Here is a 72,089-nt window from a genome sequence, read left to right on the forward strand (position 1 = left end):
TCTACTTGGTCAACAGCCTCTCTGTCTCTCTAGACAGACTATACCTGTAGCTCTCACTCACATTTTCATCTCTGCCCCAAATTAGTGAGCCAAGAACTGAGCTCCAAGGTTTCCTCTCTTCTCTGGGTTCACTCTGTGACAGCCGTCACCCACCTGTACAGGTGTCTCCTGATTTCCAGAGGCCCCAGGCTTGGTGGGCAGGGGAGACTTAGATCAGGGCAGTGATGAGTTGGCTGAGGTGTGTGGGAGGAGAGGAAGAGCCAGCCCAGGCTGCCGAGCCAGGTGAGATGAAGGTGCATTGAGGCAGGAGCCCCAGGGCAGATTGCCCACTTGCTGCCTGAATCTGGCAGGAGGACTGGGTGCTTTCCAGGTGCCTGTGTTGACTTGCTTTGTGACCCTAGGCTACACATTTAATTGCTCAGGGCTGCTTCCCCTCACTCTCATCTGGCAAGCAGGAATAATGACATGACTGAGCTGGCAGAAACTGTCTTTTGAAAGGAAATGTTGATTTGAAACTTGGTGCTATGGAAAATGGCTCCTCATCCCTGCTAGAGCCCTAGAGCTTCCTGGGCCTGTGCCCTCTAACCCGCGTGGCAGGGAGCAAGGCTGAAGATATGTGATTTAAGATTTTGACCTCCTGAATCATTGTGCTCCTATAGCTGAGCTGGAGGTGAAGGACCTTCTCATGGTAATGACTGAGAGTGGGTGTGTGGTTTCCAAGGTGCTTAGAAACACGTGCTTTCAGAGCTGGGGTTTCCTGTGCCACAGAGGCTCTGGGTGTGGTACAGGAGTTTTGGAGTTGGCAGATTTCTATAACCCCTATTCCTCCTAGTCCCCTTCTCTCTGGGTTCAGCACCAGAACAACTATATCATGCTTACACAGCACAGAACATCCAGAATCAGGGAGATCCAGAATCAGGTGGGAACATAGTCAAGTCAGTGGAACACTTTCCTGCAAATCGAGACATGCATCAATCTTTACATTCCGTCAGAGCCTAGGAACATGGTTATCAAACTTTATTGTCCTGTACCAAGAGTGGTAGAAAAAACAAATATTTTAGGACAGCTCCAGAGAATATGAGTCAGTAGGTCTGCTGATGGGTTTTGCATTTTCAGTTGGCTGCTCAGGAAATTCTTTGTGAAGACTGTGTGTGATAGGAACACACATCTTTATCTGCTCTGCATATTGAGGGTCTAGGCAAGAATATGTTAGAAGGAAGGGTCTTATGATCTAAGATTAAGGGGAAAACTTCCCAACAAAAGCAATCTAATCACCTGGGTGGATTTTGAGTTCAGTTTTCTTAGCTTCATATTTAAGGCATTCATGATCCACATGGGTTTAGCTAGAGAATACTCAGTATTTTTAATGAACCCTTGGAGCACCCTCTTCTCTCTGCTCATGCGGTTGCTTCCATGAGGAATATGAATGTTCCCTCTCTCCTGCAAAAATGTCTCTCTCCTTCCAAACCTCCTCTTGCATGAAGCCTTTTAGGACTATACCAGAAAACCAGGGTTATTCATCAGGAGAGTTGTGGAGGAAACATGCTGAAGGTGAAGGGTGTACTTTCTGGGTACCTTTCTCCAGCCAGTTACCTTTTCTTGAAATGTGCAATGACATCTCAACAGGACAGAAGTTATGGATGTGACCCAGTTCCTGGAAGGAGACCAGGAAAGAAGGTCCAGTGAGACTGGAAGCCCAGTGGTAGGAAGCCTTCTCCCTGCCCCTTGGTCAGCTCCCACCCACCTCCACCCCTCTGAATTAGAATCTCATGGCACCTCTGAACTGTGGCAGTCAGTTGCTGGCCCAGTCAAACCCCACCAGGGGGGAGAGCAGATACAGCCCCTTCTTCCTGGGCTCTCCCACCACCCCACTTCTCCCCCGCACAGGGCTTCACGCTGGCCTTTTGTCAGCAGGATGAAATGTGCCCTACTGGGCACGGTGATCAAGGATGGCAGGGCCCACCCAGCCTGGAGGAACTCCATGCAGTTTCTCCGGTGCTGGGGAGCTGCGAGGAGGGAGCGAGGAGCTGAGTTCTCTCATCCCAGAGCTGTCGGCCTGACCAGAACAGGCATTCATTTTCAGAATAAATAATCAACTCAAAAAATGTACCAAATTCATTTTCAAATTGGCTTGTCAGACGCACATTTGCCCAGGACAAGTCAGTTGAATAAAATGTATCTTGGGGAGCAAGGTAAGCCAGCCTGTCTCATTCCCTTAGGGACATCTTGTAAATAAGGGCCATTCTTGAGGCCGGAAACAGAGAATTCCCCAGCACAGATTGAATTCTGGCTTTGTCTTAATGAACGTCAATATTTATTACCAAAGGCGTTGTGCTCCTCGGAGTGATAGAGCATTTCCCCATCTCAGCTTGATCCTGTTGCCTTCCCAGGTACCAAATGCTATGTAATTGCTGCTCATAAAAGTGGCAGACAGTATTGCCAGGGAAACTCACTCCTGGCTGTAAATCTTCATAATCAAAGCCAACAGAGCTTTGCTTCTGGTTTGGACAGTGTGCCCCTGAGGGCAGGGCCCACTCAGATCTTCTGGTTGTCCTTCTTTGGCAGGGAGACTCCCAAACACCTTTTAGCCAGGAAAGGGCTCCTTCTGGGACTCAGAGTTAGGCTCAGTCAGCAAAGCTTGGAAAGGCTGAGAGGTTACTGAGGTTAGAGCCCCCACCACAACCCAGAGCTGAGAGAGTCAATCGCTCATCAAAAATTTCCAAAGATCCCTTGTGGTCATCCAGTTCAATCTTCTCACTCAGCAAATATGGATAGTGAGACTCAGATAGAGGAGGGCTTTGTCAAGGTCACACAGCTCCCAGACCAGTGCTCTTCTTATTTGGCCACCTCACCTCCTGGGGATTGAATGGTGAGCTCAAAAGAACTCCCTGAGCTGATTGCTGGCTGTGAAAATTGGTGGCTCCCAGTTGGAGATTTTCCTGGACTCCTGGGCTCCTCCTGCCAATAAGCCTGGCTTCCTGGAATTGGTCCAGACAGGTTGCTTTCCCTAGCTGTGGTGAACCTATGACTTCCCTGGTCTTTCCTGGGGAAAATCTCTGGAAACCAACTCTGAAATCTGCCCCCAGCAAAACATTCCCGGGTGCAGCAATACAAGCTGAAGAATTTGTACAAGGAAAGGGAGATTATCTCCAGCTTTTCCTCGGAGCAAATAATCCATTTGTTACTTGTCGGCCCTGAGCTCTGGGGTGCAGCTCTACAAGAGGGGGTTTAGAAGACCAAAGGAAAGCCTGAATGCCTGAACACAGGATACCAGGCTGGGATGGAGTTTGGCTTCCAGGCCAGCTTCCTTTCCTCCTGCCAACTTGCTAAGGACAGAGATGGCCCCGGGGCAGAGACACAAAATGGGTTTTGGAGAGTGATGTCATGTGGTTCTTAGACACCAGATCGCTCTGCAGAAACTGCCTGGCTGTTGTTATGGGAGTTATGTTGGAGAGAATTATAACTTTTGACAATGGACATCTCATCTTGCACAGATGCGTCCTTTATAGAATCTGCCAGCAAGATTACAGTGGCATCAGAGTGTAATGGGGAGAGGAGTCAATAATTCTGGGGTTATTGATTGTAACTAGACCCATTCTTCTTTTTTAATTTATATTTTATTCACTTTTTTCAACCTGTTTTTTTTAAACCCATCCTGACAAAAGCCCCTGCTAGATCAAATGCAGTTGATTACATTTTAAAAAATGATAGGAGTAATTTGCTGCCCTTAGGAGAGTCTGGAACAAGGCAGTATGTGGTGAGAGGGAGAGGGAAATGTATGTATGGATCAAGGGGTGGAAGAGGTGGAAAGGAAATGGAAGACAAGGTGCATGGGAGGGCACAAAGCAAAGCAGGGGTACCCTGCCAGAACCTCCCTGGCTGCCCCTGAAGCAAAGCCTCCTCTCCCAAAAGACAAGGTCTGAGAAGACTCCATCAGAGATTCAGGCTTCCCCTTGCTTTGTCACTACCCTGGGTCTTGGTGCATCTTGGAGGATGTATTCTCATCCCTCAAATTCTACTTCTTCCAGATCTTTCCAGATAAGACAAATGGAGATTCCAGGTGAACTAGGGAAAGTGGAATGTGTACACATACACACGCATTTGTATACTCAAGTGTGTGCCCACTTAGAATATCTTCATTTTGGAATGTTTATGCAGTTAACTTGACATGCATTTTTAACTGTTAGATTGGTCTATATGGGGTGAATCAATAGCTTGTAAGCTCTTAAAATTTGATTACTTTTTTCTCTTTTTGGTACTGGAGATTGAACCCAGGGGCACTTAACCACCGAACCACATCCCTAGTCCTTTTTGTTTTTTATTTTTTTTTAATTTTGAGACAGAGTCTCCCAAAGTTGCTTAGGGCCTTTGAACCTGTGCTCCTCCTGTCTCAGCCTCGTGAGCCTCTGGGATTACAGGTGTGTACCACTCTGCCCAGCTTGATTATATTTTTTTATGCTCCCAGTATCCCTTTTGTCTCTAATCCACTAGGATAAAACCACTAGGCATTTGCTTAATAATTCTTGGTGAGTGTAAGGGATCCCACGGAAACCACGCCGGACAAGGGAAATCACATAAGGGAGTTTATTAAGCAAACAGAGTGCCTCCCTGCAGGGTGAGAGAGAAAATGAGAGGAAAAGAAAGGGAACGAGAAAGGGTGCATGCTAGAGAGAGTGTGACAGCCAGGAGGAGAGAAAGTGAGGAGGAGAGACAGAAGGATGAGAAAAGATGGCGGGGTAGCTACAGTAAAGCAGTTGAATTCCGCCGGGCTAACAGGGGACCAATAATAGAGAAGGATACTTGCAAGCTGACTGATGAACCAATAGCTAGCTAGGATGTTCACAGACTGTCAAGAAGTTGGGAGCCGGAGAAAATGGCTGCACCAGAAAGGTGGGGGGGCGGGAGCAGCTTTGTACATTACAGTGAGTTAAACGATCATTTGCACATCATTCTCCTTATGAAGAAGTGACCAGGGACTTCTCTAGGCACTCTTTCAATATCTGATTCAGTTTCAAAATTGTCCTATGCCTGCTTTCCATTTGTTTTACTTCCAGTCAATGAGAACCCCCAGACTCTATTTTCCATTATTATTGATCCTAAATTAGGTCATGGCCTGTCCAAGTTCAGAGGGAAAGGGAGCTGAGAGAGCACCACGTTGGAATCTCTCATTTTCCAGAGGAGGAAACTAGTCCCAGGGAGATTAAAATCACCTTCCCCGAGGGCAACAATTGGTTCCCGTGAAAATCCGCAGCACTGCAGTGCAGTTTTCTAATGTAAAATGGTTTTCTTCTGCTTGCTTGGCTTTGTCCCTTGGGCTATCGCAGGGCCTGCTCACCTCTTTCTCCATGGACACTCCCACCTTTCTTCCTGGGCTTGCTGAGCTGCCTTATAGAAAGTTCTTCCTCCTTTTCTCCGCTTGGTTCTAGATGGACCTGAAAGCAGCAAGCGCTCAAAGAAGCCGTGAGAAGCAGATGGAGTTCAAAGGAGCTGCCTGGTCGTTGGCTCACGTTTGTGGACCCGCTTTCTTCCAGGTCAGGCTGGTGCTGACACTGTGGGGTCAGGTTCTAAGCTCAGCTGAAGAGAGGAAGTAAACCTTCCTTTTATTACGCTTTTCTGGGCAGGCAAAAATATTTCAGATGAATTCTGGATCACACATCCACATGTAGGATGCGAAGGGGATTTGGGAACAAATGAGAAAGGGAAAGGAGAACGCTGATTTTTCATGCTAAGGCTTGAGGTTCTATCAGACCGAGGGGATGCACAAAGACGACTATGAATTTCAGACTAACCTTGACCTTGACCTCTTATCTGTTCCCTCCAGCAGCCCCTACTGTCAACTGCTCTGGCCTTTAGCCAAAGCCTCACCCTGTCCTCTTTCTCTATCCCGTCCTCTCTGAGATGACGACGTTTGCTTTGATGAAACATCCTTGCCTCTGAGCCAGAAGCCTTGGGTCTGGTCCTAAGACTTGGTAGCAGTGTGACTTTGGACAAGTCACTTTCTCAAAAATCTCAGTTGTTTTATTTATAAAAGAGGGATAGTGATGATATGTGTTCTTCCTACCATTCCCCTTAATACTGATAGTTTGTCTAATAACGTGGCATAAATAGGAATGTACCACATTCATACAAGAGGCTTTTTTAAAAAAGAAAATTTATTCATGTTAGAACAACTTTAGATTTACAGGAGCATTGCGAAGGTAGTTCACAGGATTCTCCTACACCTGGCACTCAGTTCCTTCTGTTAACATCTCATGTTGGCAGAGTGCATTCATTACAATTAATGAGCCATTATTGACAGATTATTATTAGGAAGGCTATGGTTTATTTAGATTTCCTTACTTTGCACCGAATGTCCTTTTCCTGTTCCAGGATTCACTTCAGGACAACGTGTGACTATTAGATGTCATGACTCCCTGGGCCACTCTTAGCTATGATTATTTCTCAAACTTCCCTTGCTTTTGGTGACCTTTTCAGTCCTGTGGAGTATGATCAGGCATTTTGTGGAATGACCCTGCAATGTGATGTACCTGATGTCTCTCTCGCAGCTAGATTGTGCTTAATGGGATTGGGGAAGGAGACTACATTTAAAAAAAAAAAGTTAGTTCTATTCTATCACGTGATATCAAGTATACATTCCTTAAGAGTCGTTGGCTAAATGTATTGATGACATTTTAGACTTTACTTTGTTATTAAGAAAGGTCAGCGACCCCTGTTTTTAGATGGCCACTGGTTTTTGAGTCACTAGGCCCCTTCCTGGCCGTGAAGTAAGAGTCTTTGGGATGTTTTACCCGAAATACAAGAGGCTCTTTCCTTCCCTCACCTGAGTCTGACACTAATGAGCTGTTAACAACATGACCATTATCTATGCAAATGAAGGGAGCTGGGCTGGGGTGGGAGGTGCCTGCAGCCAGCTCTCTTCAAGTGCTAAGTAATAAATCATGTTGCTGTGGTCATTAACCATCTCATCTGAGGTGCCCCAGGAACTGACCCCCATGGGACCCTGGTTTCCTGGTTTAGTTAAATCAACAGCCCATTTCTCAGGAGACTCTAGGGAGGTGCAGTTTAATTCAGCTCAGATCTATAATAGGGGGCAGTGTAGCTAGGGGCTAGAGGGAGGAGTTGAACTCTCCATTTGGCTTCTGATTGCTGTGTGTTCTTGAGCCAATTTCTCACCCTCTCTGGGTCTCTTCTTCTCTTCCGGACTTACAAATAATGACTCTTGTGAGATCACCTTTTCCCTGCTCAAGTCATAGTCAGGAGAAAGGTGGAATGGATATATGTTCTAATCCGAGCAGTCTGCCATGACATGTTAGTGCATCCCTTGTGGGACAGGATGATCTACTGATATTTGGGTTCCAGGAAAGCCTGGAGAGAGGTAAAGACAGAGGTTCAGAAGAGCAGGCAGGCTGGGGGGTGGGAAAGCATGACGTGGCCACACGCAGCCGGGTCTCACCCCTTTGTAAGAAGAGGTGGTGGAGTTTCCCAGGTGCACAGAGGTGGGAGAAAGGAACTTCTTACGCTAAAGAACACTCTAGGCGTCCCCCATAGAAGCTGTTTCCTTTTCAAAATAAGGGTGGAACTGGAGAGCCTCTTGCAGTTACCAAGGCAAGAGACACATGTTGTACCTTTCTCTCTCTCCCTCTCTTTTTTGTACCAGGGATTGAACTCAGGGCACGTGACCACTAAGCCACATTCCCCAGCCCTATTTTTGTGTTTTATTTAGAGACAGGTTCTCACTGACTTCAGATTTTTTTTTTTTTTTTTTTTTTTTTTTGCGGTGCTGGTTTCTCACTGAGTTGCATAGCGCCTTGCTATTGCTGAGGCTGGCTTTGAACTCTCAATCCTCCTGCCTCCGCCTCCTGAGCTGCTAGGATTTTTTCTCTCTTATACTCACCTGGGGTCTCAGGCCTCATTTGCCTACCACTACCAAATAGCTCTCCATTCCCATCTATGTGCAGATTGTCAGGAGGAAGCACCAGCTGAGAATGCCTGTCACTCCATGGGCACCAACTTCACAACACTGGGCGGAGTGCGAGGTTCTAATTAGCCAGAACTCTCCCCACTGCCTTCTGAAGCAACGAGGAACTAGAGGAATCAGGGAGGGCTGCAGGTATCAGTGTAGTGAGTGGTAAACGTAGAAAGGAATGTAAGTCTTGCTTCTGGGAACAACACAGCCACCTGCTCCCTTCTGAACTGTAATTTCCTGGTCCCAGGAGGAGCTGGCCTGCCCTGCTGGGCTCACCAGAAGGAGACCAGGATGCTATGGGCCATGTGCAGGTAGAGGAGAAAGAGGGAGAAATGGTGAGAGAGAGAGAAGGAGAGTGTGCCTGGCAGCTGGAGGCCAGGGTTTTACTAGCTCTGCATGTCCCTGGCTATAAGTCCCTGTGCAGGGAAGACACTAGGCCCCCATGGTCCCCATCTGGAGCATCCCACCCTAAATGATGCATTCCCTTAAACACTAGCAGGACTGTGATTTGCCACTTGTCAACAGAATACGGCAGAAGTGAAGGGATTTGGCAGAGGTAACTAAGGTTACAATCAGTTGATTTGGACTTAATAGAAAGGGAGTTTTCCTGAGTGAGCCTTCATCAGGTAAGACCTTTTAGAAGGACTGGGCTGGATCCCAGGGAGAGATTCCTCTGACTGTTTGATGAAGTGATCCACTATGAGCAAGCCCACATGGCGAGGGAGCCTCCAGGAAAGGTGAGCTGCCTCCAGCAGAGGCCAGTCAAGCTCCCCAGTCATACAGCCACAAGGAAGTGAGTCTTGCCAACAACTGGACTGAACTGAAGTGACTTCTTCGCCAGTTAAGCCTCCTGCTGAGAAGGCAGCCCAGCCTGGCCATAGCATCAGGCAGTCTGAGCAGAGAGCTTGGGCTCACCTGCATCCGCTACCCACGGGAACGTGTGTGATAACAAATGCATGTGGTTTTAGATGACTCAGTTTCTGATAATTTGTTATGCCAGAACCGAAAATGAGTACGGTCCCCTTGGAGACAATTGAGAGGAACAGGAGTAAATGGTGGAAAACCACTGGTGTTTCTGAGAAGGAAGCCATTTTAGTTTTACAATCTAAGCATTGTGGGAAGAGGGAGAAATGCTCATCCCTGCCCTTACATACAGCCAGAGTTCTTGTCCTTGCCCTGACCACAGCTGCCTCAAGCTCTTTCATTACTTCTTTTCTTTTCTTTTTATAGATTGAATTTTTTGAAAAGGAGAGAAACAAGAGTTGATTGGAAAGCAGAGGCAAGCCAGATTAGCATCTGTACCTCACATGGAGGTCACATCAATTCCTGTGGCTGATAGCCCTGACTTACCTGGGGCCGTGTCTTCTAGTTCTTTCTTCTGTTCCACAAGATGGCTAGCTAGCTTTCCAGTAGAGCCTCCATCCCTACTTTTAAAATAAAAGCTTAATAACTGCTATTGCATGTAGCCAAAAGAATTTTAATATGTGATAAATTTTTCCACAAACCTAAGTTATTCCCCTTCAAATTGTCCATCCCCTTTATTTCTCTGCTGAAGAAAGTACTGCAGGCTCTTCTCTGGTCTCTCTGTTCCTCTGCTCTTCCTGCCCTGTGACTTTCCCTGTGGCTGATGATTCTGCAGAGGTCATGGCATGTTTGACCTTAGTCTTTTGACTAGCCTGCTTCCGTGTGGCAGGTGCCACATCTCTCCCATCTCTCCTGATTCCAGACCAATGATTCTGATCCCCTACATTGTAGGACAGGCATTTTTCGTCTCTTTCAGTTTTGTTTTCATCCCAAGATTAACCTTGCCCTGGGATAATTGATGGTGAGACTATCCATTACATCAGGGTAAACCTCAACTCACCCTCAAGGTTGTGTCTGTCTGCATAACCTCAAACATCAATACAATGGTTCCACAAGGCATTACCCAAGTTTATCTTCTTTAGGACTAATAGTGTCATATGTTGACATGAGCAGTTTAATGTGGGTTGTGTTGTGCTAGATACAGTCCAATTCTTTCCTTATCCTCAAAGTCAGGGAAGGTCTATACTTTCCTTCTTCCTGTTTCCATAAGTGATTTTGGGGAAGCAGATCATTGGATAAGGCAACAGATACATAGACACATGTCTCAAAAACTAGGCATCCTCTCTGAAATTCAGATTCAGAAAGAGAAAAAATTTCCAACCAAATATGTAGGACAATGGCTAGTATAAATTACTCTAAATATATATCATTAATCAGGAAACTTGAAGGTTCAGTTTGAAATATCAGAATTTGGACTCATACATAGCTTCCAGGTCAATCTTGTTCGAGAGTTTTAGTGAGTACTTGCCTTAGATTCACATCGGTAAAATGTTTCTTATGATGATTTTTCCGTACAAAGGAGTACTCTTCCCCACACGTTACATTCTAGTCTCCAATGGACTCCCTATCATCTATGGCGGGCTATTTGCTAGAGTGGAGAGAAACTTCTATTGGCTATTGGAAGAATGAGCTCCAGTTCTGTCTATGCCTCAGACTAGTCATGTTAGCTTAAGCAGTCACTCAGCCTTTCTAGAAACTGTTCAGTATGTAGAAAGAAGGGTGAGGTCAGGCGAATTCAATGGTGTCTCCTATGGCTTATGTTCCAGCCTTATTAGGAGTCAGTGGACGGACATGAATGGGGCAGGAATACCACACAAACAACCCGTTCTGGTTTATTCCAAGCCGTAAGGCAGTGGGAGTCAAAAGGTATTTGGGCCTAGTTCTGCTGATCCTTGTGGGGATCTGGATGGGGACTGCCTCATGGTGCTCACTGCAATGTTGTAAAGGAAGGGCCCTGCCTTTCCCACTTTCTTCACCTTCTAGAATTCTCTGAACACTTTTTCTGGCTCACAGGGCTGTTCTGTCTGCTTCAGCCCTCTCCACTGCAGGCCCTGCTGTGCTAGCTGGTGCTTCTTGCTCTCTCCCATGTTGCTCCCCAGGCAGTGACTTCCAACCTGGGAACAGGGCCACCTGCATTAGGGCCAGAGACTAGGGATCCCAGATGAACTGCTGTCCCTGTGCCACCTGCTTCCAACGGGAGGGAAATACTAAATCCAATGCTCCTGACAAGAGTGGGGTCCCCGGTGCCATAGGCCACACTGGCACAGGCTGCTTGCAAGGGCACGTACTCCCTACCTTCCTGTCCAGCTGTATTTGCCTGTACACATCATGTGGTGCCAGACAAGCTAGTTAGCAGCCACTTAGGGGATGATTAGATCCCTTGGTGTGTTTGTCTTAGAGTCTGTCAGGGACACTGGTAACAAATAGAGGGGGTTTCCACTGCCACCATATGGCTTAGCATCTATCCAGGTTGTTAAAAGAGAATGGCAATGGAAAGAAATAAGATGGGGGAACACTTAGGAGATATTAAATATTTCCTCCCATTCTCTAATTGCTGGATGTCCATAAAGAAGTTAGAAGTTGAAGGCCTACTATGTGTCAGGTTCTCCATTGCACCATTCCTCATCAATCGACCCCCGCTTGGTTTATAATACCTTCATTCGTCCAAATTCTGTTGGCTTCATCGCTTCATCTCCTACACCTCCTCTTTCCTCATGCTAAGAGTTCATCATCTTGTAAATCTGGTTGTCTTCATATTATTCTAGTAGGGTTAGAGTAATGATTTTCCTCTTGATTTCCATCTTACAGATAAGGAACGAAGCTCAGAGACACAGAACTCTTGCCTGAGGTCACAGAGCAAGCAGCTAGCTAGATTCGTTTTTCTTCAGGATCTATAGTAGCATTAACTCAACAAACATTTGGGTTGGTAATAGCTGTTGGAGAAGAAGTCATGGTCTTTACTCAGGACCCTGTAGTCCAGCAAGAGGGAGATGTTAAAACAAACAAACAAATAAAAAACAAGACAGAATACAATGGAAGAATCACATGGTTCCATGAGAGCACAGGGAAGAGACAGGCTACCTCCTGGGGGTTACATCACAGAGGAGGTGGCTTTTGATTTGCATCTTGAAGGATGGGAAGAAGTTGGCTAATTAGACTAGAAGGAAAGGGGAATCATGGGAGAGGGACAAACACAAGACAGCATGTGAGGAGACTGTGGGCTCCTCTGCTGGCCATGGGCAGGGCATTGGGGACTCTGGGGAATCCTGCAGCAGGAACACCAGGGGAGGTGTCTTACTTAGCTCCATCCCAAAGCAATAGGGAGCTGCCGAAGCATGAGCAGGAAAGAGACGCAACTGGGAATGAGCCTTAAAACATGAACTGGTGGGAGTGTGGAGTCGGTGGGGGTGTCCATGTGAGTGTGGGTGAGTCAGCGTGGCCGTGAGTGGGTCTGTGTGAATCGTGCGAGTGGGTGCGGGTGAGCGTGTGTGTGCAGGCACTAAAGTCATGGAATAGAGTTAAGAGGCTTTTCCGATTGATTCCAGAAAAAGTGGTAAGGACCTGGACAGAGGCAACAGCAGCGGGGGTGGTAAGGAGGCAACAGATGTGACGGATAATTGTGTTAGACAATGGACCAGACTCGGAGACAAATGAATTGTCGGGGGAGGTGAGGAAAGGGGAGGTGTCTGGGACAATAATGATGAGGTTTCTAGTTAAATACGTTGGGTGAATGATGGTGCCATTAACTCAGATAAAGAATGCGGGAGAACAATGAGGTCAGTTTTGGACATAGTGGAGGAGAGCAGGAGGGGTGCTGGGATGGATGCAGCTGTTTTTGAGCAAGGCAGGAGGGAGGGTGTTGTAGGGGCAGTGGTCAGAAAAGAAGGGTATCCCAGGACAGGGTCAGGACCCGTGCTAATATTCCTGGCCAGCGAGTTAAGGCTTGGGTTGGAGAGGCCCCAGCTCCATCTGCAAAGCGGGTCCTTGTTCCCAGTTCTCTTGTCATGTTGACGCCCCTCTCTGCTTGTCATGAGTCAGGCGCTGACAGCCTCAATGGTGCTGGCGATTTATCAGTGAGTGGAAAAAGATAATTGACCATCATCTCACCTCACCTCGCCTCGCCTCGGCTGATAGAGAGAAATTTAACTGCTTCATTCCACTATAATTTCATATAATTCTCCATCTTTTTCTCCCTCGTTTTTACTTGGAAGTTTACAAAAGTGATTGATGATTTGCTATCAAATATAAAAAAAAGAAGCTAAAATATCATTGGACAGTTTAACAGCCTTTAAAATATAATGGTCTCTCTGGCTGGACATCCCCAATCACTGTAGAAGCCCAGAAGGTCAAGCTTTAATGAACTGGTGAGAATTCGAGAAGGAAAGTGAAAGTGATCAATGCTCAGGGCTGGCTCCACAGTCCACTGACCTTGAGGGAAGAAGAGACGTCATTATTTACGGAACCCCTCTGGGAATGTTCATGGGACTGTAATAAGCCACTGGAGAGGGTGGTTGGTTGGACTGATCATGGGCCGAGGGTCCTGGGTCACAGCAAATAGATGAGGCTGCTACTCTTACCTTGGTCTTTGTTTATACCCTCCTGACACCCCAGGATAGTTTTGAGGTCCTGCCCTTCATAAAAGAACTCCCTTCAACTACTCCCTCAGAGCAGTCCTGCCATGGACTCAGATTCCCACCAGAGAACTCAAGTTCTCCCCTTGAGATCATTTTTGGTCCCTGGGACACTGCATTGTTTCCTGGCCTCTCTTTTTAACCTCATTTGTATATAAACCCCTGAACTTACCAGTGTGCATGACAAGACGAGGGTTACTTATCTTCTATAAGTAACCAACAATATGCCATGCATTTTTTCATGTACTAATCTATATACTCTCATGGGGCTCTTTCTCTAACACTTGAGGAAGTTATTATAATGCTCACATACAGTTGAAGAGTATGAGGTTCAGAAGTTGTGGTGGGCAGCTGCTATAATGGCTTCCAATGATTCCTCTTCCTCTTGTTCATGTTCTTGTGTAATCCCTTTCCCTGCAGAGTGGGCAAGACCTAGTGACTTGCTTCTACTAAACAGAATATGGCCAAGTGATGGGATGTCATGTCTGAGGTTAGGTTATAAAAAGACTGCAACTTCCACCTCATTCTGTTGACTCATGCTAGTGGAAAGGCTCTGACATGGTGTGGGTTCATTCTTGAAAAGGTCTGTAGGGCAAGGAACTGAGGGAAGCCTTCAGTCAATAGCCTGGGCTGAATGGAATGCTAGCAATGATCCATGAGTGAGCTGTCAAGCCTTGAGTGAGATGGCAACCCTAGTCAACACACTGATTGCAGCCGAAGACCTAGTCCGAGTGCATCTGGACTCCTCACCTACACATGTTGCTTTAAACCATCATGATCTGTTGTGTTTTGTTATTTGACAATAGATGAATGATTCAAAATGGTTCAATAAGTTGTGAAGAACAGCCAGTTCATAAATTGCAGAGTCCAGATTCAAAGTTGGTACTGCTTGACTTTAAAGTATTATGAGCTTTTCATGATGTTATTTTTATTAAAAAAAAAAAAAAAAAGATTGGCATGAGTATGTAGTTCCTGGAGATACCTGTTGGTTGGGCAGTGGGACCTTGAGATGTGCAGGGGCCAGGGTCTGCTGGAGAAACTGTGAACGCTATCTTTGTCTGGCTGGCAGGCCTTCTGGGAGAGCCACAGTGTGGAAGCCTGTCCTGACCTTCCCCAGAAAGCTCTTTCCCATTAGACAGATTACGCTTGAGAACATCTGCCCAAGAGCACTCCAGTTGATTTAAGAATCTTTGCTTTTAATTTTTGGTACCTTTCAGAGGGGAAGAGAAAAATAAGGTTAGTTTCCTGAAGTGTAATTGTTTTGGGCAGTTATTTATTAATGAAAAGAACAACATGTCAACAAGGCCCGGGTTTCGCTGTAGAACTAATGTTAGTCCAGGCGCAGGTTATAAGAAAGGTAAGCCCGCTGTCAGTCTGCATTTGTCCAGCTCCATGGTCACCCATTAATTACCTGTGCTCTGGGCCCTAGCTGGGGGACAGTCTTCACTCCCCACGCTCAGGGTTTCTGAGCTCCTTGGGGCAGAAGTGTCATCTCCGACACTGTCCCCATTAAGGAGTTTTATGGACCCTGGAGCTTTCACCAAGATCTTGAAGACTCACTCTCTACCTGAGCCCCAGGATGAGGAAGGGGAGGGAAGGGATCCTTTGTTGAAGATGTGGGGTGTAGAGTTTGACCTCCGTCATCACTGGGTTTTGTGAACATACTGTATTTGGAGTCAGTGAGTTCCAGGAACTTGCTTTAAGTTTCCTCATATCTAAAACAGGGAGCATCATGATCCATACTTCAGAGAGTTGATAGAAGGAGCAAATCGAATGACATACATGGAAACTTGTGTAATATAAAGCATCCTACAAATTGTGTATGTGTGTCTGTGTGTGCGTTCCTCTGACTTTCATCAAGTTGGGGTTGATAAAACTCAGAGGAGTGAATCCAAGGAAATAAAGTGATTTATCTGATGAACCCACTTGACTAAATTGGAAAAGGTGTGTCAGAGGTGTTGTCAACCACAGTGAACACAGTTCTTGCTAATAGTAGTTTCAGCCCATGAAGACACCAATGATTCCTTAATTGGGATAGCTCCACAGCTCTCTCTTGTCACCAAAGAGTTAGACACACTACCATCTTTGGAGTGTTGACTTTCTCCTCATGCATACCACCCCATTATCATAAGATGGTTAACAGCTCCTCAGTCAAGGTAGGGGCTTCAGAAGCTGTTATCTGTCCATTTTATCTTGGAAGGCAAAATTTTCCCCAGGAACCTCTGAGCAGAATTATTCTCCTGTTCAAAACTGGTCACATGGCTCTTGTGTTGTATGGAGACATGAGAAAGTAAATGTTCTTTTGTTTGTTTTCCATCAAAATAGCAGGAAGGGAGCAAGAGTGAAGGGAGTTATACACGGCTAGTTAAAGGGCATTAGCTAATTCAAGGGCATCAGAAGCACATGGAAGAAGTTAGAGCAGGAAGGAAACTTGGAGATGATCTGATTTAACCACAAAGAGATATGAGGCCCAGAGAGGGGAATTTGTAAATATGTATTCACAAAGTAAGTGGATAGTACCTACTTTACTTAGGGGGGACATAAGTGGATTACTTCCATGTTTCACACGAATTATGAGGATTTGAGGAACACACACACATTTACACATCCACGCACATTTATACATACATGCACATAGGCATACATACATCAATGCCTGGAAACAGGGTTTCAAAACGTATCTGTTTCTTTCAAAATAGATGATTTCTTGGACTAAAGAGGCAAATTGAGTCACAGAGATGAAAGGGGTCATAATGAGAATTGGCTTCTTAGGCTTATATGTTTAGCAGCCAGAAAGATTTTGGGTGAGAAAACTTCTTAAGATCCAGAAAACTATGTATTCCTTTACTTCTCAGTTATAAAACATTAGCATAGTGCTGGAGGCCGCCAGGTGGCCAGGGCTGGGGGAGTTCATTGAGACTCAACTGCAAATATTTGGTGAGTGCCCAGAACTTGCCTAGCACCAAGTCAGGTCCTGGGATAGGTAGATAATAAGTATAATTCACTTCAATTCAACTTGACCCGACTAACATGTATTGAGTGCTCTTGCTCCAGCCTTGATAAATATATAAAGATAAATAAATTATGCATTCTCACTAGTGCTATAATAACTGGGATCCTGATTATCCCCCAAAGCCTGTGTGTTAACTGCTTGGTCCCCACGGTGGTGTTCTTGGGAGGTGGGGCCTAGGGGAAGATCTTTAGGTTATTGAGAATTTGCCCTTGAAAGATACAGTGAGATTCTGACTTCTTCCTCTTCCTCTTTTTCTTCCTGGCTGTGAGGTGAGTGGATTTGCTCTGCTGTGTGCTCCCGCCACAGGCATAAAGTGACAGGGCCAATCAATCATGAACTGGAACCTCCAAAACTAGAAGCCAAAATAAACCTTTTCTTTTTACAAGTTAATTATCAGGTAATTAGTTATAGTGACAGAAAGGTGACTAACATAGACAACAACACGAGCAACTGGCTGAAACACTATAAATTACTTGCTGTAATACCGACGCGAACAAAAGGCAATGGAAGCTCAGAAGACCTAACCAGAGGGGTGCTTTTTAACCACCATCATAGAGCCCAACAGAACAGAGAAGAGGTTTGTATCACAATGCTGCCAAGTTCTCTAACAAGAGAAACTGATAGACTGGAGAACCCACGGTGCTAAATGTGGGACGTTCAGATGACATTATGGACATTAAGAGAAAAACTTAACACGGACTGGGCCTGCTCAAAGAAGACTTCTTGGTACCTTGCACTAGGACATGGAAGATGCTCCTTGAAAGAGGGGGGCATAAATGTTTGGTGGAATTTAGCCAAGATAAGGAGGTAAGAACATGCATGAGGTGTCTGGAAGTCTTGCCCGGCCCCTTGGCAACCCCTCTTCCACTTCTTTTCCAGCTCCCATTTATCAAGCAGCAAAGGATTTCCTTTTATGGTACTAATCAGGGGCATTTCTCTGGAACTGCAGGCAAAGGAACCTACTCTTTGGGTCCATTCCTTAGGAGGAGAGGATTGCCAGAGCCCCTGAAGAGAGGTTTGACTCTTAGAGGTGACCAGTGTCCCACTTGAATTATGGTCTTAAGTCTGGAAAGTGAAACACTGATTCTCACCTCTCTCCCACCTCCAGAAGGGAGGGTTAAAAGATGGAAAGTTAAAATTTTTGCCAAATAAGAAAAAAATGTTTTTGCCATTCAATGTGTCAATCTACCTCTAAAGAATTATTGGACATTCGATATTCATGTTCTCGCCTATGTTATCTCTAGATGTCTCCTTTCAGGGCATCTCAAGGTATTGAGAGCTCATGAAAAGTTCCAGATAAAGATGCAAGATGCTGGGGAATCAATAACATGTATTGAGTGTCTACTAAATGCCAGGCACTATTCTAAATGCTTTGCTTTACATGCATAACTCAGTTAACAAGGGAATGGCCCTGTTGCTGTGACTATTGAGCCCCCTGTGACTGCAGCATGGACATAGTGGGCTGGCAAAATGTAAGAAGCTATGTGTGCAAACAGCTTTTTATAATGGTCAGGAAAAGACATGACTCCTGGCCCATTTTAATTATTTTATTCTGCTCACCCTCCCCTCCCTGGCTCTGAGATTATTTCCACATTATTCCATATGCAGGCTAAGCTCTCCCGTTCCCTCCCCCACTAACTCCCAGTAGGCTGCAGCTTGATAAAGTGTCACTCACACCCATTTCCTGGAAGCTCCTCCTTGGGCAAGTAGCACCGCTAGTTGAGTTCCTGAACATAGCTATTATTGGACCACCGTGCGGCCCTGGCAAGTGCAGAATGGGCGCCTCCAGAACAATGTCTGGTTGTCATGATGGCATGTTGGGAATTTGATCATTTTACTCTGCCTAAAGAGAAACCTCCGCATGTCACCACCAATCATGCAAACTAGGCTCTTAAAATGAGATTAGGCTGAAACATAACCAATCAAAGTTGGAGTCTCAATTGCTCTATGACTTCATTTAAAGTTTCAGTGCCAGCAGGAAGAAGAAAGAAATCAATAGTACATTTTCTTCGTCATCAATTTTGCTTTTTGCTAAATGAAAATGCTTATATTCCCTCCCTGTTGCCTCCAACCATGGAAGAGGTTACTTCTCTGCACCTTCCAATCTTTATCCCTCCTCCTGTGGAGACAGCTGAACTCATGCAAAGAGCATTCTGGAGAGCAGAGTTGTGCGGGTGGCCTCTTTGTATGAAGCACTTGAAAGTACTGCAGAGGATGACTTCTCAGTTAACTAAATATTTTTGAGTACAGCATCCTTGTCTGGAAGGCTTTCCTGCCTCAGTGGTGGGCCCCTGACCATGCTCTCTGCTGCGGTTCTTGTAGCTGAAGAGTCGATGGTGTACTTACTCCAAACTCTCAAGGCCCCAGAGGCCCATCCCAGCTTCATGCCTGGTACCAGCTGGAGCTCCACCCTTGTAGAAGGGAATCTGATAGAGGAGGTGGGTGTACTGTGAACCCATTCGTGGGCTTTGGCTACCCAAGTAGCAAAGGGACCTTATTATAAGATGTTCCAACTTGTTCAGGTGTAGAAGCACTGAAAGGGTTTTGCTGAACAATAGAGGACTTGCTTCCTGCTGCCAAAGCAATCCCTCAGTAAGTGACCTTTAAGAACTCTCAGGGAGCGCCCGTTTATATCGGCTCCTAGATGGTCCCCTTCCAGGACTTTACTCACTTGGCCACATTTGGAAAGAAAGAAAAAGAAAAATTTGCAATATAGGGAAGAAAAAACATAGGTACGTGGGCTGGAAACTCATTTCCTGAGGAGCAGGAGCCCAGCGCCTTGCTCTCTGGGACTCACCGAGCTCCAGGAAGCTCGACCAGTCACTTAATAAGTCATTGAGGACGTGTGGTTTAATTAACTCGCCCAAAATTCCTCCTTTCCCTTTCTCACTTTTGCTATTAATATTTTTCGATATCTGATAATGCAGTGTAGTTAATTCTTTCTGGCTTTATAATGAACACTGCCATAATGAAAACGGTTAGCAGTGCTTCAGGCAGCTTTTAATTATCCAGCCGAGCAGGTAAAAGCACTTTATTCTTCTCTTTTTTTCCCCTTACTTAGCAATTAATGGAGGAGCTCCGTGGCACTTACTGTACCTTTTTTGTTTTCTAATGGCTGATGCTGCACGAACGGGAAGGCCTTACTGTACCCCTGCTACTACCAAGTGAAAACTTGGAGCCTGCGTGGCTGCATTGCCGGCCTCTGACTCGTGGACTGGAAGTGTTTCTGTGCTGGCTGCAGGTTTATCTAATTAAAAAGCTGGGTTACCTAGAGTTTTGTTACTGATTCCCTGGCTTGCATTTTTCTGTCTTCCCATCTTCGTCCAGAGACCCCCAAAATGCTTTTATAGCCCAGCTGGCCTTGCTTGAGAGTAGGCATTTTCCTCGTTCTATCTAATAGAGCCTTCTTCCTTCTGTTCTCCATGATAACAACAGCCCTGGGGCTGTTCTCCTTACTTTACAGGCAGGGAAACTGAGGCCCAAAGAGATCATTTACCTGGCTGAAGGCCCTTTCTCCAGACCTGATGATGCCGTTGCTGGATATGAAGAATGATATCACCGACCTAGCTGTGAAACTATCTTACAGGAGGGAAGTGGGGTGAGGGAGGAGTTTAAAGTTATGTGAGCCACTTCCAAGTCTGTTGATCAATAAAATTACTGGGAGAACATTTTTACAAGGGGTAGAATTATTTGCATGATTCCTCCTTGTTTTGCAAATATAATGCAAAAAATAGTTCTGGGAGTGTACAGGGTGTGTGAGTGTGTGTGTGTGTGTGTTCATGGCTTGATACAAGCTGAAGCTTTCTAAGCCTCTGTGTGCAGATCTCTGGAGAGAGATAAGATCCCAGGGTTTGCTGAGAAGGAAGACATAGAGATGACAAGCTCAGGGAAGATTCAAAGTCTCAAGCTGTATGGCAAGGTCCTGTGCAGAGTCCACCAGAAGAAAAAGATACTGGAAGCAGAAGATGGGAACATAACAGGGAAAAGCAGTGACCCAGTCTCCTGGGCTCCTGGAGCAGGCCAGTTATCACCCTTGCCCAGGGATAGAGGTACCAGGAATAAGGACTTGGCATCTAGGAATAAAAAGGGATCACTGTTAGGACTGGAGCCCTTCTGAAGGTAGTTCATGATGTGACATTCACCACAGAGGTGCTGCTCTGAGCATCGCTGTCCTACCATATCCTCTGGTAGTACAAACGTCATGAAAAGTGGAGATAAAGGGCCAGTTTTGTTGCAGACATTGTGGCAAACATTTGGTGCCTTCTCCCTGTATACCAGGTTCAGGAACTTCTGGCTGGATAAAGATCACTAATGCCTTTGTGACTCGAGCTTGGAACTTCACAGACCCTTGGTACACACACTTTGAAGCTTTGGTTTCCTGAGGACCTGTAATGTGATCTTAAGTCGAGGTTAAAATAACAACGGGCATTTTATTGCCAATGCAAACTTTAGCAGTAGCAACAGCAGTGTTGGATGTGGAGAGCTGTCGGCAGGAGCAGCAAGAGATGCTCAGGCCTTCGAATTTCCCAGAGTTTTGGGGAGAATTCTAGAAGACTACTTTGCAGGTACCTCTGTGATCTTAGGTTCATGGGACTGTGCAAGACTGTCTTCAGCTGTGACCCCATAGCTACGACAGCCACAGGATGCTGGCTGAGCGTTCTTACGTTCCAGTGCTCCACTGGCCTTTGCGGGCAGGACTGGCCCCGTAACCTGAGTCTCAGAAGTTCTAGGACAACTGGGGAAGGGAGGTAACTCCAGGGTGAACACAGGCTTTTCTGCTACGTATTCAAATTGATGGAATCTGTCACAACACTTACCTGAAATTTGAACAGCACTTTGACGGTTTCAAAACAATAGCACATCCATTCTCACACCTGATTCAAATAACATTTTCAAATGTCAGTCAGGAAAGTGTTTCATTCTCCCCATTCTACTGACAAAAAAGCCAAAGCAACATGAGGTTACCTCCCTCTGTTAAGGAAAGATTCTCAACTGGAGGCCACCTTGCTCCCCAGGGGAGATTTGGCCACACCTGGAGACACCTTTCTTGTTGCAACTGGGAAAAGAAGTGGGTGCTACTGGAGTCTAGTCTGTGGAGGCCAGGGGTGCTCTGAACACGGGACAAGGCACAATGCAGCCCTCATGGCAAGGAATTATCTAGGCTCAAATATCCATCATGCAGAGGTTAAGAAGTCCTGATTGAAGGGCATACAGCTGATCAGAGGAAGACCTGTGGTTTTTGTACTGGCGCCCACTGTTCATAACACCTGTAATTTGTTAAATATTTGTGGGGAACAAGCGCTGTTCTAAGTGCTTTGCCCCCATCAACTCAATCCTCAATACAGTCCTGGGTGCTTCACTTCACTTTGCAATCAGAACACTGAAACTCAAAGTCTGTCCAGTGATAACTTTCCAAAGGGCATGTAGAAGAATTAGTAGTTGAATCTTTGTCACCCTGTCCCCAGCCCTCTCCTATTGCTACCTCCCCATGTGGCTCCCTGCATCTTAGCATAGAGAAGAAACTGTTGGGCTTGGCCAGTACCATGCTTGAAACAGCATCCTGGTGGACTGTGTGATCAACTGCTTCGGTCTCACCAACACTACAGAAAACCAATCGCAAAACATTGTTCCCTTCTTGTTCTTTTCACAGTATGAATTCAAGTTTTGGGGAACCCAGGGACCATGACATTTTCTATTCATTTGTTTCTTTTTGTACCTATGACATAAAGAATGCATGTGTGTCATTCATTCACTAATTCACATACTCAAAATATTTTTATCAAGGGTTGACAATATAAAGAGGTTAGAAACGTATACAGCCTCTCATTCCCAAGTTACTGGCAGTTTATTGGCACAAACAAGCCTTAAAAATAATTATATTACAATGTTCTTACTTGAGTGATAGACAGATGGTCATAGGAGTGCAGAAAAGGGGCCCTTCCAGCCTCTGGGAGGTGGGGAATCAGACAAGACTCCTGGGAGACGATAACTGAGTGGAGTTTTAAAGGCTGAGATAGAATTGGCCAAATAGAAAAGGGGAGTGGGATAAAATGAAATAAGTGCTATCTGCTGAGAATAGTTTCGAGTCCAGTGTTGCTGGGTGGAAAATAGAAGCTGGGGTGAGTGGGAGATGAAGGTAGAGAAGCAGGCTGAAGTGTGAACTGGGGGCTTCAATGCCAGCGGTACACTGAAGAGGGGGATGGGTTTGAATGCTTGGGATACAAAATCTCAGAAAGAGTCACTTTGTATTTTAGATTCAGTTGTGCTCAATCAGTGTGAGAGGCAAGGCTGGACGCAGGGAGATCCGCTGGGAGGTTGTGGCAGGAGTCCAGGCCTAGGAGCTGAGGCAAGAAGGAATAGATTCCAAGGTTCCTGGAGGCCACATCAGCATAACTAGGTGCCCAGCTTTGGGAGGTGAAAGAGAAGTTATGTTTGGACTTGTTGCATGCAGTATCTGTGGTTCACTGGGATAGCTTTGTCTGTCCAGTGGACAATTGGATCCAAGCCTGACCTGTAGCGGGGGTGAGATGGCCTGGAGATAGGATTTGGGGATTATCAGCTGGGAGGTGGGAGCCGCCACAGTGGAAATCACCTGAGCAAATTGTCCCAGGTGTCCATCCCAATCCAATTATCTGTGATCAAAGTGCCGGGCAGATACATAAAGGTAGTTGGGAGCCCACCTGTAGAGACGGCAGGAGGTATTTAAAGAAGCTATTGAAGCTGAACAAGCAGCCCCAGATAAGGCGGTTATAGCCTGGCCATCTAGCTTGATGTTCCTACACTGGCTAAACACCATGTAGAGCAGGAAACGGCCTGCTTCCTCCCACTGGGAAGAAACAGCTTCACAGTTTCACCAGGTTAGCCTGGGTCTACTCTTAATCTGAATATTCACTGCAGGGCCGCGGACCATGGAAGATCCAATCTGGAATGGAGACTCCTGTCCCAGGCCTGAAGATCACTGGATTTCCCACATCATGCCCCATTCTATGTCATGGTCATGGTCCTTCCTAAACAGCAGGGTATGGGCACACATGTAGTCACGAGCTCACACGTGATGGCAAACATGCAAACAAATGCAGACATCCCTCTCCTCCCCTTGTCCGTGCACATGCTTTGAGTTAGAAAAACACGTCTTTCCATATTAACACCTGGCACCTGGTATAAAATAAATCCAGCCTGGTAATTATTGTACAGCTTTGCAGCGTCTTTCTTCTGACCAGTGTTGAAGGCTGGTGCCAGTCACCATAACTAGGTGTGAATTAACGCAACAGCATCCGTGCTGCAGGGCCTCCTGGGCTTGTGTTTGAAACACCGGGCTGTGTTTTAGAGCCGTGGATAAAGTTCATTAATAGGTGCGAGCACAGTTCTCAAAGGGCAGTTCTGCCATATTTCCAGTCACTGTTCAGAATTCTCATTAGTCAATTACCCTGCTCCCGTCCGCCTGGTTCCTGCGGTAATGTGTATTTTAAAGCCCCTGATAAGACACAGCATGTTTTAAATATACCTTAATGTATTGGAAATGCACGAGCCCCCTTCGGGTTTATATATCTTAACCACTGGCCAATTTTGCAAAGTTATAAATAAATGTTACAGGCATCAGCGGCAGTAGTAGAATCAGCTGGGGATATTTAAAAGCCATTCTAAAGTCTAACTTACCTTTAAATCTGAGATATCAAGCATGGTGAGCAAAGCAGGCAGGAATATGCAGATGATTTCTTGGTAATAAAATCAACAACCTTGACACATGAAGTGAGATTGAGTGGGAATAGGGTTGGTGGGGAAGCAGCTTGGTCGAATTAACAGGTATTTATGTGCAAGCGACTGTGCTGGGCTTTGTGGGGATGCACAATGGTTCTGCCTGTCAAGGAGTTTCTGAACATGCACAGGGTGATGGGAGATGAGGCAAGGACACAGATAGTCAGAGAGGCTGAGTTGAGACCACTCAGAGAAGAAGAGAATGTTATAGGGACCCAATGGGGACGTTTTTGAAAAGATTTCTTTGAGGAGGTGGCAACTGAAGTGAACTTTGAAAAATGGGTCGGATTTTTACAGACAAAGGAAACATGAAAGTGGTGGGGGTGAGGGGGTGAGCAGAGGCTGGGAGGTGGGAACACAATTCATTCCAAGGTGCAGCTGACAGACCAGCTGGGTGAGAGTATTGGTGTGTGCAGGGCAGCGATGGCAAATAAGCCTGGAGGGCAGCCAGGGGCCAAGCTGTGGAAGGCCTTGAATGCTAACGCAAGGAGTTTTTAAATAACTCAGTAAGATATGGACAGATAATTAAAAGCTTTTGAGCAGAGGAACAACAGGAGCTACCTCTCAGGAGGACTAATTGACAGCAGGGTATATAGAGGACAAGAATGGGGAGACACAGGAAATGAGGAGAACGATTGGTGCTATGGTTTGACTGTGTCCCCCAGAGTTCACGTGTGGAAAGCCTGATCCCCTATGCAGCTGTGTTAGGAGGTGGGGCCTGGCAAATGGATTCATGCCATTATGTGGGAGCGGGTACCTTATAAAAGGATGAGTTGGGCCTCCTTTACTCTCAGTCTCTGGGCCGTGTTCTGATACAGCAAGAGGGCCCTGGTTGGACACTGCTGCATTGTTCTTGGACTTTCCAGTCTCTAGAACTGTGAGGAAATTAATTTCTGCTCTTCATAAACTACTCCATCTCAGGCATTCTAGCAGCACAAAATAGACTAAGACAGGCAGCTATTGGCATAAAACACAAGAAGAAGATCTGAACTGGGGTTTGAACAGTGGATTAGAGAAGAAGCAGTTCCTCTGAGAGTTGTGTTAGGAAGAAAGAAGACGAACATGAAGGAAGCATCGGTGTGTGTGTGTGTGTGTGTGTGTGTATGCACATGTGTGGGTGCGGTCCAATTCCTGTAACAAATCACTTAGGAAGGCAGATATGCAGGGAGATGGAAATATGTGTGGATATAAATGCACGCATATGTATCTGCGCATGTGTGGATACTCGTATGTGTATTTTAGGCATATATGATACATACAGGCACATACCCTGTACTCAGTCCTCCATATCCATGGATTCCACATCTATGGAGTCAACCAAGCATGGATAGAATATATTTTTTAAAATTTTGTCTGTACTTGTGTTAGCCAGCTTTTTGTTGCTGTGGCAAATACCTGAGAAAAACTATCTAGAGGAGGAAAGATTTCTTTTGGCTCATAGTTTCAGAGGTTTCTGTCCATGTTTGCCTGGCTCCATTGTTTTGGACCATGATGGACAAAACGTCATGGCAGAAGGGCATGGCAGAGGAAAGCTGCTCAGCTCAGGGCAGTCAGGAAGCAGAGAGGGGTGCAGGGGACAAGTGGGGACAAGACATACCTTTCTGGGGCATGCCACCAGTGTCTTTCTTCCTCCAGCCATGCCCCAAATACCTAGAGTTTCCACCTCCTCCCAGGAGTCCATTTGCCTATCAATGGATTGATTCACTGTTGAGGTCAGAACCCTTAGGATCTAATCACCTCCTGAAAGCCCCACCTCTGAGCATTGCTGCACAGGAGCACATTTTAGATCCAAACCTTCCTAGTACTGGGCATGTACAGATTTTTTTGTCATTATTCCTAAAATATACATGTGACAATTATTTACATAATATTTACGTGGTGATTTAAGATATAGGCCTGGATGTGTGTTCGTTATTTGCAAATATGATGCCATTTTATATAGAGCACTTGAACATCCATGGATTTTGATATCTAAGGGGATCCTGGAACCAATCCCTCATGGATATCAAGGGATGCCTGTATACACGCACACACACAGATACATTTATATCTACACATTATCTATTTGTCTACCTAAGTGCCTTGCTACAGGAATTAGACTGTACACAATTGTAGAGACTGTTTAAACGGTCTTTGAGAGGCTATTGTCTCTTATCTGGTACTAGAGTCTGCAGTCTGTAGGGCAGGCAGTCAAGAAGAGTAGAAACGTCTATTTCTCCTGTCCTGGGAGACCAGAGATGACCTGAGCCCTCACAAGAGCTGGGACCTATGAGGGCAGAGGAAATCTGCACCAGCTCTCACTGCCTGCAACCTCGACAAACCAGGCATCCTAGTTGGCTGGGGGAGGTGGTATCCTCATCATGGAGCTGAAGGAATACCTGACAGGAATCAGGAGAGGTGAGGGAGGATCCCAGGTAATGTGGAGCAGTTACATAGCCAGGAGGTACCTGGCACCAAAGAGAGGTGATGGCAGAAGAGTGACTACATGTATGAGCAAAACCAGCTCCTGCCCCAAACCATGGAGTGTCAAAAACAGGTGGCTGCTGCTTCCCTTCTGCCCTCTGATTCTTGCAGGAAAATATCTCCTGTGATGTTCCCTAGTTAAAAACCTACAGGGAGGGAGTTCTGAGAACTGTAGTTTATTTGACCGATTTTGCACTTATGAAGCCAGGACAGCCAACGATGATGAAGGGAAAAGAGTAGACGAGGAAAAGAAGAGTGGGCTGCAAAGTAAATACACTAGTTATCTGCTTGGTTGGAAGTGGAAAGGCTCCCATCCACCCAGTGAGCAGACCCTGGGTTTGACTGGAAGCTCCCTGAGTCAGGTTTGCAGTATGCTTGCCTTGTTCTCTTCCACAGCTCGTAAGAATATTAAGTATCTGTTAGCATCCATGCACTGTATTTTGATGTGTATATGTTTGTATCAACTATTTCCCACAATCCCAAACAGGGATTTCCCATTTTACAGGCAGGGAAATTGGGTCTTAGGGAGGTAAGTAATGGGTTTAAGGCCACAGAGCTAAAAAGGGCAGAGTGCACACTTGCCCTTCAGTTAGTCTGCCTCCAAAGCTTCTGCTTTTAAGCACTACTAGATCTGAATCATCTCCAGTTCCCAGCAGAAGGTCTGGTACACAATTAAATAAAGTACTGGGTTTATGGACGAGTGAGTGATGGGCGGAAGGATGGGTAGACAAATGGTAGCCGGATGAGTAAATGGGAGAACTGAGGGTCTAGGGGAAGCTGAGAGTTTGGAGGGACAGGGTCGGGGAGCATGAGTGGCACTTATAAAGGCAAAGTCAACTCTGGTGTGCTAACCTTTGATGGGGCAGGGGAGAGAGTGAGAGAGAAGGCCAGGTGAATGCTGAGTTTGGCTTTCTTTTGCTACAGAATTAGTTCACAGGCTCTTCCGTGAAAAGTTGTGCTTCCAATGGATCATCTGTATTATTTCCTGGGACCTGTGTAAGCAGTAAACCAAGAATCAGGTGTCTGATGCCTAATTCTGCCTTCACAAGCAACTTGCTGGTGAACTTGAGAGCCTAATTCTCCACCTGCCCCCTGCAATGAGAATGCTTGCCAGGACATTTTGCAGGGATCTGTTCTTTACCCTGTGCTGGAGGTTCAACCAGAGGAAAATGAGCTCAGCTCTTTGCTTCTCCGTTAACTCAAAATGATTAGCCCTGAATGCAGGCATTGTACCCCTTAGAAATAGGAATAACCCCTGAGTCCTTCAGGACTGTCACTGGAAATGTGATTAGTAAACTGGATGGAAGCCTCACCAGAGCACCCCTGGCCGCCTGCCTCTCCAGGTTGGGGAAGCAGTTTCTCAGAGTGGGAACTGGTCTCAGAGACAGTATGTCTGCCTTCTCTCCGAAGCTTTCTGCGTGATGGGAAATAACGGCTTCCATCTACACCCTCCCTGCTCCTTGGCAGGCTGATCCCTGCCCTCTTGTGAGGTTCCAGGAGCCTGTGACATTATCTGCCAACTCCCAGGAGAGGCTCTGGACCATGGTTGCAAACCTTGAGATGATGAATATGCAGAAGGATAGTGTGCCAGACAGGGGAGCTGGGTGCTGGTGGGATTGGCTGGGCTGGGCCAGCTAGGCAGGATAGGGAGAGCCAGGACCTGGTGGGAGTGGGCGGGATGCTTCTCAGGCCTGAGCACCACTGGCCCAGTATATATAAGCCTACGAACCATCCCAAGAAGTTAGGAGCTGTCATTTGTATGTCTGCCTTCTCTAGGGCTGTGGACTCAAGAGTCTTAGAAATACCCCTGGCACCTGAGCATTGCACTGGCCACAGTTAACCTGTTCTATACTAGGTCAGCAATTTTACAGAGGATGTTTGCAGATAGCATGCTGCTGGGTATACTGGTACTGTTGACTCTGGCTTACAAAAAGCCTGACATGTCCCTAGAGCAAAAGAAAGCTGGGAGCAAATTCCACCTGCATCACAGAATCTAGACTAAGTATGACATTTAGAGGTCACCTGGTCCATCCATTTGCCTGCAGGCAGGGCTGGACATAAACCAGCCTGGACAGATGAGAATCTGTTTTCTTTCTTGGTCTTCAAAAACCTTCACACATGGGACTACACCCCTAGTACTAATCTCCCTAAACCGTGAGACAGTTCTCCCTTAGAGCTCCTTCGAATTCCTTCAGCTCCCAGAGGGTTTCTGATTTGTATTTCAAGGCAGTGGGAGGGAAGAACCTGTCACGTATTTTATGCAACAGGATGCTGGAGCCTGTCACATGGGCTTCTCCAGAGCCCATTGCAATCTCTCTTCCAGCTCTGGGTTTAGAGATATCACATTGGTAGCTTCCAATCAACCATGGTATGAATATTTACACCATGGAAATAAGCAAACACTATAAATCAGGGTTCCCCCGCCTCCCTCTCCAGAAAGTCAGTGGTTCAACATTTATTAGCATGAAACTGGCTGTGTATAGCAATACTCTTTCACAGAACTTAGGTAACAATTATCCTTTGTACATTTCCCTTTAGGAACTTTAGGTATCACTTCAGTGCCTTTAAATAAATCACACTAATAGATAGGACTGATTTCCCAGAGAGCAGAGACTGTGACCTGTGCTGTCCCACCATGCAGGGCTTTGCAGATAGCAGTTGTATGTTGACCATATGCTGAAGGAATGAAGGACACATATCAAATCAGGCTGAATGACTCTGGGTTTTCATCAACTAAGTTCTAATGCAATCTCACTATTGGAGTCAGATTTGCCAAACAGGAGATATGTTTATTTGAGTTGACTTCAGGGTTGCGATTCAATTCAAGGAGGATTTATGGAACATCTACTCAATGTTCACCCTGTTCTAGGCTCCAGAGCCAGAGAGAAGGGAGTGTTTATGGGTAGCAGCAGCCCATCACTTCTATTCTCAAATAACTTACAATTTGATTTGGAAGATATGCACGCAAGCGGAGAGTTAGATCAATATGAATGCCTTGGAAAAGCTGTGCTTGAAGGATTTTGAGTGATTACAAAACACAGTGGTTATAATATGGGACTCTGGGTCAGATTGTCTGTATTCAAACTCCAGACCACCTCTTAGTTGCTATGTGACCTGGGAAGAATTGCTTTACATCCCCCCACTACCCCACCCCCATTCTTAGGAGATAATGAAATCTACCTCACAGAGTAGTTGTCTGACTCAACATGCATTAATGTTTATAAAACACTTAGCCCATTGCCTGGAATACAGGATGTGTAAAATATATGGTTGCTATTATTTTTATCATATAAATTAATGACTGCACTTTGACAATGAGGAAACCGAGGGCTAAAAGTGGGGAAATGACTATTTACCAATTAGGGGCACGCCTGACATTAGCAGCGGTAACTAATTTTATTCATCAGCGTAGGTGAAGGCACATTCTACAACAACAAGTAAACCCCTCCCAGGGTAAATCTCAAGGTCTTAGCACAATAGATGTTATTTCCTACTTGTTCAAAGTTTGATACTGAGCAGGTGATCCTATTTTATTCTGCAGCTACTCCCTCTGGGTGGCATGGCTACCACCTTGGTGCAGATAGAGAGGGAGGAGGTGTGCCAGCTCCTAACTGCTTGGCTGACCTAGTGGTCAGAACTGGTGACACAGCCCTTGCCCAAGAGAGGTTGAGAGTATCCACTGTCACAAGACTATTTCATGAGCAGTGTCTGCCACATGAACAATGCAGAAGATACCAATGCAGAAGACAGCGTCTGAATCAGTACTTAATCGCAGGACAGATACCGTATGTGACAGTTGGTGATTAAGTGGCCTAGTGAGGGGTATAGACAGGTGCTATAGGAGATTAGAAAAGGGGCAGATATGGAAGGAAAAGGGGACGGAACATTACTTATTGAGGGGCAGTGCTAGCTGAGGACCCAGGACTGAAACAAGAAGAGAAGGGTGGGTAGCAGAGGCCATACAGGGAGGACCTCTTAAAATAGCGCGGACCTGAAAGGGGCCCTGTCATGGAGTTCCTGAGCCTGAAGACCTTGGCCCATCCTCACCAGGGCAGAGTGGTGGGCAGAAGGAGGCGTCCCTGTGGAGCTGCTTGGGACACTGCTCCTGCCTCTCCCTCTTGCCTTACTTGGAGAGACGTCCATGGCATCCGGCTTTCTTCTTGGTGCTGAAACAAACGCTTCACCATGAAGCATGTTGTGGTAGAAACAGCAGCGGATGCAAAACTGATAAGTACAATTTCCTGTTTCTACTCTGTCCCTGACAACCTGTGTGACTTTGAGCAAGCCTCTCCGCTTTTCTGGGCTGCAGTTCTCCTTGGTAAAATCAAGTTCCCTAAGCTCCTTTACAGATCTGATTCTCTTGTCACTAAGCCTCTCACAGCCGTCATTTATAGTATGGGGTAAAATCTTTGGAGGGTTAGTCTGGGACTCTCCTCTGGGTACAGATCCAGGGGAGGATAGGATTTGACCAGGGATAGAGCAGCTTAGAGGGTGAACAGCAATGAACATGGCATATGCAAATCTTTGGTGAGGGGCCAGCCTTGCATCAGAATGGAGACAGGATAAAGAGGCAGCCTTGGAAGCTGGGCCCAGCCTCATAAATCTCAGCACTGACATATCAATCAGTCAGTTCAATCAGTTGCAACATTTTTTCTTTTGGAAATAAATAAAGATGAAGGCAGTAGATACCACACAGAGGAGCCTCAGAGCAGCATGGACAGTCACACTGCCACTGGGTCCTGGAGCTGGGTTCTGATTTATGGAGTTGGCTGAATTTGATAAATCAGGGATCTCAAATCAGTGGGCTTAGGCTCTTGTTTCCTAAATGGGAACTTAATGTTGTTCATTCATTCATAGGTAGGATGCTGCATCAGAGAGTTACTATATAAATCTGCTATTTACAAGGGTCTCCGTGTTTGTTTTTTGAAAAACAAACTGATAAATCATACCCATCTCAGATGGAAACTTTTCCAGTGTAAACTGTCACCCTCTTATAAATCTCACATTTAGAATCCTTCCTGGTCGATCAGACCGCACACATTTGGGGCGGGAGAACTGGTAGTAAAAACATCGGGTCTGATTGGGAATGTTGGGAGTTGCTAGAGATAATGGGAGGGGCTGGGTGGGCTAGGGGGAGCGCGGGAGTAATTTGTTCTTCATTTCGTCTTGAATCCTTTTATTTATTTATTTTATAGCCTATCTGGCTTTGAGAGTCCACTGATTAAAAAGAAGTTTCAAGTCAATAAAATATGCAACTAGAGATGGAGTTTGGAGCTGGTTTATTAGGCAATTTCCTGTATGGCTCCCTGGGTGGGGGACACAGTCCCCCACACCCTGCTGCTGGAGTTGGGCTCTCATCCTGACAGCATTAACCCTTGGGTGTCTTGAGCCAACTTCATAGGGCCTAGGCGCCTCATGCTCCTCTCAGGTCCTGGGCATCTGAGTCTACTTTTTGCTCAGGTGGAGCTCTTTCTTCCCATGCCTGAGGTTTCTGTAGGACCCCTGAAGCCCAGAAACACCCCTGCCTGCTGCAGTCTCCGCCATCTGCTCCCTTCTGGCCTCTGTTTCTTTAGGGATAAACCACCTCCTCCAGGTGAGCACGTATTGGTGAGCACATTTGCATTTACATCAGCAAATGACAGCAAGAAGTAGACTCTTTGCCAGTGGATGAGATCATAAAGGAATCCCTTGCGTTTGGGGAGTGATTCCAGGCTCGTGTGTGGATGGAGATGTTTGGGGCAGTGCAGGATGAGCTGTGGCCAGGAATACTGAGCTCTCTCTTGGGATGGCTCCCTGTTTTTGCTCCCCACAGGTATAGACAGTTCCAGTTCGTCCTAATTGCCAAAAAGGGGTTTTTATCTTCTCCTCCACAGCCCATCAGCTCTCTGAGCCACCTCTCCCTCAGCCACCAGCTCTGGGAAGGACACTTTCTCTGGAGCCCTCTAGGCCCTGGCTCATTTTTCAAGAGGAGATTAGTCTGGAAGGATGTCTTCATTGCAGAGCTGAAGAGGTTCCATTTGAACTGCAGGGCACCTCACTTGACACACTAAATAGATTTCTGAAAGGTTGCAAGGAAAATGAGGTGGGGGGGATCTTCTTTTTAAAGCACTGGTAGACTTTCTACAAAGAATTGCTCCGGTTCTGAGCAGCAGATTTGCAGTTCTAAGTACTGGACATGTCCAACTAGATTATAAAAATGTAAATATTATACCAACTGGCTGCTCTCATGGGAGGGCCAGCATGAATTTGTGGGTTCTCTGTGTGTGATTGTGTATAATTCCCCCCATCCTCTGATATAGGTCCCACAATACGCCCACTTATCAGATTTAAAAATGAGGGCTAGAGAAATAGAGCTCGCACAACCACTAAATGACAAAGTCAAGATGACTTGCTAGCCCCTCCATATACCCCAAACCAAATTTTTCCTATTTCTACCTTAGTCTGTTTAGATTTGCATTTTTCCTTACCTTTGGGTCTACCAACATTATTTCCCAATTAGTGGGCAGAACTAAACCGTACAGCATCATTTTTCTGTCCCCAGTTCTTTTTTCCCTATCTGCCCCCTTAGGCGACTGCTGAGCCCTGTTGATTTGCTCAGTTCTGCTCCTCTGGCCTCTCCCACGCTTCCTGGCCTCCTCTTGTCCTTTCTCTCTTTCATGTCTTCTCTTGCAATCTGCCACAGTGGCGCCCCAGCCAGTGTCCCTACCCGGTCTCCTCGTGTTGTGCCCACCCTTCCTGTTGCTCCCCAAAGTGCCCCTCCTAAAGCCACATGCCAGGCTCTCTCCTTGCTTAACTTTAAATTGGTGGTCAGAAGTGCCCTTTGGAGAAAGTGACATTTGACAAAAGCCCAGCAGAAAGCGAAGCAGCAAAACGTGGCGATGCCTGAGGGAAGAGGATTTGAGCAGACGGAGCAGCGATGCAGACTGAGGTGGGACCGGAATATTTAGGAAACAGCCAAAGGCCACAGGGGCAGCCCAGTCCTTGCCCTGGCAGTCAGGTCAGCCCTCACCTCCTCTCCACTCCCTGGTCTACTGCTCTCTCCTCCATGGCCGCCTGGTACTATGTGCTCCTGCCTCACCCTGCTTCAAACCTTCTGTCTGTTAGGCAGTGGTAGCTGTTACTCTCCTGTATCTGCTCTTGACACTGTCCCCACCAGATCTAATTTACCCTTCGCCTGGGCTTCCGGAGAACTAGCTATCTGGAAGAGCCTCTCTTTCAGCCCTAAATAATAGACTTGGTTTATATTTTGTTTCTTTTCACTAGCGACTTGGGGGTTGAGACCTGACTTGTTGGTCTGTGCTTTGTACAGACCAACTGGCCATTGGTCCCAGGGATACAGAGGCACATGAGACATGATCCCTATGTTGGAGGATGAGGTGCTCATGGGTGAAGAGCTGGCAGCTTTTATGTGGAGTTGGGGGAACAGAGGACAAAGGGTTCTGGAGTCTTGGCATCTTTCCTACCCTGCAATGTAGAGCAAGGTGCCACACCCAGACTGGGGCCTCAAGGAACGTTTATTTAATCATCTGTCAGTGACTCTTTTATTAAAGATGTTTTTAAATATTTGCTTGGTTTAACCCAATTTGTGTATATACATTACATCAGTTGATTGTATTGTGAGCTAATGGGTGATTGTTGATGTATTGTTCTGGAAATATTCTCAAGGCTACCAGTGTGTTCCATATGTGTATTTTGAACTCCTAAAGGAGTTCTTTACTCGGCTCCTTTATTTTCCAGGGAACAGGGAAGCTTCAGACTAAAATCCCATCCATATTTTTATGTCAGAGTAAAGGTTCAGCCTTCACTTCATCCTCTCACCTAAGTATGGACCATTTTTAGCTAATTTTTCCACCTTGTAGAATGGAAGGATAGAGAGATAATTACTCTTTAAGATCTTTTCAAAGTCAACATGTAGATGATATTAATCACTCATCTGTGACCTTGGGTAGGTACACCAAAGCTTCCTGGACCCAGTTTCTTTTTCTAGAAACTAACAAGCATCCTCAAAGATCGTTGTGAGAATACAGCACAGCTATGTGTGATCCATGCCTACCCAGTGCCTGGCACGTGGCCAGCATCTAGTGACTGACAGCTTTGGTAGCAAGCTACACACTGCTCACTGAACTGGGCCTTGGAAGGTAGAGATACTTAAAACAAGTTTATTTATTTATTTGTACTGCAGAGATCATACTGTAGTAAGGGAGACCGAGGAAAAAGATGAGCAGTACCAGGAGGCCCTGGGAAAGGGTAAATGGAGAACCAGAGAGCACCCAGAAGGCTTCCTTGGAGGAAGGGGCAGTTTATGCTGAAAGTTAGGGAATGAGTAGAAGTGAGCCAGTGAAGAGGGCAGGAGGATGCAGAGGAAGGTGTTCCAGACAAAAGGCATGGCTGTTTTCCAGCAAACTCCGGTATCCTGCACAGCACAAGAGACACAGGTTAAACTGTGGACCAGATGGAAGAACAATGGGATTAACAATGAAGGGAAGTCAAGACTTTCTTGAGGATGGTCAGCAAAGGGACGGGTAGCTGAGACATGTGTGATGCAGTGTGACTGATTATGCAGGAGAAGGTTGGAGCAGAAATATTTAGCTCAGGAGTTTTCAAACTATTTCCAGTATAACTTTCTCTTCAAAGAAAACTTTCACAGAAGTTCAAAATATGGAGTGGTGTTGCTCTGGAAGGAGCACTCTTGTCTCCAATGTCCCTGCTGATGGTCTCTCCTGGTGCCCCCTGACTCACACCAAGGTAGCCTTGAGGCACTTCCCTTTGGGCTCTAGGAAAGGAGCTTGAAAAGCGTTATTTTAAAGACAAAGTAGATTGTTGACCAGAGAGTGAAATGATTTTCTCAAGGTCCTCAAACTAGTTCTGGGCTAGAGCCAGTCCCTCTCAGGCTACTGCATATTCTTCTACTAGACTTGAGATTCCTCAGTGTCTTCTGTGGCCAGGTGGGCTATACTCTCCTATAACTCTTGGGATCATTAGTCTTCTACTGTGGTTGACTTAGTAATCTTTGATCAGGATCTGTCCTCACCCCAACAGGAAAGAAAAGCAGACTATCTAGGGATTTTAGGGATCGTGGTCTGCTATAACTTGGACTACCTGGCAAAGGATGAACCAGGAACAAAAACTCCCTTTCCTTAGCGGAAGGGATGGGTTTCAACTCAACTTCCCACAGCACTAGGTGCTGTTCTCCCAGCAGCTCAAATCTACCTTTTTGCAAGGTCTCCAGATACTGACAGGTGGCATTGTCAGATCTCAGCCTCCACAGCTGGCATCACAGGCTGCCTGGCACTTGGGTCTGACCTGTTTACCTCCTGCCTTGGGCTGTTCTGCTTCCTCTGTAAATAGAGTCCTTGTGGAGAAGACTTTCCTGGCTGGCCCTCACCACTTGACCCACAGGAACTATGAACTTCTTTTGCTGACTTTGAAGTCTGTGTTTGTCCAGTAAAGGCCACCCCTCCACCCCAGGGCACCATGTTACAGAGTTAGCCTTTGTCTCTGACCCTGCTTCCCCTCACGGTCCCCTTCTTGCCTTCTCAGCTGGCATTTCCAGTAGACTAGGGTGAGATGCAAGCATCAGGTCCTCACCAGAGACATTCTCAGAGTCATAGCATAAGTCCCTCTCTTTCCCTCTTCATCTTGCCTGTCTCTACAGGACGCTCTGCCTTCCTGGCTGCCCCCTACAGACCTCTTTCTAAGCACTGCCCCCAAATAACCAAAGGTTGGAGCAGAAATAATTAGCTAACCGGGGGATGGTGCAGAGGGTGGAAAGAAGCCACTAGATGACTTACCACTCCTCTGAAATGCCCCAGCAGGGTCCCCACTTCTCCCTCTGTGCACGGTTGGCTACTTGGGTCTTTATAGTCATAATCATCATATAAACTTAAAGGGCAGGGACAATATTTGTTTTGTCCATATATTAGTCAAGGTTCTCTAGAGGAACAGAATCAACTGGAAGTAAGATTATAAAAAGGGGATTTATTAGATTGGCTTACACCACCAGAGGCTGGATAGTCCACAATGGCCGCCTGCAGCTGGAGAGCTGGAAGAACCAGTAGCTGCGCCGTCCAAGAGGCGGAAGCCCCAGAACAAGGAGGATCAGCATTTCTACCCTAGTCCGAGACCAAGGCTTCTGGAAACTACATGGAGACTCACTGGCAGAGTCCACTTTCGAAAAGTGAGGAAGCAAGAGTCTGATATCCTCAGACAATCAAAGCAGCAATCAAGAACCCATTCAAGAAGAGCCAAGCTTGCATCTGCATCTGCTTCCTTGTTCTTCCAACTTTTATTCCATCCTATTGGGAGGTGCTGCCCATGATTAGGGAGGGGCTCCACTTCAGTTCACTATCCCACATTCCAGTCATTCCTAGACACACCCTCATGGACACATCCAGAAGCCTCTTAATTGTTGGTATCTCTTAATCCAATCCAGTTGACAATTCAAATTAACCATGATAGTCCATATGGTATAGAAGACCTAGAGTGATCAAAGGTTATTACAGTGGCCAGCAAGGCCCTTCCACTTTGGCCACCTGCCCCACCTCTCTGGCCTTGCTCTGGTTCACTGCCCTTTGCTGGCCATCCCTCTGCCCCAGTTTTCTGCTGTTTTCCAGGCCCACACCTGCCTCATGGGCTCTGCGTTGCTGTTATATCTGCTTAAACGCAGTTCCCCCAGACATTGCCAGGGTCTACTGCCTCACTGCCCACCAGACTTTTGTCAAATGCCCCTCTCATCATTTGGTGGCCATTTCTGACCACCCATTTAAAATTGGTACCATACATCTTCCCTATCCCAGCGACTTAATTTATTTTTCTCAGATCGATTGTCAGCTGTGGCTGTGCTATGCATTTTATTTGTTTGCTTATTATCTCTTTTGTCTGTCTCTTTTTTAACTGCCCAACCCCTGATGCCCAGAGCAGGGTCTGGCATGGGGTAGGTGTGGAGTGAACATCTGCTAAATGGAGGCAGAAACCACACTGGGCATGGGCATGGGCTCCAGACTTCCTTTCCACCTCTGTCTCTATTTTCCAGGGCTTCCGAAACTAAACGTGTAAGACCTGTCATGGGAGTCCAGAGTCAACATGTTTATTCTTCTTCATGTTGGTTTCCTTTCATTTCTTATTCAATCACTTAAAGAGCTCTATGTTTAAGAAGTGCCTTCCTTCCCAGCATCGCTCAGTGGAGAAAAATATTTATTTGGGTTTGATGTTGGCAATACATCAAAATCCAATAATCATACCATAGCGCAAGTGCATTGAGGGGTGTGAGATCCATAATGTAATAACATGTAATCTGCACATCAGGATCACAAAGGCGAATCTGTAATTTCATTTGATTTATTTTCTTAAAATGCGACAATCCCACATGTTGCTTGAAATGATGGAAGTTGGGGCAAACAGAAATGCAGGAGATTTATGATCTGCATCAACCCAGTCTTGGGGATCCCTCCTCCTCCGTGCCTGGAAGATAGGCCTGGGCAATTTCCCCTTTTACTGCAGCAATATCTTGTCTGCATTCGGGAGAAAGACCCCCGACCTGTAAACATATTAGCAGGCGTGTTCTCTTTACGAGTGTGTAAATTTCCCCGCAGTGTGTGCCTCCTGGGTCTTGAGGCCCTGTTTATTGGTGTGAGCAGCCTGTGTGGGAGAAAACTCCAGTGTGGTCTAGATTTGTGCCAAATGGAGGGTGGTGGACAGGCTGGGAGATTTGAAAAAGCAGCAGCAGACATTTTCTCTGAACAGTAGGCAGGAATCTGCCCAAATGAAAATAACACAAAACCATTTCCAAGGTCTGCAAGCTGTAGTTCAAAGGCTAGGACCAAGAGAGTCAGGCCTATCGAAGCCACTCAAGAGGGTCTTTAAGCCCCAGGGAAACTTAGCTCCCCTCCACTGCCCTGGAGCACTCCTCCCTCTCCTGAGGGCCTGCTCTGCCTCTGTCACTGCTAGGATGCCTCTCCCCTGACTGATGACCTTGTGACAAAGGCAGTGGTGACCCTGATTATTGAAGGCTTCTGTATGGCAGAGGTTTGAGTACATTCTCTCACTGACCGCCTACAAGGCAGGTGTGCACTGTTTAGATTTGTGGAGGGGAACCTGAGGCTCAGAGAGGTCAATGTCGAGACGGTGTTTCAGTCAGGATTTGAGCCCATGCCTGTGTGGTTCTGGAGGCTGTGCTCCTTGCACGCCACTCCTTTAGAATCATAGGACTTATCATCAGTACTGTCCTGAGTCTTATGCCACCAGGGTCCTTTGCTCTGAAATCCATACTTAAGAGGTCTCAGAAATGGCCTTTCTCTTGTTCCAGCCCTTCTCACATCTTGGGTGCCCACAGGTCATGACTGCCTGATCTCATACTCCTCCTCCAAGACCAAATTCTGGGTCCTTAGAGCCTATACAGATTTCTTCCTTAAATGTCCTGTGTCCACTTTGAGGGCGTACACAATTTTCTTCCTGGGGTCTATCGCTGTCCATCCCTAGGCCAGAGGGCTAGTCAAAGGGTGGCGTCTTGAAGATAGAGCCAATGAATGGAGCTTACACAGGTGGCCTGGAGTACATGCATGCACCTCAAGGCCTCTCATCTGGTAGGGTGGAGCCAGATATGCGAAGAGTAGGAGGGGCCCCTCTACCTGTTCCCCTATACTCCAGCTTCAGGACCTACAGATGCCACTTTCACATTCACGTCCTGAGCATGCATGTCCTCTACTGAGTTGTTATTGCATCCATTTTTGTCCTTCAATACTTGCAACAGCTCCGCATAAGTGAAGGAATTTGAGGCATGTGAGAAACTCACAGGTGGTAACAAGGTGGTACAGGCCATCCAGACCCCATCTTTGCCCTGGTCCTCCAAGTTCCCTCATCTTTCCCAGCATCCTCCCCACATAAACCATGACATCCATTTATAGGTCAAGGTTAAGCTCTTTGAATTTTGCACCTACCACTCTACCTCCAGTTCAGCTAACTTAACAAATGAATCCCATAGACATGGAGGAGAGACCTCTGGGAGTCTTGTTCCAAAGCGTCTGCTGGTCAGAACACGGGGAAACATGGCAGCTGAAGGAAAGGCTTTGTGCAGAACTAAACACCAAGTCCCTTCTCATTGTGCGATTCTCCCAGGTTGTCCTCCACAGGGAGCACAGGATCCAGGCTCTCAATGAGCAGTAGCACCTGACTGTAAAGAGCCCCCTGAGCCCCCGACCAGGCTCCTCATGGGATGAAAGAGAACGCTAAGTATGTGGGTGTGAAACTGCAGTCAGACTCAGCCCACAGATCAAAGATTTCCCCAGGTGGCCTCCTCCTCCCTCTCCACCTGCATCTCCCTCCAATTCCCCAGGTAAAGTCAGCCCCAGCTGGACCTTTTTTTTTTTTTTTTTTTTTAATTGACATTTGAAATGTGGTTGTGAAAACTATAGTTGCTTACTCAGGAAAAGACAAACAGGAAGAAAAGTGTCAAAGCCCAACTTTAAACCTGAAGGATCCCCATGTGGCAGAGGCAGCAGATCTGGTGCACCTGGCCTCAAGGAGGCAAAATGGAGCCACTAGGGAAACCCAGTGCAATTCAGTCAATGTCAGAAAGAAACTTCAAGTAGCAGGAGGAACTCACATATGGGATGGACCAACTTGGACAAACAAGTTGGGGGTCATCGGTGGGGCTGATGAAGACAGGGTTTAAGCTCCAAGTGTACGCTTGGTCTGAATGACTGCAAGTCCCTCACACCTGGACTTCTGGACTTCTCTAGTTTCACCTACTCTGGAAGGTCACCTGTACCCACTGCTACCTTTGGAAACATTTCTCTGGACAACTTAAAACCAGGACCTCTATATTTAGTTTTTAGTATTAGTTTCTTATTAGTTATTCCATGTAGATTAAAAACTATCAAGCTGTGGACCTTATCTTAGATAATTTTCCTCACTGAATATGGTAAGGAGGCTCAATAAATGCGTCTTTTAAGAATCATGGCATTTTCTACCTGGCATAGTGATGCACCTTGTAATCCCAGTTTTTCAGGAGGTTGAGGCAGGAGGATCACAAGTTTGAAGTCAGGCTCAGCAATTTGGAGAAACTCTGTGTCAAAATTTAAAAATAATTAAAAAGGACTGTGGATCTAGTTCAATGGTAAAGCACCCCCTGGTTTCAACCCCCAGTACCAAAAAACAAAACAAAACACAAAACAAAAAAAAAAAATTATTTATGATCATAGAATTTATACTTATTAAGGAGAGTTCAGAAACTCACGAAGTATCAGAGATAAAATAAAATCATCTGTAATCCCATCATCTAGGAATAACTACTGATAAACATGTTCATATATTTCCTCCCCATTATCAATAAATATTTATTTTTTTGAAATGATGAGAGCAAACTTGAGGTGGAAATTTGTACTTTTTGAACTTGGAAGCAAATAGTAAGAAGCTCAATCAGCCCCCTGGGATGCTGTAGCTTTGTCCTGAGCCTCTTCCTGCTTCTGGTGCCTCCTTGGGAGTAGGGAAGGGAGGGCCTCTCAAATCACCATGGGCTACTGGCTAGTCCAGTGAAGTACCTAAGAATCACCCAAGAAGGTGTCTTTTTTGCAGACTGTTTGCCTTCTCACCCTAAGAATTTACTCATGGTCAAAGGTGCTCTCATCCCCTACAGTTTTCAGGGGGGTCTCCACAGGGGGGATCATACTGGCTGGAGATTGTGTGTGTGTGTGTGTGTGTGTGTGTGTGTTTTCCTTTCTCTCTAACTCACTGAGAGCTTGGCAAGGCCAGGAGAGAGGCAGCTGATTATTTTTAGCCCCTTGTTCCTCCGAGTGGATTGTGCATAACAAAAGAATGCTAATGCTCAGTGTCTTTATGAAAGCACTCGAGTTCATCAGCTTTGCAAAGAAGTGAAATTAAATCAAGATTTAATTGGGATATGCATGTTTTATTCATGCTACTAACCACAGGAGAAGCCAGCAAGCTGAAGGTAAAAAAGAGGGGAAAAAATCTTTTGAAAAGTTGTTTCTCTCTGATTAAATAGAGATAGTTTCCAACTTCAAAGGGAGCAGGCCTTTAATGTATTTTAAATGCTCAACTATGCTTAGCCCAGCCAACTCTGCTGCTAGTGGGCAACAGCGACCCAGGCATGCACTGCACCTAACTTCATGTCCTGGCCTCCAAAAACAGTTGTGTGGCTCCTGGTTCTTCCTCTGTGCTTCAGTAGGGGGCCTTCCAACAACTGTCCTGGGACCTGGAGACTGGTAGATGCAGCATGGAGGATTTACAGTAATCCCTTGCAATTCAAGAAGCCCCTACTGCCATCATCTGAAGGACAGATAACACTAAGGAATGGACTTTTCCCCCTTCATCAGAGATTTCTCCCTTGGAAGAGGACACTTACTGAGTATGGAGCTAGGTTAGGTATAAAGATAAAGCACTTGTTGCCTGAGTCTCTCTCTCCTCACAGGTTATGACAAGAAATCAAAGACCCAAAAAACATGGAAAAAGGAGAGATAAGAAAACATTGTTAAAGGGTTTAAGATGCTCTGAAAGATCAAAGTAAGGAACAATCCAGTAGGAAGACAAAGAAAGCTTTATGAGGGGGTGGCACTGGAGCCAGGTTGGAAGGAAGTCTAGAGTTTCTGTGTGTAAGAGGGGAGCACGTTGGAGGCAGGATGCTGGAGGTGGAAATTTTGAAGATTGTTTAGAGGAAGAGAGCTTGGTTAGTTATGCCTCGTGATACATGTGGTAGAGCTGTTGGGGAGTCTGGAATAGAGGGTGGAGGAAGAGCATGGAGATCCTTAAATTCAGACTGAGTAGTATATCGACTGAGAAGACTGACTAGAGTTTAAGGGTAAGTGGCTCTTTATAAAGTCAGTGGACCATTAAACTGAAGGAGATTTTTCAAACCATCTGGTCTAAGAATTGCTCCCCAATGGTGCACCACCACCTGTGAACAGGACAGACATTTGTCACCACCCAGGCACTCTGAGTCTGAAGGAAGTTTACAGTATTTTTGAACAAAGCAAACCAGTAATTACTGCTAGATTATGGCTACCTGAATCCTTTCCCTGCCTTTCATGGATATTTTATACCTCAAAAAACATCTGTATGATGTGAGTGGGACAGTTTTCCATGATAGTGGGCTAGGTTATCTGGGTCTACTTTTATTGAGAAAAAATGGTAGGTCCTCTTAAAAGTATCATATACATAAAAGATGGTAGAATTATCAGGTGTATTAATTAAGGGAAAGCATAAGAGGTAAAGGCAATGCAGACAATTTTACCCAAAGGGCATTGGCTAATTTGGGGAATTTTAAACCTTTAAAAAAGTCCTTATGAACAAAGGATCATGGATAGCACCATTGGTCAATGTTCTTAGTTCCAAAGAGACTGTCAGACAATAAAATCCCCATAGCTGGATAATTAAGTTCCTTATTCATGAAAGGGAAATGGTAGTTCAGCACAGCATCCCTGACACTGTTTAAAGAAATGAGGAAAATGTGGAAATATATCTGCAAGAGCAGGCAGCTATAGAGATTGACACATCAGATTTTTAAAACACAGAACTTCTGAAAATAAAATTCCAATTATTAAAATTTAAAAATCTAAAAATGAATTTAACTGCAGACTAGACACAGCTGAGAAGAGAATTAATAAACTGGAACATATGCCAGAAGAAATTTGTCTAGGCATGTCATGAGGATACAGAAAGGTAGAAAATGAAGAAGAGTTAAGTGGTGTACAGGATAGAGTAAGAAGGTTGGAAATACATTTATTTAGACTTCCAGGAAACAGGACAGAAGAAATATTTGAAGAAATTAGTGGATAAGATTTTTTTACAACCAATGAATGACGCAAATCTATAGATGAAGAAGACTTATAAATCTCAACCAGGATATAGAAAAACCTGGGTATATCAGAGTGACACCAGAGAACACCAAAGACGAAGAGAAGATATCAATAGTAATCATAACAGAAAGACAGATCGGATTGTCTTTAAATAGATAAGAGTCTAATTGCTGACTTCTTAACAATATTAAGGAAAACCAATAGGCAGATAATAATATCTTCAGTATGTTGACAAAAGTTAATAGATAATGAGCACTGAAAGTGCCCACTGAAAATGTTTTCAGTAATGAGGACAAAATGAAGACTTTTTAGGTAAACAAAATGGAGTTTATCATCAATAGAGCCTCAGTAAAAGAAATTGTAAATGGTGTGCTTGAACCAGAAAGAGAATGATTCCAGATGAAAGATTTGAAATACAGAAAGAAATCAAGAGAAAGAAAGATTGTAAATAAGTGGGTAAATCCAAATGAACATTGAATGTATAAAACAGTAACAACAAAGTCTTGAGACTCAAATTTAACAGTCTAATGGATTTGAAGTGTTTCTGATTGATATGAAACTTAAGGTATTAACTTTAGGCTTTGATAATTTAAATATATCTCATAATTTTTAGTATGCATTGATCATGGTTTAGTGCAAGAAATAGAAACAAAGAAGTAAAGTAAACATCAGAGGGCAGTCACTAGGCATACAACCACACTGCCACAGCTGCAATTCAGAGGTCAGGAAACTGCTGTAGCCCCTCAGAGAAGAGCCAGCTGCAGGAAAGAAAGAAGTGGTGATGTTATGACAATTCCACATCCTGAAGCTGGCAACTGGTGTTGGAATGCAGGGTCCTACTACTGCTCATATCCATGTCTTCCACAATCCACATATTGGCCATCACCACTATCAAAGAAAAAAGACCATTTCTTCCTTTTTGCTCTCCATAACGTCCATGAGTATGTTTCACTGGCGCACCATAAATTACATTTCAAACTACGGTATCAAGGAGCATGAGAAATGGAGTTTCCAGAGCCTAAGATTTAAGGCAGAGCAGAGAAGAAGGTGGAAATTAAATATGATTACCAATAAATATGATCCAGCCAAAATTAAAAACAATACATATCTTCCAAAGAAGTAGACTTCCTTCTATTTTCTTCTAGAATTTTTATAGCAAGTTTTATATTTACGGGTACAATCTATTAGGAGTTAATTTTTACACATGAATTAAAATTTATTTTTTGCATTTGGATACTATTGTTTCAGCACCATTTTTCGATTAGACTCTCCTTTCTCCATCATTTCTTCCCAAATTGATTTTACACCTAGTCCAAAATCAGTTCTATGTGTCCGTGTGTAGTTTTTTTTTTTTTTTTTTTTTTTTTTTTTTTGTGGTGCTGGGGATTGAACCCAGGGCCTCGTGCATGTAAGGCAAACACTCTACCAACTGAGCTATATTCCCAGCCCCCATGTGTAGTTTTGATACTCTTGCTTATGTTCAATTGATTTAGTCAATCTATTTATCCTGATACCAATACCACATTATCTTGATTACTGTAGCTCTCTCATGGTTCTTGGAACAGGTAGTTTTAGCTCTTCAACTTTGTTCCTTTTTTTAAAAAAAAATTCAGTTTGGTTTTTTCACATTCTTTGCCTTTTCGTGTGATATTTGCAAGCAGCTTGTCTGTATCTACCAAAAAATCATGGTGGAATTTTAAATAGGGATTGTGGTAAATCTATTTGAAGAAAATTGATTTTAACAAAACAGAATCTTTCAACCCATGCACAGAGTACATCTCTTTTATTTTGGCTCTCTTTTTAGTTTTCAGTGATATGTTTGTATATTTTTGGTCAGCTTTATTCTTAAATGTTTCATTTTTTGATTGTTGACTGTAAGTATGCATTGAATTTTGTACGTTGGTTTTGCATTTTTCAGCCTTCAAAAAATTGCTTATTAGTTCTAATACTTTGCAAATTATCCATATTTTTGCACAGATAATCATATTGTATATGAACAAAAGATCTCTTCCTCCGTAGCAATCTGGATGCCTTTTATTTATTTTTCTTGTCTTATTGCATTGACTAGAAATTCTAAGATAATGTTTAATGGAAGAAGTAAAACTGAATATCCTTATCTTATTTCTGATCATTGGAGGGGAAAAAAAAATCAGTCTTTCATTATTATGATTTTAATTGGAGATTTTTGTAGATGCCCTTTATCTGACTGAGGAGGTTATCTTCTAGTTATCTGTTGCCGAGGTTTTTTTTTTTAAGTCAGAAATAAATGCTGTATTTTATAAAATGCTTTTTATGTATCTATTGAGGTAAACAGATGATCTTTCTGTTTTGGTTTGTTCTTACAGTGAATTATATTGATTCCTTTTAAAATGTTAACTTTGCATTCATGAGATACATCCTGTTTGGTCAAAATTTATTATTGCTGATTTGATTTGTTAAAATACTGTTTATATTTATGACATCTCTGTTTACGAGGGATATCATTCTATAGTTTTCTTTCCTTGGAATGCTTTTGTCTAGATTTAGTGTCATGGTACTGCCAGCTTTATAGTATGAGTTTGGAAGTGTGCCTTCTTTTTCAACTTTCTGAAACAGTTTAAATAAAATTCATCTTTTGTCTCCTTTAGTGTTTGACAGAAGCCACAGATGAAATCACTTGGGTGGGAGTGTTCTTTGTTGGCAGATTTTATTTGTAAATTTAATTTCTTTAACAGAAAAAGAGTGATTCAGGTTATTTCATCTTGGATGAATATTGATAGTTTGTGACTTTCAAGGAATTTTGCATTTCATCTGCTATCAGATTTATTATTATAAATTATTCCAAGTAGTCCCTATTATCCATTTAATATCTGTAGATTCTGTAGTGACGTCACTTTTTCATGTCTGACATTGGTAACTTGTATCTTCTGTTTCTGATTTTACCTGATCAGTCTGGTCTCATCAATTTAATCATTATTAAGTAATAGTATTTTATTATATATAAACATAAAGAAGAATCAGTAAGTCTCAATGATTTTTAAAAATATTTTTTATTTCATTGATTGCTACCAGGATCTTCAGACCTTTATTATTTCCTTCTGCTTTCCCTGTCCCCCCCTCCATCTTTCTTAAGATGGAAACTGAGGTCATGAATTTGAGAACTTTATTTTCTAAAATAAATATTTAATGGTATTAAATTTCCTTTAAATATTGCTTCAATGTTAGCTCATCAATTTTGATATATTATGGTTTTATTTTCATTTAGTTCAAAAAGGCTTTAATTTTCACTTTGGTTTATTCTTTGACTCACAGTTTACTTAGAAGTATGCCATTTAGTTTCCCAACATTTGAGAATTTTCTGGATATTTTTCTGTTGTTATTTCTAGTTTACTTCAACTTCGATCAAAGAACATACTATATATGACTTGATTTAAAAAATATGCTAGACTCATTTTTGGTCTGGAATATGATTTATCTAAATGGTCTATATGCATTTACTTGGAAAGAATATGTATTCTGTTGCTTTGGGGTGGAATATCTATAGATATCAGTTAGTTCAAATTGATAGTTTTATTCAAGATGTCTATATCATTCCTGATTTTTTTTTTTTTTTTTTTTTTTGCTTATTTTGTCAAGTATTATGAGAAGGGTATTGAAATCTCCAATTATTTTTTGTGGATTTTTTTCTTTCTCATCTCAGTTCTATCTATCTTTGTTTCTTGCATTTTTATTTTATTTTGTTCTTATTTTATTTTTTCCATATTTTTTCACTACATTATAATCATATATAATGGAGGGATTCATTATTACATACTTGTACTTGCATAAGACATAATGATATCAATTGGCCAAGACCATTCCCTAGTATTTCCCCTTTGCCTTCCCTCCTTCCTCCCCCTTTTCCCTTTCCTCTATTCTACTGCTCTCCTTTTAATGTTCATGAGACTCCTCCCCTTCCCACCTTTCTTTTCCTTTTTCTTCTCTAGCTTTCACATATGAGAGAAAACATATAACCCTTGAATTTCTGAATTTGGCTTATTTTGCTTAACATAATATTCTGAAGTTCCATCCATTTTCCTGCAAATGATGTAATTTCATTTTTCTTTATGGCTGAATAAAATTCCATTGTGTATATATACCACATTTTCTCTATCCATTCAACCATTAACATGTATTTTAAAGCTCTATTATTAGGTGCATGAATATTTAGGATTGTTATATCTTATTGATAAACTCATCCCTTAATCATTATGACATAAAGGTCTTTATTCTTTACTATGAAGTCTACTTTGTCTTTTACAAATAAAAGCACTCTGGTTTTCTTTTGACTAGTGTTACTGCAGGATGTCTTTTTGTATCCTTTTTTTAAAATGAAATTTGCTATCCATTCATGATAAAAAGAAAACACTTAGCAAAGTAGGAATAGGATGAAGCCTCTTTAATATTATAAAATATATTTACCCAAACCTACAGCAAACATCACACTTAATGGAAGCTCTGGTAACCTTTCTTTTGAGAGCAGGGGTGAGACAAAGAATTCCAGCTACCCTTACTTCTAGCAAGTCAACATTGGACTGGAGATTTTGTCTGGCACAGAAAAAAAAAAAAAAATCTTTCCAACGCCTCAAAAAAATATTGAGAAGGGGAGAAAAAGTCATCACTTAAAAAATGACATATCTGTGCATATAGAAAATTCAAAAAGATTCTATAGATGAATTTTTAAATTTGACAAGAGTTTTAACAAGTTTTCTGGATACAAAACAACATTAAAAATTGTATGAATATTTGTATTATCATATCATGATTTACTATATAGATATCATGATAAATCAATATTGTGCTGGTACCATGATAGGAACATAAAGAAATTATAATAGAACAGTAAGTGAGGCAATAGACTCCTGATACAGTCAGCGGTGAGCCTGCAGAACACTGGAGGAGAGGCAGATTCAAAAATGGTGCCAAGACAATTTGATATCCAGATGGGATAAAAAGAAATTAGATTTCTGTCTCACATCATACAGTAAAATCAATTTTGGATGGATTAAAGACCTGATTGTGAAGTTAAAATTATATTGCTTTCTGGACTTTCAGTTCCAGAGCAAGATGATATAGATTCACTTTTCCCTGCTCCTCCTCTCTAAATATAACTAAATAGTCAGTAATTATTAAACACGTTCTGATAAAAGGACTCTGTAAGCTAGAAAGAGGAAGGGCAGACTGGCTAGAGAGCTCAGGACTTGAGGAATGAGGACAGGGGAAGTTCCCATGCCACTGAACGTGGCACTGGAGAGGCTTGTAACCAGGAAGCAGTAGGAACAGTCAAGAACAGCAATACCGAAAAAAGAAAAGCCAGTTACTCTGGCCAAAGGAGCAAGAGAGCGTGACCCAACAGGAACAAGAATGACCTAGTTCTTTCTTGAAGCTCGATCCTTCTCCGTAACTGGGGACCCTGTTAGACTCAATCACTGTCAGCAGTGATAGTGGTGAAGACCCGGCCACCTCAACCCTGCTGCACGAGCAGGTCACTCTAGTGGAAGGTGTGATCTGTTTGTAGCAGCAGCAGCTGCAGCAGCAGCAGCAAGAAGCCCTAGGCCATGTAGCCCTACACCATGAGCCAGGGTCAGGTGGTGACCGCTGGTAGCAGTGAAGCCCTGTGTGTCCAAGACACTATGGGTCATCCTGTTCACAAACAGCAGCAACGACAATGGAGCTCTGTATCTTTCTCACAGGCACAAGGAGATCAGTGGCACAGGGAGATCCAGGCCAAGTGTTCCTCTCCTTTCTTCCACCAAAGCTCTCCCAGTGACAGCAAGTGGCCTAATGTAGTACCTTCTGCATTGCAGGCAGTGCTGGCAGGCATTGAGAAAGGGTCACACTTGATAAAAGCACCAAAAGGACAAAGTAGGCCAGAAAACATTGCAAAGGCTCAGAATACTAAATTTTCATTAGACCTAAAGCCACAAAAGTAGGAAAGAACCTATGTGCTAACCTTACAATGGAATATTACTCAGCCATAAAGAAGAATAACTTTATGACATTTGCTGGTAAATGGATGGATCTGGAGACTCTCATGTAAGTGAAATAAGCCAATCTCAATAGACCAAAGAGTGAATTTCTTTGATATGTGGAAGTTAACCCACAAGAAGGCGGGGGAAGAAGAATAGAAGGATTAGATAAAGAGGGAATGAAGGGAAGGGGAATAGGAACAGGAAAGACAGTGGAAAGAATCTGTCATAATTTTCCTATGCGTATATATTAATGCACCACAGTGAATCCCACCATCTTGTATATCCACAAGACTGGGGGCTCTAATTATATCAAAATGAACTCCACTGTCACTTATAACTAAAAAGAACCAACAAAAATTTGACAACTTCCTGCTAAAATAGATTTAGGTAGAATCAGGAATCTCTCATAATAACCAAATGTTGAAGATACAATAGAAAAATCCTTTATACTAAAAGCCAGATAAAACACATTTGAAAGAGAAAAGACAATCAACAGATGCTAATGCTGAAATGAATCAGATGTTGAAATATCTGACAAGAATTTTAAAGTACTTCTTATAAAATGCTTCAATAATCAATTATAAATTCTCTTGAAATAATGAAAGGATAGAAAATCTCAGCAAAAATAGAAGGGATAAAAAAGAACCAAACAAATTATAGACCTCAAAAATACAATAACTTAAATAAAAACTTGTTGGATGGAATTAACAGCAGAGTGGAGAAAGCACTGCAGAGAATCTATGCAGTTGAAGACAAGTCAATAGAATTTATTCACTCTGGACAATAGAGAGAAAATAGACTGAAAAAATGTTTTCCAGGATTTATATAACAAATACCTGACATTCATATTACTGGATTCCCAGGATGAAAAACGTTTGAAAACTTTCCAACTTAGTGAAACATAAAACGTACAGATCCATGAAAGTGAGTAAACCACAAATAAAATAAAACAAAAGAAGTACAAACTAAGAAACATAATTAAACATATGAAAACTAATGGCACAGAAAAGAAATCAGCCAGGGAGAAATTATACATTATCAATTAAAAAAAAAAAAAAACACAATTTTGAATGATAGCTGATTTCTCATCTGAAACTACATGGCCAGAAAGAACAACATTTTTCAGTTCTGAAAGAATACAAGTTTCAACCCTGAGTCTTGGTGAAGTAGACATTGAAATTAAGAAGTTTCTTTTCAGAACTTAATGGAAAATAAAGATACTCTCATAGGAAAGAAAACAAGAGAATTCGTTCCTAGAAGACCCAGCCTTAAGGAATAGTTGAAGAAGGTTCTCCAAACAAAGAAAATAATACCGGAAAGCTTGGGTCTTCAGAAAGAAAAGAATAAACAACAGAATCAGTAGAAATGGAAGGAACTGGATTATCCTTGACCCTGATTGTCTTTAGTTGTATTTTGTGGTTCAAGCCATCATAAGAGTTACAACATCATCTGCCGTGGTACTCAGTATGTGTAGAGGACCCTTAAGACAGTTATATATTTTTAAATTGGGGAGGGTTAAAGAATTTAAGTGGAAGTAAGATTCCTGTACTTTTCTTGAAGCAGCAGAATGTTGGCTCTAGTAGACTGTGCAGGGCCTTCCCTCCATCTAGAGCAGGATCCGGAGCAACCACAAACAAACCATGCAGAGTGATATTTTTAAAATAGTTTTATAAATAAAAAATATTTTACACTTAACTGTGTTCAAACAACTCATAAGAAGGTAAGAAACAAAGAAGAGGAAGTAGAAATAGAGGGGAAAGCCAGAAAATAATAAAATGACAGGCTTAAATCTTCAATATATCCATACGTGTTCTTTACATATCAATTAAAAGCCAGATAGTAGAGTGAAACAGACATTATTTCCTCATGTACATATATGACTGCATGACTAATGTGATCCTATGATATGTACAATCAGAAAAATGAGAAATTACACTCCATTTATGTGAGATCTATCAAAATATATAAATGCATTCTACGGTCATGTACAACTAATTAGAATAAATAAAAAATTTAAAAATCCAGAGATTGGTGGAGTAGATAAAAAATATTAGCCCAACTATATGCTGTCTGTTCAAACTCACTCCAAACATAGTGATATTGGTAGGTTGAAAGTAAAAGGAAGATTATTGAAAGATTATTGAAATCATACAGTGGGGTTTTCAACCACAATGGAATTAAAGTAGACATCAATAACAGAAAGACTGAACGAAATTGGACTTGGAATTTGAAAACTCCCCAAAAAGAAATCTGTAGGTCCAGATGGTTTCATTGGAGAATTTTACCAAATATTTAAAGAATCAACATCAATTTTATGTAATATCTTCCAGAAACTAAAAGGGACCACTTTTAAATTCATTTTATGAATTCAATATCACTATGATAATCAAACCATGCAAAACAGCACAAAGGGGGTGGGGGAAAAGGAAAGAAAAAGAAAACTTTTCCCCATAAACACAGTTCCTCAATGAAATTCTTGAACAAAAGTCTTTAACAAAATTCTAGCAAATCAAATCCAATAGTGTATAAAAAGAATAAACCTAGTGAGATTTGTTCTAGGTATGTAAGGCTAGTTCAGCACTTGGAAATCAATGTAACTCACCATATTGACAGGCTAGAGAAGAAAAACCATTTGGTTGTATCAATTGATGTCAAAAATGCATTTGACCAATTCAACACCCATTCACAACAAATACTCTCTTAGTTGAGAGAAGGGATCTCCTCAACATCACAGGTGCATCTACAAAAAGCTACAAAAAGCCTCCAGCTGACATCCCAGTAATGGTGAAACACAAACGTTCTCCCTTTCTGATCAGAAGCGAGGTTAGGTCTCTGTTTTCACCACTGTTATTCAACAAAGTACTGAAGGTTCTAGCTAAGGCTACAGAGCAAAGAAAAGAACTAAAAGGGGCTACAGATTGGAAAAGAAGAAATGAAATGTCTATATTTGCAGAAGACATGATTTCCTATGTATAAAGATCTCACACTAATTACAAAAAACTCACAAACAAATCCCAGAATTAACAAGTACATTTAATAAAGTAACAGAATATAAGATCAATAAAAAGCATTCCACTTCTTTATCCTGACAACAAATAACTGGAAAGCAAAGTGTACAAATGCAAAACCACTAATAATTTCTCCAAAGGAAATGAAATACTTCAGCCTAAATCTAACAATACATGTATGGAATCTGAATAATAAAATTACGAAATGTTGACAAAAAAAAATCAAAGATGTCAGTAGTTTGAGACACATACCATGTCCATGAATTAAATAACTCAATAAAGATGGATGATTTTCTTCCAATTGATGGATAAGTTTAATACACTTCCTATCAAAATCTTAGTATGATTCAATTTATTTATCATTCATAAAATAACATTAATTGTGGAGATGGAGAAGATTAGCCGTTGCCCAGAGACAAGGGTTGGCAGGAGTAGCTTAAAAAGGTAGCAAGAGGGAGTCTTGTGATGACAGCATAGTCAAACATTCATTGTGATGTAGTTCCATGAAGTCACAGGTGGGACAAAATTGCATAGAGCTACACAAATGCACCCCCACATAGGTACAGATGCATGCACATGAATACGAGTGTTTCGGTGAAATGTGATCCGCTCTGTGGATTGGACCAATATTGATTTTCTGATGTGCTATAGTTATGCATGATGTTATCAGTGGGGGAGGCTGGGTGAAGGATGCAGGAGACTTTCCTGTACATTTTTAAAAGACTCTTTCTGTGACTATTTATTTGAAGATGCGACTATTTTAAAAATATTGCTTTTAGACAATAAGAACATTTTCACAACCTCAGGGTTGGAAAGAATTTGTTACACAAGATAAAAAGAAAATACTAGAGATAAGGAATGTTTTCTCAGTTTTCAATCCTACTCAGACTCTCTGGGGCACTTATTATTTATCCTGAACTCTCATTTTGAAAGTATTTCTTTAGCTTGGCTTCTATGGCATTTGTCTCTAAATTTTTCCTCTATTCCTCAGAATTCTTTGTACATTCATTAAAGTAATGCTTACTGAGCACCTACTATGAGCTGGGAACTCTTTGAGGTGTGGGATATGGTAGTAAGTTGACTTTTCCAAAATAGATAAGCTACCTGTTCTGACAGAGCTCAAGTTTAGTGCTAGCTGTTGGATGAAAAGATTAAAAAATGTATTATGAGAAATAGTGAACTAAAGTAGAATAATAGGTTAGTTAATGCTGAGTGTTATTGGTGGTGGGGATAAGCCAGGGAAGGGGATAAGGATGCTGGAGAAGGATCAAGGATCCAGTTTTAAATAAGATGGTTATGGGAGTCCTCCTGGCAGTGTCTTCTGAGCAAATATTTGAAGGAGGTGGAAAGTGTGTCATTAGGCTACCTATTGGGGAGAGTGGTCAGGAAAGAGGGGTGAGCAAGAGAAAGACCCATGATGAGTGTGTTCATGGCCTGTTCAGGACAGGCAAGGGGACAGATGTGACTGGAACACAGGAAGGAAGCAGTCATGGGAAATGTGGTTGGCGAGATCAGATCCCCCATGGTAGGTAGAGCCCTGTGAGCAGTGTAAGCTTTTATTCCACATCAGTGGTCTTGCAGTGTGGTCCTCAACTGCCAGCATCAGCATCCCCTGGGAATGTATTAGAAATGCAAGTTCCCGGGTCCCGCCTACTGGATTAGAAATTCTATAAGTGGAGCCAGCAATCTGTTTTACCAAGATTTCTAGATGACTCTGACATACTCTGAGTTTGCAAAATACTGCTCTAAATGATATGGAAACCATTTGAGAGCCTTGAGCAGAGGACTGATGGATCCACCTTCTGGCTTCTGTGTTGACAATACTTTGTAGCAGGGGCAAGGGGCAGGAGAGACCAGGTAGCAGGCTACTGTAATGATTCATGGGAGAGATGATGGCAACTTGATCTAGGGTCACGGAAATGAAGGTGGAGAGGAGGCCACAATCACTGAGTCCCACCGTCTCTTCTCTCCATGTGCACTATTTTCTTTGGAGAGCTTGGCTACATGGTTTCACCCTTAACTTCTAGAGAAGATATTCATCCTCATGTGCTACCACTCTGCAGAGCTCTATCCCCTGTACTGAGCTCTTTTTAAAAATTTGTTCCTTTCAGTTATACATGGCTGTAGAATGTATTTTGACATATTAAACAAACATGGATGAAGTATAACTTCCCATTCTTGTGGTTGTACATGATGTGGAGTTACACTGGTCGTGTATTCATATATGAACACAGGAAAGTTATGTCTGATTCATTCTACTCTCTTCCCTATTCCCAACCCCCCTCACCCGCCCTGTCCAATCCGGTGAAACTCCACGCCTCCCTCCTCCTGCCTATTTTGAGTCAGCATCTGCACATCAGAGAGAATGTTAGGCCTTTGATTTTTGGGGATTGTTTTTTTTTTTTTTTTTTTTTTTCACTTAGCATGAGAGTTTCCAGTTCCATCCATTTGCTGGCAAATACCATAATTTCATTCTTTTTATGACTAATATTCCATTGTGTATTTGTACCACATTTTCTTTATCCATTCATCTATTGAAGGCACCTAGGTTGGTTACATAGCTTAGATTTTGTGAATTAAGCTTCTATGAACACTGATGTGGCTGTGTCATTATAGTATGCTGATTTTAAGTCCTTTGGGTATATGCCAAGGACTGGGGTACTGAGTAAAATAGTGATTCCATTCCAAGTTTTCTGAGGAATCTCCATACTGCTTTCCAGAGTGGTTGCACCAATTTCCAGTCCCATCAGCATCCCTATATCTCTACATCCTTGCCAACATTTATTGTTATTCTTGATAATTGACATTCTGACTGGAACGAGATAAAATCTCTGTGTAGTTTTAATTTGCATCTGCAAGAGATGTTGAACATTTTTCTATATATTTGTTGACCATTTGTATTTCTTCTTCTGTGAAATAAATGCCTGTTCAGTTCCTTTGCCCATTTATTTGTTGGGTTATTTGGGGGTTTTTTGGTGTTAAGTTAGTTGAGTTTTTTATATCCTGGTGATTAATGCTCTCTCTGAGATGCATTTGCTAAAGAATTTCTCCCATTCTGAGGCTCTCTTCATGTTCTTGACTTTTTACTTTGCTGTGAAGAAGCTTTTTATTTGATTTCATCCCATTTATTCATTCTCAATTTTACTTCTTGCACTTCAGGGGTCTTGTTTAGGAATTCAGTCCCTAAGATGACATGATGGAGATTTGGGCCTACATTCTCTTCTAGTAAGCGCGGGGTCTCTGGTCTAATGCCTAGGTCCTTGGTCCACTTGGAGTTGAGTTTTGTACAGAGTGAGAGATTAGGGTCTAATTTCATTTTATTACATGTGGATTTCCAGTTTTCCCATTACCATTTGTTGAAGAGGCTATCTTTTCTCTAATGTATGTTTATGGCATCTTTGTCTAGTATGAGATAAATGTATTTTGTGGATTTGTCTCTGTGTTTCTATTCTGGGCCGTTGGTCTAGATTTCTGTTTTTGTGCCAATACCCTGCCATTTTTGTTACTGTAGCTCTGTAGTGTAATTTAAGGTCTGGTACTGTGATGCCTCCTGCTTCACTTTTCTTGCTGATGATTGCTTTGGCTATTCTGGGCTTCTCATTTTTGCAAACAAATTTTGTGATTGTTTTTTCTAGTTATATGAAGAATGTCATTGGAATTTTAATAGGAATTGCATTAAATCTGTTTAACACTTTTGGTAGTATGGCCATTTTGATAATATTAATTCTGCCTATCCAAGAACATGGGTGATCTTTCCATCTTGTAAGGTCTTCTTCAATTTCTTTAGTGTTCTGTAATTTTCATTATAGAGATCTTTCACCTCTTTTGTTAGGTTGATTCCCAAATATTTTATTTTATTTTCTGAGGCTATTGTGAATGGGATAGTTTTCCTAATTTCTCTTGCAGTGGATTCATCGGTTATAGGAATGCTTTTGATTTATGTGTATTGATTTTATATCCTGCTACTTTGCTGAATTTATTTATGAATTCTAGAAGTTTTTTGCTGGAATTTTTTTTTGATCTTCTAAATATAGAATCATGTCATCGGCAAATAGGGATAGTTTGAGTTCTTTTCTTATTTGTATCCTTTTAATTTTTTTCATTTGTCTGATTGCTTTGGCTAGAGTTTCAAAGATGATGGCATCCCTATATTTTTCCAGTTTTTAGAGGGAATGCTTTCAATTTTTCTCCATTTAGAATGATGTTGGCCTTGGGCTTAGCATAGATAGCTTTTGCAATGTTGAGGTATGTTCCTACTCTCCCTAATTTTTCTAGAGTTTTGAACATGAAGAGGTGCTGTATTTTGCCAAATGCTTTTTCTTGTGTCTATTGAGATAATCATATGATTCTTATCTTTAAGTCTATCGATGTGATGCATTATGTTTATTGATTTCCATATGTTGAACCAACTTTGCATCCCTGGGATGAATCCCACTTAATCATGGTACACTATCGTTTTAATATGCTTTTGCATGCAATTTGTCAGTATTTTATTAAGGATTTTTGCATCTATGTTCATCAGGGATATTGGTTTGAAATTTTCTTTCCTTGATGTGTCTTTGTTTAGTTTTGGTATCATGGTAATACTAGCCTCATAGAATGAGTTTGGAAGGGTTCCCTCCTTTTCTATTTCATGGAATAATTTGAGGAGGATTGGTATTAGTTCTTTTTTGAAGTTCTGGTAGAACTCAGCTGCTAATCTGTCTGGTCCTGGGATTTTATTATTGGTTGGTAGGCTTTTGATGGCATCTTCAATTTCATTGCTTGAAATTGATCTGTTTAAATTTTCTGTATTTTCCTGATTCAATTTGGGTAGGTCATAGAAATTCTCTAGAAATTCATTAATGTCTTCAAGATTTTCTACTTTATTAGAATATAAATTTTCAAAAGAGGTTCTGATTAACATCTGTATTTCAGTAGTATCCATTGTGATATTTCCTTTTTCATCATAAATTTTAGTAATTTGAGTTTTCTCTCTTTCTCTTTGTTAGCTTGATTTTATTGATCTTTTTCAAAGAACCAACTTTTGTTTCATCAAGTTTTGGATTGTTTCTTTTGTTTCAATTTCATTGAATTCAGCTCTAATTATTTCCTCTTTTCTACTGATTTGCTCTTCTTTTTCTAGGACTTTGAGATGTAGTATTAGGTTATTAGGTTATTTGTTGACTTCTGTTCTTTTAATAAATGAGCTCAATGCAATGAACTTTCCTCTTAGTACTGCTTTCATAGTGTACCAGAGATTTTGATATGTTGTATTGTTGTTCTCATTTACCTCTAAGAAGTTTTTTTCATTTTTTATCTCCTCCCTGATGTCTCCTGCTATCTATGCATCATTCAATAGCATATTATTTAGTCTCCAGGTGTTAGAATAGCTTCTATGTTTCATTTTAATATTGATTTCTAATTTCATTCCATTATGATCTGATAGGATGCAAGGTATTATCTTTGTTTTTTTATATTTGCTAAGAGATGCTTTGTGGGCTAAGATATGGTCTATTTTAGAAAAGGATTCATGTGCTGCTGAGAAAAAAGTGTATTCAGTCATTGATGGATGAGATATTTTATATATGTCTGTTAAGTCTAAATTATTAATTTTATTTTTTAGTTCTATAACTTCTTTATTTAGTTTTTGTTTGGAGGGTGTATCTAGTGGTGTATACTGGATGACTACCCGGTATTATTGTGTTGTGATCTATTGGCTTCTGAAATTGAGAAGAGTTTATTTGATGTATGTAGTTGTTCCATTGTTTGGGGCATAAATATTTATGATTGTTATGTCTGGTTGATGTATAATTCCCTTAAGCAGTATAAAATGTTCTTATTTGTCCTTTCTGATTAACTTTAGCTTGAAGTTCACTTTATCTGATATGAGGATAGAAACCCCTGCTTGTTTAAGAAATCCATGTGAATGATATGTTTTTTCCCATCCTTTTGCCTTTAGTCTGCAGATGTCTTTGTCTATGAAGTGAGTCCCTCGGAGACAGCATATTGTTGGGTCCTGTTTTTTAATCCAAATCTACCAGTCTATGTCTTTTGATTGATGAGTTTAGGCCATTTACACTCGGTGTTATTATTGAGACATGATTTTTATTCCCTGTCATTTTGATTTATTTCTGGTTTTTAATTTGAATTAATTTCTCCATTGATTCTCTGTTCTTTTAGTGTAGTTTCTCCCTTTGCTGGTTTTCACTTTTATTTTTCATTTCCTCTTCATGACATATCTTATTGAGTATGTTTTGTAATGCAGGCTTTCTAGCTGTGAATTTTTTTAACTTTCGTTTATCATGCATGGTTTTTATTTCATCATCAATTCTGAAGCTTAATTTTGCTGGGTATAGTATTCTTGGCTGGCATCCATTTACTTTCAGAGCTTGGTATATATTATTCTAAGACCTAGCTTTGAGGGTCTGGGATTGAGAGATCAGCTGAAATCTGAATTTATTTCACTCTAAGTGTTACCTGTCATTTTTTCTCTGACAACCTTTCTGGTACCCCAAAATATAAATAAAATAAAATAAAATAAAAAGTAAAATTCTATTCTCATTCTGTGTGTTAGGCATTTTCATAATGTGACTTGGTCTGTTGTAGTTTTGTATATTTGGGGTACAGTAAGTCTTCTGTATTTGATTTTCCATTTCATTCTTTAGGTTTGGAAAATTTTCTGATATGATTTCATAGTAAACATTGTGCATTCCTTTCATTTGTATATCCAAACCTTCATCTATTCCAATAAATCTTAAATTTGGTCTTTTCAGGTTATTCTATATTCCTTGCAAATTCTGTTCATGGTCTCTTAATATCTTTTCTCTTAATATATTTGTTTTCAAGATTATATATTTTGTCTTTACTGCCTGAAACTCTGTCTTCCAAGTGATCTAGTCTGTTGGTGATTATTTCAATTGAATTTTAAATTTGGTTTATTGATTCCTTCAGTTCAAGGGTTTCTACTTGATTTTTTTCAGAGTCTCCATCTTTATTGAAGTGACCTTTCACTTCCTCTATTTTCTCTCTGATTTCACTGCTAATATTTTTTTTATCTCACAGATCAGCTTAACTATGTACATTTGAAACTCCTTCTCTGACATTTCTTATATTGCAGTGTCAATGGATTTTGTTATTGGGATAATTGGTTTTTTTGGGGTGATTTGTTCCCTTGCTTTCTCATGTTGTTTGTGTGTTTAACATATCTAATAGTATGGTTCTGAGGGAGTAGAGTTTCTACCCTGTGGACTTACAATGTCCCTGAAGGCTTCCATTCCCTCACTGTTTAGGGGGAGACAAATAATAGCAACAAGCAATGCAAACAATTTACAGCATTAAACCGAATAGTTTCTACTATGATGTCTATAATGTTAATTATCACAGTAAGCAGAAATGATATGATCATTTATTGTCTACAATAAAAACAGGAGAATATCATGCTAAATGAAATATGACAATTGGAAAAAACCAAAGGCCAAATGTTTTCCCTGATAAGTGGATGATGATATATAATGCGGGTGGGAGGTGGGGAGTGAGAAAATAATGGAGGAACTTTAGATTATGTAGAAGGAAATGAGAGGGAGGGGCGTATGAAAAATGGTGGAATGAGACAGACCTCATTACCCTATGTACATGTATGCATGTATGATTACACAAATGGTGTGAATCTACATCATGTACAACCAGAGAAATGAAATGCTGTGCCCCATTTGTGTACAATGAATCAAAACGCAGTCTGTATAAAATAAAAAAAATATATATACCTTTTTTAAAAAACAGCAAGTTTACAAAAGGGTTTACAATTTCAAATGGTTGGCAGGGAGAGAACAGAAGTGATATAGAATGTGATGATTATGAGGGAGTAGGAGAGAGGATAGAAGTAAAAGATTAAAGGAAGAGCGAAAGAGAGAACACTAAAGATTGGCTGTTAGCAGAAGAAAAAAGAGAAAGAGAATCAAAGGAAATAGGTAAGATTAAATATGTGTGTGTGTGTGTGTGTGCGCAAAGTAAAAATTTCAAAAAATAAAAATAAAAGAATAAGAACAAAACTAAAATATACTAATCAAATATCCTAGTCTTCAAAAAACTAATCCATGAAATATAACTGACTTCAAAAATGCTAGAAATGAGAAAAAACATGTATGTATAAATGTCCATGTACCAGTAAGGTCACAATTAAGCAGAGAAAAGAAAAAGAAAAAAATGAGAGAGAGAGAGAGAGGATTTTGATGAAAAGCTGAAGAATTCTTTCAGTTGGAGTTCAAAAGTTTCTCAGCTTCTCTTCTCAGCAGTTTTAGGTGGGGTCATCTGGAGTGTGATGTTCCGCCCTCTAGATTCCTGGAGTGAGAGAGGTAATCCCCTAGGTGGAATTCTTGGAGGCAGTGTTTAGGCATAGTGGGCTCCAGGCTCTTTGCTGAATAACAATTGGTCTGGAAATTTTAAATCAGCACACTTCCAGGGCCCAGCAATTGCTGGTCCATGCTGGAAGACTGTGCCCCAGGATCTCTCCTGGGCTCCACTGTGTGGTGGAAGGACCAATTCTTAGTCCCCTACATCACCTGTGGACCCTATGTTTCCTGGTCTTGGGTTTAGTCTCCAAACTCAATTTCTCCTGCCCCTGCCCTTCCAAATTCCTTGCCAGACACATGTGTCCCATCGTGTTCTGGAAGCAGCTGGATTGGAGGGGGAGGGGTAGAGCTGGGTGGGTTTCCACCACCAGTTGTCCCCTGTGTAAATCTCTCTCCGTGTTTGATTTTCTCCTGGTCACTTAAGTACACTCTGTATCATGCAGTGTGTGTTTACTGGGCCTGTATTTTGGGCCAGACTCATGTTTGCCAGGGATTACTCCCTTAACTGCTGGTCTCTGCACTGTGGCTGCAAAATGATTCCTTCCTTTGTCATCCACACACCTTCTGGAGAGATGGCAGCCTCTTTCCTGCACAAAGGTAGTTTTGCAGTGCCCCTTTTAGTTTAGTTGGGCAATGTCTTTATCTCTAAACCCTCCAGACACATCTCAGGCCTCCTAAAAATGTGGGTTCCTTTAATTCCCTTATCCCTCCACATTGTTCATGAATGGACCATTCTGGCTGGTGCTTCTGGCTTGGCTGTGGCAGCAGACGTGCTGTGGGGGATTTCTTCCTTATTTTATTATTTGCAACGTCCTGAGTTCCCAATCTGCTGTGAATGTCCAATTTTAAATTCCAGTAAAGCCCCTCCCACCTCTTTTTTTTTTTTATTCACTTACCTAGCTGAGAAGCTGCCTGTCTGCTTTCTTGGTTTCACACCACAGAGTAGTCAGGAACGTGACATCCTCTATTCTGCCTCTATTTGGTAACCTGTATTCAAATCTTTCCAGGACATTTTGTAGGGAAATATTGCTGACACACTTTCATTTAGTGAGGGTGCTCTGCACACTTTAATATGACTTATACACTCAGCTACTGATATGTTACTAAAGAAGTATAAAATGCCTATTTCTGGATTCTATTATCCCAGGTCAGTCTGATTCCAAAATGCTTTTTGTCATCTATTATTCTAAGAACTGAAGCCCAGGCTAGGATGACAAGTCTGTCCTTTTGAGATGCTGAGGTTGGCTTTCTCAAGCCTGAGTGGGGTTGGTTTTAAAGGGATCACTACAGCCAATGAACTTACAAGCCTCTAGTTGGTTCATTTATTAAAGTTGATAGTGACAGGTGATGAGAAAGAAATGAATGTTTGTAAGAAGTACATGCATCTGTTTATTTGATCTCTTTGAAATTAATCTTAGCATTTCTACAACATGTAATGCTAAACACATGTCATTTATTTTGAACTTAATTCAGCACATGGAAATGTTTATAAGAATTAGAGGCACTTCAGAGCCCATCACGGAGATAGGTCTATTGACACAATCTGCTTGTGCCTTCTGAAACCTGTATTTAGTCACGACAACTGTATGTTGCTCTCTTAAGAGTCCAGCCACTGAAATCATTATAGTTGTGTCTGAGACGAATGAGATTGTTAATTGTGTTTACAATAAAATATGTGAATAAATAAATAAAATACTTTAATATTTTATTATAATTGTTAGGATTTGCTAGAACAGCATTCATTACACTGGGTATAACTACTAGATTTTATTTCTCATGCCAAGTCCTATTGATTGTTAATGACTGCTTGGAGCTGTGTGAGAAGAATTCTGAGACCGAGTCTGGTTTCAGCAAGAAAAAGGGTCATGTTTAGTGAGAACTGTCTGCCTGGGGGGTGGGTGATAGGGTGGTGTCTCAGGAGCCTCATATTGCCTAACCCTTCCACAGAAGCAAAAAAGAAACAAACAGAACAAAACAAAAAAATCCGGCTTTATTGGTGTATTGAGCAATTGCTTAAAATTTCCAAGACTGTCTTTCTCAGCTCCCGGATGAACATGCTCCACTTGGCATTCCTCTCACCCTCCTCTGTCCTCTGTCTTCCCTAGGGTCACATTCTCTATTTGGTTTTTATGCTCTCCCCTCAACCTCCACACACTGCATGCATCCCATGGCTCTCCCAGGCAGATTGTTCATTCAGGAGTCTAGTTTCCTCATTGTCCCTCATGGACATATTGATAATTTTGTCTCTGAGCTTGCTTACAACTGACATTCCAGTCTGAAATGCCCACCCTCCTCCTCCCTGTCTACTCAATTTCTACCCCACTTTCAAGAGGTGGTACAAGTCCTACACCGACGATGGAGTCCTTCCTGACAACTCTGATTGACTCTCCCCAGACCCTACAATTCTTGATTTCCTGGAAACTTTGAGTTAGCTTTAGAAGACAAAAACTGTGATATCTTTACAAAAGCAAAAATAGACAAAATATAGAGAACTGGGTAGTATTGGAGCACACTCTAGGCTGTGCTTCTGGAAAGAGTCACAAAATGCCACAGAATTCATTCTGGCAAGTATCTCCCTATGCTTCTTCAGAAAGATGAAGGATCAGAAAAAAACTGTAGGACACTTCGTTCATTTTAGGCAAAGTCTATGATCAGGGTACTACCACAACTCTAATTTGTCTCAAAAACTGCCTTACTTCAGCTAGATTGTGCTTAAAGGAAAAATGGACACCCTGTGTCCAGCATTCTGGCATCCAAGAAGCCAGGGAGTATATTCTGGAACATGCTGCACAAACCCCATGGTTCATGGTCATGCCTGCCGGCAGAAAACAGAAAATACCTGAAAGGAGGCCCTATCCCTGTCTTCCAAATCTTGCACAAGTGGACCTGATTGCCTGAACCTAAATCTTGAAACCCAGCTGTAAGGGCCTGATCAATATAAGTTTTTTATCTTTCTAACATCTGCCATGTAGGAAGGTGCACAGAAAAAGCATGCAGTGGATGTGGGCACCTATTTATCGTTTTTGTCATACCTATCATAACTTGTTACATTTCAAAGTTGTAAATCTACTCCAGTTATTTTCCTTCTCAAAACCATTCATGCTGTTAACCTGCAGCATGAATCCCTAACTCCCTAGCATGGCATATAATTCTCTCTGTTGTGCAAGCAGGGAGTGGATATTTGCCCCCCAGCACCCTGCCCTGCAAAATAGGGTTTATTAGGGAGTGGTGGACAGGCTAGTTTTCCTATCTTTGAAGTAATAGAGTGCTGTTGTTTTACAAAGTGATAAAAAGATGGCTTTCTGATAGTGTACTTTCTGAGAGTAGACTCTTCTGATCCCTTTCCTCACTTTTATCTGAAGCTTTTGTCCTGTCCTGCCTTATTTCTAATTTTGGTTGTTTCTCCTCAGTGTTTTTTGTTTTTTTGTTTTTTGTTTTTTTGAGTGGGAAGTGGGGACCAAGGATTGAACCCAGGGGTGCTTAACCACTGAGCCACATCCCCAACCCTTTTTATTTTTTATTTTGAAACAAGGTGTTGCTAAGTTGCTTAGTGTCTTGTTAAGTTGCTTAGGGGCTCACTGAGTTGCCCAGGCTAGCCTTGAACTTGCAATCCTCTTGCCTCAGCCTTTTGAGCTGCTGGGATTACAGGTCTGCTCTCTCAGTGTGGTGTTTTGTCTTAGAAGTGAGTTTTAGTTGGTTAGTTTTAGGGGGTTTTAGGCTCCAGACAGGTTCTGTACCATCTGCCACTAGTGCACCACTGTTTTCTTGCACTTAGCCGCAGACTGGATCCTACAGAGTCACTTCTCATTTGGGGCAGCTGTTCTCAAGTCGGACATACTGACATTTGGGGTTCTCATATTCTTAGGGCTTTCATGGCCAAGTTGCCTTTCCTCCTTCCACCAGCACAGATGCTAATACCTTGTGAGTCACAAACTACGTGTGGTCTGTATCTACATATTCAGGTGCTCATTAGGATGCCAGAATTTCTACTTTCATTATAGGTGTTTTCCATGAGCCCTTGCCTCTGAAATACCCGTTGCTAGGTCATTTATTTAAATGTGAAAATTAAGGGAAGAATAAAAACCATTTAACTTTTGTCATCATCTTATGTAAAAAAATACCATATGAATAAATAGAAAATCACTTAGGACTTTGAAATCACCCCTAGTCAGGTTAAAAAAAGGAGCTTGGTAAGTGTCGCTGTCATGGAGGGATCCCTCCCACAACCAGTGGGCACCCCTCACTAAGTTGGCACTTTGGACTTGTGTCTTGCTCCACCCACAGGTTCCTAAGTTGGGCAAAACATAGCTTTTCTCCACCTACTACTGTTTTCTGGGGAGACACAAATGTGATTCTAGTTATCTAAAAAAAAATAGGGGTTTCAGATTGCATTATTGAAGACAGTTGTTAGACACTGGCATCAATGATGTGAATAAATTCTAACCATCTTCGCATACTCACTCAATACTTAAAGGTCTGGAGTTGAGAAGGATTGGGTGCAACTTACTGGCTGAGTCTTGGGTTGTTCCTGTGATTTGTTTGCTAGGAAACAGAAGATGAAACTAGTATTTCAGCATCAACAGTGTATGTGGTAATATTAAATAATGGGTGTATTACGGTTTGTCTCCCAAAAACTTGTGTGTGAAGAGCATGGTCCCAGTGCATCAAGGTTCAGAGGTGGGGCTTTGGGGCAATGAGTGGATCATAGGGCTCTCCATGATGAATCCATTAGCCATGATGGATTAATCAATCAATAGCTGGATGGACTATTGCAGGGCCTAGGTCACTGGGGGCATACCAGGGTTGAAAGGTTTATCTTCTCCCAACTTCAGCTCCCTTCCTTCTTCTTTTCCTCCCTCCCTCTTTCTCTGCTTCCTGGCTGCCATGAACTGAAAAGCTTCTTTTGCCATGCCCTCCCACCGTGATGTTCTCCTTCATCTTCAGAGCAATGGAGTAGGCCAACTGTGGTCTGAGAACTCTGAAGCCATGATCCAAAATAAGTTTTTCCTCCCCTGAATTGTTCTTGTCTGGTATTTTGGTCACAGCAATGAAAAGTTGACTAATACATGGTGATTGTTTCATAATAGAAAGAGGAGTTAGATATTTAAAAAAGGAAGGGAAAAGACAAATTTCTACTATAATCTATCCCTTTGGCAGGGCAAAATTCACATACTCTTCCTTACATACAAAACAAACAAAAAACCAACCAACAAACAAAAAAAAAAAAAAAAAAAAGGAAGGGAAGAAGAAAAAGGAAGGAAGGGATGGAAGGAAGAAGGAAAGGAAGAAAGTGAGGGACGGAGGAAATCTGAATACAATGCACTATTCTTCATGTTTCACAAACATGCACCCTCTTTCACCAAAAGGGGACCGCCTGAGACCTGTAGTTCTTGCTCCACTTGCAGGTAAGGATTTCTGATGGTGTTGTTTTAGTATTAGGCAGTTCATTTTGTGAAGTTCAGCACCGCCAAAGCATATTATATAAAATCATCACAGAAAAGAGAGAAAAAGAAAGAGAAATTTATCACACTACAAGGAAAGAAATACAGAGAGAGTCATTTCCATTTTTTCCTATAGCTGGTTATGACACTGCAGTTAATTTTTATGACTTCCTTTTCTATTACCCATTTCATGCTTCTGTGGACTTCAGGTAGCACCTCAACTAGTTGAGATTCTTCCCTGGGTGAGGGGACAGACATGACCCAAAACTTCATGTGTGAGGGAACTGAGCTGTTGATGATTCTGCCTAGTCATCCATGAGCTTTTACCACTGCAAATGACTCTAGGAGGGGTCTCAGGAGAGTCCTTGAATTTATTCCTTTCTCTTCCCTACTCTCCTTCATTGCTACAACCTTATGCCTCATCTGATACTATAGAATCATATTTTTGCATGTTCTTCCAGAAGCATGAGAAACCCAAAACATCCAGGAGCTGATTACAATTCCCAGTTCAGTGCAATTATTTGTGTGTTTCTATGAGGTCGTGGAACATAATGGTTAAGGCCAGAGGCACTGAACGTAAGCTCTCTGTGCTCATATTCCAGTTCCATCCTCAGTTCTCTGAGCTCAGTTTCCTAATCTGAAAAAGGTAGACAATAGGGTACATAATACTAATATATACTATATTTGCTATTATGATGACTAAGTGAATTATTAAGTGTATATCATGTAGAACAGTGTGTGGAACATAAGTGTGTTAAATATTAACTTTTATCACTAAGTGCTAAGCAAGTGAGCACAGTTACAATCAAAAGATTCACTACATATAACTGTGAACCTTGCACAACCCCCTCACTACTCCATGTGTATGCACACACACACACATTCACATTTTCATATCTGAACCTGGGGATTATTTAAGTGGGAGAAATAACATCATGTTAACTTAATCAAGGTAGATGATTTTTCCAATTCAAAAATTTAATTTTATCTTATTTTTCTTTAAAAAATATTTTTATTTTTAGTTATACATGATAGTAGAATGTATTTTGGCAGAATATACATACATAAAGTATAACTTATTCTATTTAGGTTCCACTCTTGTGGTTTACATGATGTGGAGTTACCCTGGTCTTATGTACAAATACAAGGCTAGGAAAGTTATGTCCAATTAATTCTATTGTCTTTCCTATTCCCCTGTCCCTCCCTTCCCTTCATTTCCCTTTGTCTAGTCCAATGAGATTCTATTATTTCCCTCTCCAACCTCCCTTGTTTTGGGTTAGCATTCACAAATCAGAGAGAACATTCAGTCTTTGGTTTTCTGGAATTGGCTTATTTCACTTAGCATGGTATTTTCCAGTTTCATTCATTTACTGGCAAATGCCATAATTTCATTTTTCTTTAAGGCTGATTAATATCCCATTGCGTATAAATACCATATCCATCCATTCATCCATTGAAGGACATATAGGTTGTTTCCATAGCTTGTCTATTGTGAGTTGGGCTTCTATAAACATGGATGTGGCTGCATCGCTGTAGTATGCTGCTTTTAAGTCCTTTGGGGATAGGCCGAACAGTGGGATAACTGGGCCAAAAGGCGGTTCCATTCCAAGTTTTCTAAGGAAGTTCCATAGTGCTTTCCATAGTGGTTGTACTAATTTGCAGTCCCACCAACAATGTATGAGAGTATCTTTTTCCCTACATCCTTGCTAACATTTACTGTTCCTTATGTTCTAGATAATTGCCATTCTGACTAAAATGAGATGAAACCTCAGTATAGTTTCAATTAGCATTTCTCTAATTGCTAGAAATGTTGAACATCTTTTCATATATTTTGACCATTTATATTTCTTCTTCTATAAAGTGTTTTTTCACTTATCAAGGCATATCAAGGCATAATTTTTACCCTATCCAAAGTACTTCAGTATAACAAGATGATCCCATAACTGTACTTTTTTTTTCAGAGGCCTGTATCCCTGTTCTATAAGGTGATTTATTTCTGGATCGTGGGCACATGATGACCAATGAGTCCCATGGGTACTGGTCTATTGTCTTAATTATTTTTTGCACAGTGAGTTATTTGGTGAGAAATTATGTGTGGGCTGTCATGATGATGTATAAAGCATTTTCTTTGACTTCAGATGAAATGTGACAAAATTATATGAGAAAGTAAAGAAAATCTGAACCTATAATATTTTTTTCTTCCAAGAAGTAAACCATTGCCTACATGATGGAAAGGTTCAATGGAGTCTATCTTCCACCAGAAAGCTAGCTGATCACCTTAAAATGCATGTGATAATATATTAAGGACTAAGGTCATTAGTTATTGATTCTTCACATTGATGAAGAAAAGTCCTTAGTCTCCATTCCTGTCAGCTCTTACTTCCATCTGCACAATACTACTACATATTGTCCACTAATTCAGAACACAGTCTTCTGAAAAATAGAATCCAAACACCAACTTAGCTTTGTTCATGAGAATGTTGAGCAATATCTTAGTTTGCTATTGCTACAAATAAAAATGTCCATAAATTTGGTGCTAAAACAACATAAGTTATTATCTCACTGTTCTGAAGGTCAGAAATCTGGTGTGAGTCCCCCCTGACTAAAATCAAAGTGTTGGCAAGACTTTGTTCCTTTTGAGAGGCCCTAGGAATAATCTATTTTCTTGCTCTCTCTAGGTATTGACAGAATTAAGTTCATTGAAGTTTGTAGGCTGGTGGTCTTTGCTTGGTTGTCAGCTGAGGGTTATTTGCAGCGTTTCAAGGATGCTGCTCTCCTTAGTCCATGGCCTTCTTTGTATATCTTCAAAGCCAGCAGTCATGGGTTGAGTTCCATTCACACTTTGAACCTCTCTTGGTTCTTGTGTTGCATGTTCACTTTTTAAAGATTCATGTGATTAGATTGGGCCCACCAAGACAATACAGGATCACATTCCCATCTCAAGATTTATACACTTAATTACATCTGAAAAATTTATTTTGGAAAGCAATGTAACATTCACAGGCTCCAGGCACTAGGACAGGGCCATCTCTGCAGTGCCACCATTCAACCTGCCATGAGCAAGTACTGCCGTGACTGGAGAAGACTGACTCACTCACTTGTCTCTCTGAAGTAGGAAACTTCCAGTGATTAGTCACACGGTGCACAATATTATCACCCCAATCCTCAAAGTGTGCTCCTTCCAGCTCCTTAACCATTTTGTTAAACTACTAATGCACATCTAGATTTTTAATCAGTTCATCTGTCTTTCCGGGAAGAGTGGGAAAAGAGATACAGTGGTCAAAAGAAAGTTAAGAGATCTTTGAGAAAGCCACAGAGGTGTACACTTGTCCCACCCAGCAAAAATTCATCTGGTATACTCTATTTGTTGGAAATTGAAAGGAGTGAAAAACGTTTATCAGATTAATAGCTCCATAGTCAGCATCAAGGCCTTCACTGATTTGTTCTAATGAAACTAGAGAAGAAAAGCACCTGCAGTTAAATTCCCAGATTATTAAACTCACAATAATCCAATGCCATTTTCAAGGGTCATCTATCTGTGGCAAACCAAAGAACAAGACTGGCCTCTGAATTGGAATCATCACCCTTGTATTTCTTCAGGTATTTGATTGGTGTCCACTGATTTCCATGATCCTCATTAGGCTATGGTTTTGATTTTGATTTATTACTTGTCCCTTCTCATCATTATCTCTTCTTCTATTGGTAAAGGGGACTAGGAAGAAGATTTTTCCTGGGTATATTTATTCCATTAACTGAGACATAGTTTGGAGTTCCATTATGTACCACCATTCAGTGATTTAGGCCAAAACTCCAGTTGTCACCTGTCTCACATAAATCTTCATTAAACTGTTAGATCACAGTGAGGCTCTGGGTACCCCAGCAGTAGTATCAGTTTAGAATTCATATCCAATATGCATAAAAGATTTAGATGCTTACCTTTCTCAGAGGGTAAATACCACTGGTACCTTAGATTCTAAGTATGCACTTGGGAATTTGTGCAGGATTTTTCCTCAAGTGTATCCATCTTCCCTTCTTCCAAGAGTTTCTATGTCTTTGAACTTGGGTCTAGAAATTGTGGATGGAGCTCTGACCATCCTAATGGGGTAGTAGCTGAAGTTAGATTACTGCTTATTCAGTTATATACATCAAGTGGGCTTTAATAGGTATTACAGGAAAAGTAATGTTCATAAATATTCCACCTGTCCATCCATTTCCCTCCTTCCTTATGCTAAGTGGTGCCATGTGACTAGCTCTGCTCAATGGGCTATGCAAAGAAATAATGTGTCACTTCTGGACTGAAGCCTAGAAGTACAGGAACGAGATCCCCAAGTGGTCTCTTCCACTGCCATAACAGTGAGTCATATCACAAGAATTAAGCAGACTAGGTCCCTAAGTCACTGCATGATCAATAGCCCTAGGGAGTCACTCAGATCAGGACAGTCTTTGTATAAGTGAGAAATAAACTTTTAAGTGCTAAGTCACTGAGATGAGTGGATAATTTTATTAGCACAACATAAACCACCCTATCCTGACTAATTCAGTGAGGAAGCCACCCTTACAGTCAAAGGATGACCCTGTGAGCAATCAGTTGCCACCAATGATCTCATGGGTTAGACCATTCTATCTGCTACATTCATACTTCTTTTTCTTATGGTGGTCAAGTTCATTCTGCCTCTGCTAAGTTCCCTTGCTTGCCTTTTTTCCTTTCTGGAATCCTTCCACAACATTAAGTCAAGGAGCCCATTTTATCTGTGGCACTTTCCATAAAGAAGTCTGGACTACATAGGGCAGCCATCAAAGTGTTTCTCAAAGATGTTTCCACTTCCGTTATGAAGGTCTGTCTCAAGGTTTCAGTGAAGGGAGTTTTTTTTTTTTTTTTTTTTTTTTTTTTTTTCTGGGCCCTTCCTAGGGAGTGGGTAAATGCATGCAGTTTTCCCAATTCAAATTCATTTATCTGTTATACCAAAATGACTCATCTATCATAATTTTGTTTAGTGAGGATCAGCATTGAACACAGGTGTCCATTAACTGCTGTACCCCATATCAACAAGCATTTAGAAACTGGGATCTCTGGCAAGTTTATTCCATCCATGTAGATCGGACCAATCTAATCTAAAGTTATGTTTCTTCCAATTTGGTGAGAACGCTCTAAATTAATTCTCACACACTTTCCAAGGACTTTTGTAGATATAAATGAACAAGTCTTGCAATTCTTTTGGGATAAAGTCCTCTCTTCCTTGATTTATTGTTTTCTCCTTGGAGTATAATGAGATCTAATTTAATTACAGATTAAGAGAGAAGAAAGATTGGAATAGAAGTTGGTAAAGGGTAGATCAAAAGGGAAATTGGCTTGTTATTGTAGGATGGCTCCCTCAGACCTGGTCATGGGAAGGTTGTTTCTAAGGGCTTTGGAGAGTCAGTGAAGGGCCCAGGTTCCAGATACCAAGGTGTTCCAAACTCCAACCATATGTGCTGAATCCAATGTTTCGTATTTTCTTCTTTCCTGAACAGCAGCCCAACTGAAAAGATATCACAAGTTCATTATTTAGATAGATGTCATAATTTGACAAGAAGAATTTGGAAAAAGAAATCTCTGGTAAATTTGGTTTTTGATTATCTGAATCCTAAAGATGTGTAGTAAAAAGAGATTCATATTGTTTGTACAAAATTTGTTCATCATCTTATTTTTTAAAAATTACTCAATGCTAAGATAAGTAGTTTCCTTACCCTGTAGATCTTGAATTGCCAGCAAGAAGTTTCCAAGCTTTGCCTGAGCACTTTCTTTCAGACGACCAAAGACACTAACTCAATTATCTT

This window comes from Sciurus vulgaris (genome assembly GCF_902686455.1).
Source record: "Sciurus vulgaris genome assembly, chromosome: 11".
Lineage (NCBI taxonomy): Eukaryota > Metazoa > Chordata > Mammalia > Rodentia > Sciuridae > Sciurus > Sciurus vulgaris.